Here is a 72,089-nt window from a genome sequence, read left to right as displayed (position 1 = left end):
ATGTATTAATGCATTGTCTAGAAATAGAAACATATAAACAAGTGCTGGTATTGTTATTTTGACTGGGACAACTGACTCAGCTAATGTTATAGGCTATACAAAGCTTGGGCCAGGCGATTTAATAAAATGACTAGGTATACATTGTAAAATTAGTTTTAGCTAAGAACACAAGGCAGGCACAGACACCCAAATAGTCAGTGAGGAGTCAGTCAATCAAACATTTATTACATATTATTACACAAGTATTAATTCTAAATATGAAATAGTTTGTACAAAGATATCTTGACATATTTACAGATTTAATGAATTAGAAACATGAAAACATGACATCTTAATTATGAGTAACCTTTTTAAGTTTCCTGCATTGTTGTTGTACATTTTTGTGGCTTAACTCCCTATTTTTGAATTTCAGTGCATACTGCACACGGACACTGACAAATGTACAGACAAGTTTTGATTGGTAAACTTTTGTACGTTGCTTGACTGTAAATGGCCTGGTTGATTTTAGAGCATTTTTCTCTCGTCATTTTTTTGTCATTGAATACTTCCCGAAATACACATTCAAAATTGCAGGAATAGATCTGTGAGCCGAAATCTGCTTGTGTAGTGTTGTATGCTTTGTGGTGGATAAATAAATGTGCTGGGTCATTAATGTGTTTTTCAGTGGACACGAGTACACTTCTGCATGTGTCACACTCATGTGCAGTTACACAGCGACGACACAGATAACCAGCAATGTAGGCTAGAGTGTTCTGCTCAGGGATGTCAAGGTAGACACTGGTGTATGGCGTGCTTTTTGTTTGTTGCAAGTTAGAATGTGCAGATCTTAATTTACACTGTGATGTCTTGCCTATGTCTTTCAGTGTTGAGACATATTTGTCAGTGTCTGGGACACAGTTGGCCCCAACAACTGGTCTGATTAGTTCTGCCACCATGACCATCCTCAGTGCACACCTGAACTCCTTTGCCGAAGGGTTATCACGACAACCACCTTTCCTCCTCACTGTAGCAAACAGATTTTCGACGATGTCCTGATTTAATCTGGAGGTGAACATATATTGCAGCTTGTGAGTGGACTGTAGGTGGTCCCACAGCTGACAGAAGCTATAGCAAGTAACCATCCTTTGATGAAAAGGACACTTTTTGATCCCACTACCTCTAAGTTTTTAAGGACTGGAATGCATGCCTCAAAGAATTTCAAATGGCCAGATTTGTGTGAGAGTGGGCGCTTAAGTGGTTTTGTGTCCCTGAAAAACCTGCCATTAAAGGAGTCGAACAAGCTATCTATGAGTTAAATAAACTCGGCTGTATGAACAGCTTCTCCAGGGATTTTGCCTAAGGCCATGTAGGTATAAAGACCTGCTGCAACAGGGTGGCTCAGTACCTGGGCTGCTTTGTTTACCCTCATCTTTGAGAAGCTGTTTAGTTGAAAATGGCCTTTTGTTAATTTTGGTGCCTTTCGAATTGGCAATTGGGAATCGAATTCAAAAAACTTCCGGAGGTACGACCACCTTATAGTTTTGGGTGTTTGCTGTTTAATCCGAAATGTATACTTTTCAAGATTTGACCTTGTGTTTTTCAGCAGGTGTGGCGGATCATGCAATGCAAAGATTGTTTTCTTAAGCATGTACAAAGAAAGGCTGCTCAGGGGTGATGCCTAGCAGCTTAAAAAGCGAGACATTACCTGACCCCTGGTCACAGACCACAACTTAGGCCTATTGCCCTAATTTTATCCAAACACTCTTTTAGAAGAGCCTGTAAAATGTGTGCTGGGGCCGCATCTTTAGAAAGGAAATACCCCACAGGCTGCTTCCACTTCCCAGTCAAACCTCTAACCATAAACACCAAAGCATGGTTTGCCATACGCGCCGTCTTTCCCTGGGAGCCAAAATCTTCGAATCCCTCCACACTGTCACTACTGATGTTGTATGACAAGCCTGATCTTAAGCTCATCTCATCGAACGTTACCACGCACAGTCAGTCCTGTTCATGTTCGGTCATGTCATTGTCACGACTGGCTAAGCTAATTTTACCTTGTTAAGACACTGCTGTAATTCCTGCACTTTTTTTTTCAATCTAAATGTCCTTAGCCGTTCTTTCTTTAAAGCCCCCCTGTGTAACATTTTCAGTTGTTTGTTAACAAAATCAACATTTACCATTCATAAATGTGGCCTCATTCATGTTTAATTACCACCACCACCAATTCGAAGCATGCCTATTGGCCTAGAAATACACATTTAAATCTACATAGCACAGGGTCGACTAGCCGTGTACGTGCGCCATGTTAAAATACCGGTGGCCAGCAAGGGACATAATATGCGAATACATATTCTATATATACAGTCTATGGTACACACCGTTTACTAAAAAGAAAGGTTTTGGACAACTCACTCCTTGACTGGCATGATGGCAGCGAGCAGAAAACCCAAGTGAGTTTCATTGAGTTCATGTGTAGACACACTGATGATACTTCGATGGAAGTTTCATGTTGTGTCGAGCCTCTTAGTGTTTTAAAAATAGCGATTTTGACGCGATCATGTATCAAAAAATAGTTCCCATTCAAAACTCCATTTGACCCAAAAACACGGACAAGCTTGAAAGTGGCGCTTCAGACATAACTAGAAAATGTAATTCCAGGGAATTACGAGTGCATGAAAATGCAAAAATGGCTGCTGAATGAAATATTGTTGAATATTGTCTAAAATATAATCTAAGTAAAAAGATGGAGGGGAGCCATAATTGATGACAGCTTACAGTTGGAATGGCCGAACCATAGACTGTATATATATAGTTCTATATATACAGTCTATGGGCCGAACAGTTTTAGTTTAAATAGTTAAATTATTTTATAGCAAATTATTGTATTGAGGACTTATTTTGAAGTTGAAGTTGTGGGCAGAGGAAACAGTTGGCGGTAGTCATAGTTGATGACAACTGACCGTTTGAAAGGCTGAACAGTTAAATAGTTGGAGTTAAAATGGTTAAATTATTTAAAATGGAATTATTGTAGTGAGGAGTTTTACTTTGAAACAGTTGTGGGCAGAGGAAACAGTTGACGGGAGTCAAAGTTGATGACAACTGACTGTTGCTAGAGTAGTTATGGTGGTTGCTATGCTGGTTGCTAAGTTAATGTTGGTTGCTAGGTTTTAACTGTGAATGTGGTTGCTAGGCTGTTGCTAGGGTACTTGAAGTTGATAGTATATTTTTACTACCATATTTCTCTTAAGACTCAATCAGGACGATGCAAGATCAGGATCCAGGCTTTATTCTTTTCAATGAGGGGCCAGTGGCCCTCAAGGGAGAGAAGTACATGTTTGTTTCACCCCATCATGGATTTCACCAGATTCTCAGTATTCTCTGACTTCTCTGAAACAGTCTACTAACTTTATGTTACAAACAAAAGGAGTGACCTCTAGGTCCAACCCAGTTTGAATATGCAATAGAAAGGGAGGATGAGGATTAGGCCTTCATCAGGTCTGGTCAGCTTCTATTGTCTTTTAATTAAAACTACCCCCTTTCCTGGGAAGTCCTTCAAAGGCCTGGACACATGGTGTTCTACAAACATTAACATTTCACACCTATCTGAAGAACATGAGGAGAGATATCTTATATATATCAGAAATATCACTTATAGAATGTTCCAAACATTCTCACAATCAAATCATTACAATCCTTGTACTGAGACTATTACAATGATGCCAAACATGAATACATTTACAGTTAATAACACAAACATATAATTCAGCTAAAGTTAACTATAAGGTCTTTGTTTAACCCAAAGACAGAACAGAGGAGATTGACAGATGGTAGGAGCCAGTGGGGAGCATTTCACACCTACATCTGCATTGAGAAAGAGAATACCCTCTAAATGTAAATGTGGCTAAGCCTCCACCAAGTCTGGGGCAAGAAACGGTCATATAAAATTATTTCCTTCAAAGTCGTTTCTAGGTTGTTGCTAGGGTGTCCATGGTAGCTACTATCAGAAATAAAGGAGTTACTACAGTGGTTTGCTAGAATAATCATGTTGGTTGCTATGGAAACTGACATAGATGCTTAATTTCAATGGTTGCTAAATTGGTTGCTAGGTAGGTGGTGGTTTAATATAGTAGGCTAGAGGCCTAGTTGATGATAACTGACAGTTGGAATAGTTGAAAAGTTAAATAGTTGGATAGTTTAAATGGTCAAATTATTTAATAGGGACTTATTGTAGTGGAGACTTATTTTGAAACAGTTGTGGGCAGAGGAAGCAGTTAAACAGGATCTGTAGTCTTAATAGAGCCAGATTATATGCTTAAAGGTGCGATTTGTAGGATTGTTACCGAACGCTCTGCAGGCCAAAATCAAAACACTGGTGAACGTTCTCAAGACTACCAGACGCGAGCCTCTTCTGGGTTGCCAGATGTAATGAAGACTTAGCTAACGTTAGTTGACCTGCAGCTGCTTTAACGTTTCTCCAACCATGACCCAGCTACACATTACGGAAACAGTGAAAACAAAAAATACCTCTCTAACCAACGTAACATATTTAGCTGAAGTTAGCGATGCAGATGAAGTTTAGCCTAGGCTACCTGTTGTGGAGAAATATGGCCAGCTCTGCGTCAGACTTGATATTCTTCGTTTGACTAAGACGTCACCATCTCAGGAAGCTCCTCCGATGTCCACTTAATTTGTTTCTTGTTTAAATTTTGGAAATTTGCCTGCCTCTCGTAGGCGTTCATGACTACAACTGACAGCTGTTGACAGTTGGCCTTTGCTAATTTGGCAACCCAAATAGGAGGACGCGCTAGCCCATTATTAATACGCTATTCTAGAATGAATCGTTCAAAACATAAACGAAAATTCCAAGACATTCCGCCCCGTAACTCATTTTTTTTCATGGGTTTTACGGGGTTTTACGGGTTAGAGTAATGTTGTCAAATAAGCCATTACTTCAATTCATCGTGTTTCCTTACTCTCTGACAACATATGGTGATCATTTTTGGAATGGTTACAGTTTATTTTCCATTATTTCCTACATACTGGACCTTTAATACGCTATTCTAGAATGAATCGTTCAAAACATAAACGAAAATTCCAAGACATTCTGCCCCGTAACTAATTTTTTTTCATGGGTTTTACGGGGGTTTACGGGTTAGAGTAATGTTGTCAAATAAGCCATTACTTCAATTCATCGTGTTTCCTTACTCTCTGACAACATATGGTGATCATTTTTGGAATGGTTACAGTTTATTTTCCATTATTTCCTACATACTGGACCTTTAAAGCCTGAGACAGACAGTTGCAGGAGGTGGCCGGAACACTTGGCATAGGATTCTAAGTGCCCTACTGTGATGTCATAATCGCCAATGTTAAGTCTATGGGGAAATGTTTAGTAGTTTTTAATTAATAGTTCAAAAAGTATAAATGTTACAAAGTTGAAAAATACATAGCTGAAGTCACCTAAGTAAGACCTACGCAACACAGTTTGAACGGTTGAAGCTGAATTAAACGCACAAATACGTACAAGAAAAATGAGAAGAAGAAATCGGATAACAGTAGAGTGCATTTTCATGCCCTCTAATTATGCTTTTTATAGTTTGACTCGTGTACATTCACAAAACACCCTAGGGTGCATTTTGGCGAGAATTACGCTTTCAGAGAGAAGTTTATGCTTCGACGTGCTAGGAGTCCAGAACTAGTGTCACTTTTGATGTGTGACGGCTCCCGTAGTTCTAAACGAGGCAGCGCTTCCTCCAAGTAGTTGGTTGCTATATAACTCCTTACCACTAGATGGGAGAATTTCTTACGGTGTGTTTCCACACAGCGAAACACCTCGCGATTTTCGGCCAGCGAAATTTCGCCTCGGGGGCGTGACGGCGAAACCGCTAACCTTTTGACTGCAGTGTCTAGCCAGTGGTGGCAAGCGAGCTAATTAGGCTAATCAGCTAATACAAACGTTTAAGTACTTAATGAAGATATCCAGGGGTCTTTATGACTCGACTAAGACTATGTTGCCTATAAACAACAATTCATGTTCATAGAAACAACAAGGTCAATAAGACATAATATATTTCATACCTGTGTTGCAGCATGTAGCCTAGCTGTCTAGCTAGGTTTACAATGCAATCCAATGTCCTAAAATACTAGCATTTCGCCTGTCAGCTAGCTAAAAAGATCGAGTGCTTAAACTAACATATACAGTGGTCTATTTAGTGGTGTATGTGCTCTGACTAAGTTCGTGTGGCATATAAACCACAATTCGTGTTGATACAAGTGCCAATGTTCGTGTAGAAACATTTTAATCACATACAAATGTTTGTGTTACAGCTCAGGTAGTCTCCGCCATCTTGGTCAGACTTTTTTGTAACTCCCGCCTCCAAACACAAAGACGCGGACCTGATTGGTTCTCGAATGGTCCTCATTTAAATAAAGTTAAACTTTGGCCAACTTTGTTTCGCCTGCCTCGGCGATTCGCTTTCATTTCGCCCAACTAGGGCGAATTTCGTCTCCATTCAACCTCAATGAGAGCGACGCGAAATTTCGTTGTGTGGAAACACACCGTTACACAGGGGGGCTTTAAAATCCATCCAATGGGCAACAATAGCCATGCAATTAAATAAAACAGTTCGACATTTATTTATTTGGCAGTTTATTTTTTGAACAGATAGCTAGAAAAAGCTTGTGATATTTCCATGAAGGCAGGCAGATTCCACCGTCCGTTTTAGGGATCACCCCTGTGAATCAAAGAAAAAAGAAGAGTGCATTAATCACTGTTATTTACAGAACTTTATATCAAGATTTTCATGAACCATTATCATTGAATGATGTTGACAAACATTAAAAATCCACCAGGAGACAAAATATTAGCGCAACACACTCGGAAACCATGACCACTTATGGAGTTGTTATAATAAGGTGACCAGATTTCTGAGACAAAATCCGGGGACATTTTCAGTTGAGAAGCGAAAAAATGTAATGTTTTAATTTTTGGAAACTTAAAACAGGGACACTGTGGGTGTGACTAGACCTGCACTAGTCCACAAGCCCCCATAGGGCCCCCGTAAGAAAATTTGGTATATTTTAACGTTAAAATGCATCAATTTGGTCCACTTTTTAAAAACATTCAGAGGTTAGACTTCATTATTCTTATCTATGGATGGAAATATTTGTGCTGTAGCCTAAACTTGCACTTCAGAATTTTAACCATGCACACACAGGTGGAATGGTTTTAATATTGCAATAAGTTATGATATTGCCCAACCACAAATCATATTTTCTTCAAGTTCAGAAATGGTCCAAAATAGTATTGGCACATTTCAGCACTCCATAGATAGATAGATAGATACTTAATTGATCCTCAAGGGGAAATTCAAGGGTCTCAGTAGCATACAGACATAACACACAACATGCACTTACAGCAGAAATGGTAAACATATAACTAAACTCCACTGTACAATAGGACGGTAGAAGATAAGACAGATAAGAAAACTAACAAAACGAAATACTAAATACACTATATAAGTTAAATTAAGAAAGTCCAATGTGCTTGAGGGTGATCAAGCATAAGACGCTTGTAGTGACAGGGCCAGGACTGGTGAGGTGCTAAAAGGAGTGAGTGTCATGGTGAAGGTGCAAACAGTAGTCCAACCATAGTCCTTAGTTATGTGTGCCTGGCAAGGTGCTCAAGAGAGTGAGTGTCATGGTGAAGGTGCAAAAAGTAGTCCAACATTAGTCCAACAGTGCAAGAGTAAGGACTAGAGACCAAATAATACAGACAAATAGGAGAGTAAAGTGTAATGTAGACAAGGTAAAATAAAAAACAATTTCAGTGCAAGAACAGGTTGAGGAAATAGGGTTATAGCCATTCATTCATTCAGTATTGTATCAGAAGCCTGACCGCAGCCATTGATCATGTGTGCTAATATAGCATGAAAAACAGTGTAGCAGTAAAACAGTAGTGAAAACATTAGGCTGTGTACAATAGTAAAGCAGTAGTGGGCAGTCAGTACTCAAAAAACATGGACATGGAGAGGGTGGAGAGGCAGACAGACTAAGCAGAGAAGTCTATCTCTCCTCTTCCCTTTAGTGAGGCATTGAACAGTTCAATGGCCCTAGTAACAAATGACTTCCTCAGCCTTTCAGTTGTGCATGGCAGTGAGCGAAGTCTCCAGCTGATCAAGCTCTTTTGGTTTTTGATAGTGCTGTAGAGCGGATGAAATTCATTGTCCAAGATGTTGATCAGTTTGTTCATGGTCCTTTTGTCAGATATTGAAGTGATGCACTCCAGTTCAGCTCCCACTACAGAGCCAGCCTTCTTTACCAGCCTGTCAAGTCGCCCAGCATTCTTCTTCTTTGTGCTTCCTCCCCAGCATACCACTGCATAGAAGAGGGCGCTGGCCACAACAGACTGATAGAACATCCTGAGGAGCTTGCTGCACACATTGAAGGACCACAGCCTCCTCAGGAAGTACAGCCTGCTCTGTCCTTTCTTGTAGAGTGCATCAGTGCTGGCTGACCAGTCCAGTTTATTGTCCAGGTGGAGACCCAGATACTTGTAGGTGCTTACCACCTCCACATTGACCCCATCAATGGAGACTGGTAGCAGAGCGGGCTTAGACCTTCAGAAATCCACCACCATCTCCTTGGTCTTTGAAGTGTTAAGTTGAAGGTGATTGAGTTTGCACCACTGCACAAAGTCCTCCACCAGGCTCCTGTACTCCTCGTCTTGCTCGTCCCTGATACACCCCACAATTGCAGTATCATCAGAAAACTTCTGCATGTGGCATGACTCGGTGTTGTAGCAGAAGTCAGATGTGTACAGGGTGAACAGGACTGGAGAGAGCACAGTTCCCTGTGGCGCTCCGGTGCTGCTGATCACAGTGTCAAAGAGGCAGTTCTTCAGTCTGACGAACTGTGGTCGCTCGGTCAGGTAATCTGTAATCCAGGTTATTAGGTGAGCGTCCACACCCATCTGCAAGAGCTTGTCTCCCAGTCTTAGGGGTTGGATGGTGTTAAAAGCACTTGAGAAATCAAATCAAAGATGATCAAAATCATCTGAGCATACCTAAGACCAGCCGCTCCATTGTTTTCATCACATGTGATGTTAGAGCGACAGGCCTGAAGTCATTAAGCTCGCTGGGGTGTGGTTTCTTGGGAACGGGGGTGAGACATGATTTCTTCCACAGTGTTGGAACTTGTCCGAGACGTAGACTCCAGTTGAAGATATGCTTCAGTGGCTCCCCCAGTTCAGCAGCACAGGCCTTGAGCAGCCTTGGACACAGTCTGTCAGGCCCGGCTGCCTTACGAGGATGGAGTTTTCTTAAAAGATAACTAACTTGGTCCGCTGAAATGATGGGGGGAATGAGGGGAGTGGAGGGTGAGGAGGAGGAGGGGTGCTTCTGTGAGGGTTGTCGTGTGGCTAGAGACTGATGGCCATTGGCTGAAGCCATTGTTGTCGCACTGCTCATGGTCACCATGTGGGGGGAGATGTGCGATAGCCTGATCAGCAGTGATGATGGAGGGGGGGAAGGGAGGGGAGGGGGCAGCATCTGAGGTCTGTGTGTCTGATGGCTGTTGACTGAGGTCGTTGTCACCTCTTTGTTCGTGGTAGCCATGTGGGGGAGGGGTGCAATATCCAGTGATGGTGGGGGTGAGTGTTGCACTGGTACTGAGGTGGGGTGGGGGCTGGGGGATGGGCAATCGAACCTGTTGTAAAAGTGGTTCAGCTGGTTCGCCCTGTCCAGGTCTCCCTCCACAGAGCTGCTGCTCTTCTTAAGGCCAGTGATGGACTTCATACAGTCCCACACCTTCATGTTGTTATCTTGCAGCTTCTGTTCCATTTTCCTTCTGTAGTCCTCCTTAGCCTCTTTCAGCTTAATCTTGAGTTCCCCCTGTACTCGTCTCAGCTCTGCCATGTCCCCCTCCTTAAACGCCATCTTTTTCCTATTGAGAAGGGTCTTGACATTACTGGTTATCCAAGGCTTGTTATTTGGATAGCAGTGTACAGTCCTTGTGGGAACAACAATGTCCATACAGAAGTTCAGATAGTCAGTAGTGCAATGTGTGACCTCCTCTAAGTCCTCTCCATTCAGTAGCACACTCCAGTCAGTGGACTCAAAGCAGTCTCTCAAAGCCTCATCCGCTTCCGGGGTCCACTTCCTGAAGGTGCGCGTGGCAACTGTTAGCCTCAAATGAATGAGGTTATGGTCCGACTTCCCCAGTGGGGGAAGGGGGGTGCCACTGTAAGCATCCCTCACGTTTGCATACATGAGATCTATGGTCCTGTTTTTCCTAGTTGGGCAGTCAACAAACTGGTAAAAGTTTGTGAGGGTGGAATCCAGTGTAATGTGAAGTCACCAGAGATCGCAAAGAAGGCATCACTGTGCTGAGTTTGGAGCCTAGCGACTGTAGAGTGAATGACGTCACACGCTGTGTCCGGGAGGGCTTGAGGCGGCACGTAGACACAAACAACAATGGCGTGCGAGAACTCCCTCGGCATGTAGTATGGTCGTAGACTGACCGCTAGTAACTCCACATCCTTACAGCATACAGTCTCCTTCACTGTAACATGTCCGGGATTGCACCATCTATTGTTTATGTATAGCATCAGTCCGCCTCCCTTCTTTTTGCCAGAAAGTTTACTGTCTCTGTCCAAACGAGCTACACTGAAGCCGGGCAGCTCTACTGTGTTCATTTTAGGACATCCTCAGACTCAGGTGTCAGACTCAGAAAAACATCGGTCATCTTCAGACAAAACAGCCTCAGCGTCAGAAAAACCTCTGTCATCTTCAGACAAAACTGCATCAGCGTCAGAAAAACTTCTGTCATCTTCAGACAAAACTGCCTCAGCGTCAGAAAAACCAGACTCAGGTGTCAGACTCAGAAAAACATCTGTCATTTTCAGACAAAACTCCCTCAGCTTCAGAAAAACTTCTGTCATCTTCAGACAAAACTGCCTCAGCGTAAGAAAAACCTCTGTCATCCTCAGATAAAACTGCTTCAAACCAAACTGCCTCAGAAAAAGTGGAGTCAGGTCTCAGAAAAAACGCTGTCAGAAAAAGTGGAGTCAGGTCTCAGAAAATCAGGTCTCAGAAAAAACGCCGTCAGAAAAAGTGGAGTCAGGTCTCTGAAAATCAGGTCTCAGAAAAAACGCTGTCAGAAAAAACAGAGTCAGACGAAAAAGTCTCAAATGAAAAGTTATTGTGGGGACAGAAGAAGACGACGGATACAGAACGGTGAGTTTAATATTATGCTTAATACGTTATTCTGTCACTGGCAGGGTAGGAATTTCACGGCGGCCACGACGGCCGTGGTAGCCCCTTGCGTTGGCCGTGATGCCCCTTTGAAAATCATAGGTTTACAGGCCACGGTGGCCTTGGTGCCCCCTTCTTTCAATATTCTGCTTTGTGTCCTACTAATAGCGATTTTTATTTAGCCTGCGGCCTGTCAAAATAATCTTAGCATTCACAGCGCAAATTAATTTAGTCTTTTACACAGTGGAGAAAGTGACATCGCAAGAAAGTGCGTCCAAATTCACCCATTCTTCTCAGTTGAACTACTCGCGAAGTAGCCTATTCATCACACAGACATCACAAGTGATGTAACATGAAAGAGCTTTTTCTCAGCTTTTAAACGATGTTAGCCGATAATTGCTGTGTTGAACGGTTCGCGAGAAAAGTAAATAATATAATTCAATTTAATCATACATTCTACTGAAGGTTTTGCGTCCATGATCTCCCTACCCATTCATCTCGGTGGAATACTTTACGAACCCTTCTTTTAACACATGACAAACCACATATCAGAATAAACAGCAGACCTTACCGAACATAAAGGTGTAAAGCAGTCCCCTGTACAGTTAGCCGTTCCAGAGTAATCCAGTTTTGAATTTGCAGTAAATTTCGACATGCATTGATGTCTCCAAATTTGGGCTTTAAGTTTTACAATGTGTTTAAATTGTTCCACATGATTTCATAACGGGCCAAATACAAAATAAATGTTACAAATATCGCCTAGATATTGGTAAATCAGAGGACAGCTGACTAAGAGTTTATGAAAGTAGCCTGATCACAAAATGCTAAGCATGCATCTAGGCTATTTGAGTTTCTTAAAGATGAGCTGTGCTTAAATTTAAATTGTTCAATACATGATTTCATAGCAGGCCAAATATAAAATAAATGTTATATATAGCCTAGATATCTGTTTTTATTAGATGATCAGATGATTTACAGTTATATGTAATATGTCATGTTTCATGTTTTTGTTATGTTTCATACAATGATGCAGGTCTACTGCAGTGAATAGGCTAAATACAACTTTGATCATTTTTATAGCCTACTACTGTATAGTTAACTTTGGCCTTGGTGCCCATGTGGCCTTTGTGCCCCCCACCAAATATGCCCAACTGAAGGCCAAGTGGCCTTGCCCCCAGAATGGTGAAATTCCAAGCCTGGTCACTGGCATGTTATATTTGGTGCTTGGTTAGATGTAGAAATTATAAGTAAAGGTAGAAAGTGATCCAATGGTATACACATTGTAGGAAATCCATGGATGTAACTTAGCTAACCTCACTTCGCTAGTAACATTAGCAGCTGCTGTAAGGCACATTCCGGAGTAAGCTACGTACTACATACAGCAAAATAATTTGTTTTTCGTAGGATTACAGTACATTCAATGAGCTAGGGAAAAGTGGGTTAAACATTTTTCCACCACGAAAGTCCAGAACGACACCTGGACCATTATTTCTTACTTTTGCTAACCGTTTCCCAGTTGTACACTACCTACCAGTAAGAAACCTGCATCATTATCATCACATCATTATTCCCAAACCCCCATAAAGACAAATGTGCTATGTCATGATGTAATACCATATAATACCATTAGGATAATACATGAAATAGCAGGTACCAACAACAAGGCACATTTCTCTAAATAAGTTAAGATAACATCTCATATCAAATGAATTCAACAACGCTGCAGTTATTGTCCCCTGGGGATTACATTTCAAGTACCTGTCTATCTTTATGTCTGTCTATTATTGTTGTGCAATGACAATGACAACTGCTAACGTTTTATAATGGTATTATATGGTATTACATCATGGCATAGCACATTTGTCTTTATTTAATACTTAATACTTTTCTGAGACCTGATTTTCTGAGACCTGACTCCACTTTTTCTGACAGCGTTTTTTCTGAGACCTGACTCCTTAGAGATGTTTTTCTGAGGCAGTTTGGTTTGAAGCAGTTTTATCTGAGGATGACAGAGGTTTTTCTTACGCTGAGGCAGTTTTGTCTGAAGATGACAGATGTTTTTCTGAGTCTGACACCTGAGTCTGGTTTTTCTGACGCTGAGGCAATTTTGTCTGAAGATGACAGAGGTTTTTCTGACGCTGATGCAGTTTTGTCTGAAGATGACAGAGGTTTTTCTGACGCTGAGGCAGTTTTGTCTGAAGATGACCGATGTTTTTCTGAGTCTGACACCTGAGTCTGAGGATGTCCTAAAATGAACACCGTACAGCTCAACGTTAGCTGGGGGGATATGGCTTGTTAGCCACGTCTCCGTAAAGCATATCAAGCTACAATCCCTGTACAGTTTCTGATTTCTTACCAGGGCAGCCAGTTCGTCAGTCTTGTTGGCCAGTGAGTTCATGTTTCCCATAACCATCGAAGGAACTCAGGGCTTGTGTCTCCACTTCTTCTCCCGACGCCTAATCCTCGCTTTAACTCCCGCTCTGCACCCCCGAAAGCACCACAGCTCCTCCGGGATGTTTACGTGAACCCTACCAGCATTCCGTGGGATTGCAAGCAGCTGATTCCTTGTGTACACAAGTTTGTTGCCGCTGGAGAATTGTAATAGATCCATATCCATACGATAGAATGAAAACACTCCTCAAAGTGCGTAATCCAAAAAAGTTGCGAAGTAAAAAAAGTAAAAAATAAACAAAAGACGTTAAGAAAAAACAGACACGGAGCTACCTCGACAGGGCAGGCTGCCTCTCTTGACGGCGCCGGAACCGGAAGAGGAAATTGTATCCTAGTGGCCGTGTTGTTCAAATAGGCTAGTTAATCTAGCTATCTTGGTCATTGTAATCATAGACATAATATACATAGACACCGCATCGACCGCTGCTCCCTACTAGCGCTGACGAGATTTGGAGCCGCCATCTTGGACCGGTCATCCACTCCACTCAGTGTAATCTGTTTGGCCGGTGCAATGAGCTGTCAGCACACTTAATTAATCATATCTCACTGAATACCGAACAGATTTTCACGCGGTTTTTTTTGCTGCAAAGGTCATACATGTAGCTATGATACAGGCCACATTGTTCGAAAATACAAAATACAACCAATAGTACGGTAATGTTAAATCTTACTTGTGAAAAGTAAATCCCCCGAGTATGGTCCGCCGATTTGAGCAGGAACATGCTGCACAGTGCTGTCATCTTGTGTTTTCTGCTGCAACGCAATGAGGAGTATGACCGGTCCAAGATGGCGGCCGCATTTCTTGTTTCCAGCAGCCAATGCGGCGTCTATGTATATTATGTCTATGATTGTAATGCCTATCTTTTTTTTTTTTTACAGGACAGTCTGTGCTATACCCATATCTGAGAATGTATGATGTGATAATATGTCTTATGTAGCCTAATAGGGCCTATGTGTTGTCAGTCTTATATCAACAAAAAATAACTTGCGTCTCATGAATTTTTTTCTTTATATTTTTGTGTTAATGTCACTAGGAAGCATGCCAGTAGAAATATAGGCTATATTCATATTTGTAGGTGATTGTCTGGAATCTGGCAATATGAGAACCATGGTGGGATAGGCCTACTCTGGCTAAACAATTTACGAAAACGTTTGTACTGACATAAATAGTTTACATGAGAATAGGCCTACATTATAGTTTTGGCCCAAAGTTGGAGACCATGTAGAAATTTGTTGCAATTTCAGAACCGGACTACTCAGGAACCACTTGTTGTAGACCTACCGATGCTAGAGTTGTTTATTGTCATAAGTTGATTGTTAATTTTCTCACGAACCATTTATCACAGCAACTTGGCGCTATATCATTGGAAAGCTTAGATTCTGGCCGTTCACGTATTATATGTATGCTATCTGTGTGACGAGCCTACTCTGCAATTTTAGTTTCACCTGGACTTGAGCAGCTGGCACGTTCGTGATGAATTAGTTTAATAAGTCCCCTGCACAAGTGGTTTCATTTCAAAGATTCTACCGTGCTGCTACTCCACCAGTCAAACCAGGAATATGGGCATTCTAGAACATCTCTGAGGTCTGAGCGCTTGCTTTGACTGGCTTGAGCCTGTGCGTGAAGGGTGCGCAACTGTACGTTTGGTCAGTGTTTTCTTTCTTTCTTTTTTTCCAATTTCGGGTCTGTCAGTCACAGTGAAAACCGGGGACTTTTCCGGGGACACGTCACCGAAATCGGGGACTGTCCCCGGAAACCGGGGACGTCTGGTCACCCTGTCTGGTCTGTCTTTGTGTATATTTAACACAAACAGTAATTGTAAGTTAATGTTAGCTAACGTTAGTTAGCATGAATGACACAATTGTTAACCTGTTTGAGGCTGAACGAAATTGGCAGGCAGAATATCCATTCATATCATGAAGGGTAGCTTCTACATCTCTGGGTGGACTTTTAAAATCCGTCTGGATAAAACATTTAAAAAAAGTTAAAGATACATATCTTACTAAATCGCCTGATTTCCACTGCATGCTGACAGCTGGTGGACTGGGCGGTTGGAAGAATAACAATGTTTTTTCGAACTCTCAAATAACTATGCAACTGTGTTAGTCACCCAGGTGCTGGGTAGTGTACTCCACGTCAGGTGGGAGAGAGGAGGGGCGCTGTCCTAAACTATCAACCCAACAAGCTGGGTTACAGAAAATAACCCAACATGAGTAAAAACAACCCCACAAAATGCCCTACAAGCCTCAACCCAGCATTTGGGTTAAGAAAATAACCCAGTATTTTTTAGAGTGTAGATGAGGTTTAATATAGGTGGATAGTTTAAATGGTAAAATTATTTGCTAGGTAGATGAGGTTTAATATAGTTGGAATGACTGAACAGTTGAAACAGTTGAACAGGATGTGTAGTCTTATATTAAGAGAATGAGACTGTATGCTTAAAGCCTGAGAAACTGACAGTTGATGCAGGTGGCCTGGCCACCTGGCACAAGATTCTAATTGCTGTGATGTCATAAAGGCCTAATAGTTTTTAATTAATTTGATCAATCAATCAGTTGAACTGGCTCTTTGATGGGGCCTAGATGAGCAGCTGGAAGTTGATACAGGTGTAAATCAAGTTAATTAGCCCATTGGATGTCATCAGCCCAATGTTAAGTCTATGGGGAAATTGAGTAGTTTTTAATAAATAGTTTAAAAAGTATAAAAGTTACAAAGATGAAAAATACAAAGCCCAGATGTCCTAAGTAAGACCTACGTAACATAGTTTGAATGAAGTTTCTACGTTAAACGGTTGAAGCTGCATTAATTGCGTTATAAGAAGAACTAGAAAACACAATTCCAGGGAATTACCAGTGCATGAAAATGCAAAACATATTGTGTGAAATATATTGTTAAAACAGATGATGTGCTAATTGGCAACCAACATAATGAGGTTTAATATAGTTGGAATGACTGAACTAGGTAGATGAGGTTTAATATAGTTGGAATGACTGAACAGTTAAATAGGTGGATAGTTTAAAATTTGCTAGGTAGATGAGGTTTAATATAGTTGGAATGACTGGACAGTTAAATAGGTGGATAATTTAAATGGTTAAATTATTTGCTAGGTAGATGAGGTTTAATATAGTTGGAATGACTGAACAATTAAATAGGGTGATAGATTAAAAGGTTACATTATTATCTAGGTAGATGAGGTTTAATATTAGCCTGGCGGGCCATCCTATCATGGAAATGTATAGTCTGGAATTGAACCATTCACCTCGCTTAACCCAAGGAGCGGGCAGAGAATTGTCTTTCAAACTGCCTAGGCATGCAATAGGCCAGCGCTACGACCATATCCGTATCCGGTCGGCAAAACGGCAAATACATCCTTCTTCGAAAGGAATGACTTAAGTGCATTGTGTTGCTCAACTTTAAAAATAATAATAAAAAAAAGTCCAACTCCTCCAAAGTTGACGCCAACGCCGATTCAAACAACCGCTCTTCGTTCGCCATAGCCACCTTCCTTGTTGTTCACCGTCGCAGGACTGTAGTTATCCTGTTAAGCCCGCCTTAAGACTCTATAACAAAATAGAGCGCTGTGACTGGATGACGTCCACGGCGTCAGCCAAAAGAAATCCCTATGGTTTGATACTAGACGTACAGGCTGAGCAAATTAATTTGGTGGATAGGTGGATAGTTTAAATGATTAAATTATTTGCTAGGTAGATGAGGTTTAATATAGTTGGAATGACTGAACAGTTAAATAGGTGGATAGTTTAAATGGTTAAATTATTTAATAGGGAATTATTGTAGTGAGGACTTATTTCGAAACAGTTGTGGACAGAGGAAACAGTTGAACAGCATGTGTAGTTTTAAGATAATGAAACTGTATGCTTAAAGCCCACTGATCTATAAAGAACACTGGATAGACTATCCCATTGTTGCTGCCCCATCAACAATGAAGCCAATGGAATCGGAACACCGCCGCCATATTGGGACCACTGGCCTACAGTTTCAGACCGTCCAAGGGAACTGCATAGTTCACTTCACACCACAAAATGGCGCTTCCCTGTCAATAATTGCGATTGTAATGATTCTGAAATGGATGAACGACTCTTCGTTGTCATTGTATATAGCCCAACAATAAAATATATATTTACTATTTCTTGTGTTTTATTATTTTGGCTGATCGACCTAGGCTACCTGTTTTCTTACTGTGTAGGCCTAGGCTATAGCACTTGATAACCCAGGCTAAAGTATAGATGATTATTTGAGTCTATAAAACATTATACATTTAATATTATAGGTTGAGATCATTGATAGCTTTCATTCGTCTCTTTGTCTGATGTTCAACTAGCTTATTGCTTTCTGCCAACACTAGGACCTGGTAAACTTTCACGTGCTACATTTCTTACATTTCAAAATAAGAATGTTCCATTTTTTACCGTTACATTGTATTAAAATTGTAGTGAAGTGACTGATTAAAATGGTGAATGGGACGCAGTGTTGTGCCTTTGGCTGTAATAAGCGTAAAAAACGCAAATCACTTGAAGGGCATAGGAGCGATAGTGAAGGCAGTGAGGATAAAAAGTCGGGAATGAAAAGTACATTTCCCCGTACTTTTCACTCGTACCTGTGGCCGGTTGCACAAAGCACCTTAACAACGTTAGCATACAGTAGTCTACCACTTATTTTGTATTATGTGAAGACCTGCTTTCCCTCTATCAAACGTGTAAAGATAACAGCAACTTGTGAACAAGCTCCACTAATGAAGTACTTACTGTGTAGGCTACTGGCATTATATTGGCATTCAGTAATTTCACACCTACCTTGTAATCTCCACACACCACTGTATGTTTGCACATCTGGGTGTCCATGTCATGTCCAAATCAATGTTAGGTCTACTGTAGACCATGGCATGCTGATGTAGCCTACTAAACATGTTGGCAACATGGGCCACCTAAAATGCTTTCAACCTTTGTTGAATACTGTTGTTTAAATGGCTGTTTTTGTATATTGACCACAGACAATAAAAAGGTCTTAAGTACTTGTCATACCATCAGTTGCCTATGAATGACATTTGATCAACCGGTTCCCTGCAAAAATCACATTTAGATTCCAAACTCTTCTTGAAAACAAAGCAAAGTGGCTGGCAAAGCTTCACAGACAAAACTGGACTCCAAGTGTCCATTCCAGGATCTGCTCTGATCATTTCAAAGAGATGGACATGGACATGGACAGGACCGGGCAGAAAGTTACATTGAGCCGAAAGTTACATTGAACCCGATTTAAGCAGTTCCCCAAACACCTCAAGAAGGTATTACACATGACAACTGTAGATAGATGCATTTATATTATAGAATACATACATGCCATACAAATAAGAGACACTCAAGAATAAATGGGTTGTCAAAGATTTAATGAGGCAAAACAGTCAAATAAAGTGTAGTACTGGCCAGATGGTCAATTACATTAGCCTGGCCTTGGCCTGTCTACGTACTTCCGGTCGATTTCTTTTCCCTACAGTACTCCGTCTGGACTAGGTTGATTCACGCTCGTTTACTTCGGCAGTTGGGCAGCCGACCAACCAGCGAACAGAGGGCGTCCCTGAGAGCGATTACGTAGCCTACCCAGGCATGGTGTTTCAATTACTACGTCCCCGCCCCTGAAGCAGATCGCTTGGAATACATCAACGTAGGGAGCAAAAAGGACTTATACTTATGAAATCTTTGAGCAAATGTAAATAATAGTTTAGCCTATTAACAGGAGTGTCATGAATGAAGTCACAGTGGAGTAGGATGTTATATCGTCAGCTAAACTTTAGTCATAGATTTTGTCACTTGAAATAGGCTACGAACATACCTGAGTCAAACTGTAGTTAAGTAGGCTACGTGGTCGGGTCAAAATCGCTATTTTTCAAACACTAAAGAAAGCTCGACATAACTTGAAACTTTGATCGAAGCATCATCAGTGTCTCTACTTGTTCGCGTACACATGGTTTACTAAAAAGAAATATTTTGGATAACTCACTCCTTGCAAGATGGCAAGATGGCAGCGAGCAGAAAAAACAAGTGAGTTGTTCAAAACCTCTCTTTTAGTAAACTCTGTGTACACCAACAATGTTCTCAATGCTCGAGTTCATGTGTAGAGACACTGATGACACTTCGATCAAAGTTTCATGTTGTGTCAAGCCTTCATAGTATTTGAAAAATAGCGATTTTGACACGATTGTATCAAAAAAGTAGTAGCCCTATAGGAATCCCATTCAAAAGGTCATTTCACCCGAAAACGACAATGCATACAAGCTTAAAAGTGGCGCTTTGGACGTACTTATGCATTTATATGAAAGTTTGACTTGGGTACATTCACAAAACACTATATGATGCATTTTGGCGAGAGTTACGCAGATGAAACGTGTGATTGTTAGCTGATAAGATGCACCCATGCTTGTTATGGGTGTGCTGCAGAGAAACTTCTCTGTATGACGAAACGCCGGTTGTTAAGTCAGAGAGTCTGGTTTCCAGGCTACAATTACATGGGTGCAATGACAATTTTGCTCACCCAAATTTGTCCCTACCACACCAAAAGTCACATTACCATGGCACAGAAGAATATCTGCAGGGTCTGGATTCACCGAGCCAGCCAGCCTTTAAGACAGTTGTTGCTTGGAAAATGGAGGGAGAAAACAGCCGTCAGCTCCTGATGATGTCCATCCCATGAGCGGTCCTGTAGCGAGTACCAGCAGCTACACCAATGTCCTTATTGACCACCAGTACCACATCTCCCAGTCTGTAAAAGAGCTGAAGGCAGAACTAGACCAGACAAAACAGAGTGTAAAAAAACTGAAGAAACAAATCAGAAACTACCAACAAAGAAATCGACAATTAAATACTAAAGTAAAATCACTACATACAGTGGTGAAGCACCTTCGTGAGAGAGAGCTTATTTCAACAAAGTGTGACGAGATAATAACAAATTCATTCACTGACGCGTCACTGGAGCTGGTGAAGCGCGTCTCAACAAAAACTCAAAAAGGAAAAAAATACCCCCCAAATTTAAAATCATTTGCTCTAACACTACAGTTTTACTCATCAAAAGCATACGAATTTGTAAGGAAAACCTTTAATCTGACCCTTCCACATCAATCCCAAATTAGGCGCTGGTACAGCAAAATTCCAGCAGAACCGGGTTTTACAGAGCCAGCCTTCATAGCCCTTGCTGCCAAAGTGAAGGAAGAAGAACATTTGGGAAGGTTAAGTTATTTGCTCGCTTATGTTAGATGAGATGGCTATCAAGGCATATGCGTCCTGGGATGGGACTCGCTACCGTGGCTTTGTAGACATTGGGAATGGAGCAGATGACTATGACTCTTCCCCAGTAGCAAAAGATGCTTTGGTGTTGATGGTGGTGTCTGTGAATGGCTCCTGGAAGGTACCATGTGCCTACTTCTTCATTGATGGCCTAAGTGGTGCCGAACGAGCAAATCTTGTAAACATCTGCATTAAAAAACTAACAGATGTTGGTGTAGAGGTCATCTCTCTTACCTGTGACATCCCTTCCTGCCACCTATCCATGATGGAGACTCTTGGTGCCCGTCTCCAACCACCCAAAATGACAACATCCTTTCCACACCCACTTAATCCAACCAAGAGGGTGTATGTTCTACTTGATATTTGTCACATGTTGAAATTGGTAAGAAACACCCTTGCTGAGGGAGGCATCCTGGTGGACCAAGATGGAAGTAAGATCTATTGGCACTACATCGAGGAGCTACACAAGCTACAGGACAAGGAAGGGCTGAGGCTGGGCACTAAAGTGAAAGGGGCACACATACACAGTGGAAGCAGCAAAAAATGAAGGTGAATCTTGCTGCCCAGACATTAAGTTCAAGTGTGGCAGATGCTATAGAGTTCTGTACTAATGTCCTTAAACTCAAGCAGTTCACAGGATCTGCACCAACAGTGCGATTCATCAGAATGTTTGACCATCTATTTGACATTCTAAACTCAAGGAATCCCTTTGCCAAGGGTTACAAGTCTGCTCTTCGTGTCTCTAATAAAGAGGGCTGGGCTCCATTTCTGACTGAGGCCTTCAAGTACATCTCTGGCCTCAAAACCCCAGGTGGAGAGTTGATGTACCGAAGCCAACGAAAGACAGGATTTCTGGGATTTTGGGCCGGGATCGAAAGCACCAAGGGCATCTTCCAGGAGTGGGTGGAGAAAGACCAGGCTCCACTGAAATACCTGTTAACATACAAGCTGAGCCAGGACCACCTGGAGTTGTTCTTTGGTGCTGTACGTTCAGCTGGAGGTTTCAACAACAACCCAAATGCTCAACAGTTCACAGCTGCCTACAAACGGCTGTTGTTGAGGCGCAGCATCGGTGGCGGGGTTGGAAATTGCCAGCGTCAAGATCCAACAGACCTTCTTTCAGTTTTTGACGACACTTGCAGAGTCGCTGATGAGGATGTGAGCATTTCCAAGGTCGCCATCATCAGAAAATATGATCTGTGTGCGAGAAAACCCCAAGATAGGGACCACGATTACAGTGACTCACCAAACATGGCTGATCTATCCGAATACAAAGCGGCTGCAATATCATACATTGCTGGGTATGTGGGAAGGATGGTAGCTGGCCAGATCATGTGCGATAGATGCCGTCAGGCTTTAGGCTCAACATCGCTTGCTGCAACATCGCCATTTCTGAAACTAAAGGACAGAGGAGGGTTGTTCAAACCAACAAGTAGTGTCGTTAGAATCTGTGAGGAGACAGAGAGGAGATTTCTGAGAAAGCTTGCCTCAACTAATGGTCAGCTCCCTCAAGGTATGCAATTATCCTGACTCATTTCCCTATAAAATTACATTGCAGTGTGGCATACAATTTACATTTTCAATTAAGTTTGTGTTGTATTACTTATTCTTTTATCTAAGTAACTCAATACTGCGTGCACGCACTGTTCAACTGTATAACTCTTGAATTGCTATATTTGCATGTCGTATTAACAATTGCATTCCCTTAACAGATTTCAGCCTGGCCAAATTGGAAAACTGTTCCAATGAAAAATGCACTTCTGCACTGTTCAGAGGAAATGAAAATTTACTAACCACATTATACCATTTAGGGCGTGCCACCAAGAAATGAGTCCAGTGTCATACATTTCGAGATACAGCGCAGAGACGGTCAAAAAATGACTAAAATATGTATTTTCTAATTTCACCACAAACACATTCTTTAAACATCTTATCAATCATTCATTTACATATTTTACTGTACATTGACCTAGATATATGAAGGCCAAATGTATAGGCTGCATTAAAGTTCGGATAAAAAGTTCACGTGTTCCTCTTCGTTCAGACACTTGCTGTATGTGAGAACAGTAAAGTTTCCGTTTTCTTTGGTCTGATAATTTCGTGTTTTTGGCTTTTGGCCTCTGCAAGAAGTCATTAATATCTCTGGGTTACCTAATGGAATTGAACAAGTGACCCATTGTTTTAAACCATAAGGTCTGTGGATTATAAATATCCAATAAACCCATTTTTTATTTTGTCAAACTGGACTCATTTCGTCGTGGCACGCCCCGAATTAACGTTAGTGCTACAAAAAAAAAAAAAAAACGGCTGGGTTAACGATAGCAGCTAGCTTGTTAACGTTACAGCTGGAGACCTAGTGCTGACCAGAAAGTCAATCTATAAGTTTCAACGCTGAAAATTCACCCAACAACTAAAACAAATTCCTGTATCACACAACGTCGATCATATTCCTTTGGTCATTAAGCAGGGAGGCCATGTCATATTTTTGACTGACTGACTGACTTCCAGTTAGCGAAGATTAAAAAAGCTAGCTACCGCCAGGTTGTGGATAAGCCACGATACATATTTAATTATGTTTACGCGCAGCGAAGCGGCGGTCATATAGGTTTAGTCAGATTTTTTTTTTTTTTCTTTTTCGCATGCCCAAATTTCCGTCAATGATTCCCGGGACACTGAAAGACCGGGGTACACGAAACTTGGTGGGCATGTAACCCCACATGGATAGCATGGAACCATCGTTTTTCGTTTTGATCTGTAGCCCCCCCGCTGGACTGGACCCCCCGAAAGGAGGGTAGGGCAGACACAGTTTTCTGTGAATATCTCGAGAACCGTAGGGTTTAGGAGGACCATTTTTTTTTTTGTATGTTGATCTCAAGGGGCCATGTCAACCCATTCCATAACCACTCATTTCATGTATAGCGCCACCTAGTTAAACACAAAAAAGTAAAAATGAGGTGTTGTAATTGAAGGTATCTGTGACCTAACATTACATTACATTACATTACATTACATTACATTTGGCTGACGCTTTTTTAACCAAAGCGACTAACAACATGGTAAACAGTAAGTTTTAGAACAATTCTCACAATTTTAGGACAGTTTAAAAAAACACATTAGAGTACAGTAAGAATAAGTGCGTCGGTGAGTGCTGTATTTTAACAGTTACTTGTCAGTTTAAAACGGCTGGTGAGTGCTAGGATCAGTAAGACTTGTTGTAAGTGTTGCTATGAGAGTAGATGTTCTCTAAAGAGCTGGGTCTTCAGGAGTTTTTTGAACGTGGAAAAGGATGTCCCTGCCCTTGTAGGAACTGGCAGTGTGTTCCACCAACGAGGAACAACAGATGAGAAAAGTTTGGATTGGCTTGAGTGTACCGGTGGTAGAGCTAGACGTCGTTCGTCAGAGGAGCGCAGCGGTCTGGAGGTAGTGTAAGTCTGTATGAGGGCATAACATAGTCAAAACTGCAAAATTGGAAGTGTAGGATCATTATGACACCCTCTGTATGCACGCCAAGTTTTGTGGAATTCTGTTAATGGGGGGCCACACAATAAATTAATTTATGTTACTATACACCAACTGGCCTGTAGGTGGCCGGAGACAGTTTTCTGTGAATATCTCGAGAACTGTAGGGCCTAGGAGGTCCACCTTTTTTATGTATGTTGGTCTTAAGGGGACATGTCAACCCATCCCATTACCACTTATTTCATGTATAGCGCCACCTAGTTAAAAAGTAAAAAGCAAAAAATTAGGTGTTTTCATCACAATATCTCTGGCTGACATGGTCAAAACTGCAAGAAATTGAAAGTGTAGGATTATTATGACACCCTCCAAATGCATGCCAAGTTTTGTGAACTTTCGTTCATGGGGGGCCTTACAATAAAATAATTTATGTGTACATTTAGTGACCGTACACCAACAAGGATTCCCAGGACACTGAAAGACCGGGGTACACGAAACTTGGTGGGCATGTAACCCCACATGGATAGCATGGAACCATCATTTTTCGTTTTGATCTGTAGCCCCCCCCCCCCCACTGGACTGGACCCCCCGAAAGGAGGGTAGGGCAGACACAGTTTTCTGTGAATATCTTGAGAATCGTAGGGCCTAGGATGACCAATTTTTTCCGTATGTTTGCCTCCAGGGGTCATCTTAACCCATTCCATGTGCACACATGTGCATAAACAGATACACACGCACACACATACATTCACAGTAATCATACGTATGACACATACTCACACAGTAGACATATGTACGCATGCATGCACATGCACAAACACAGGCACATACGCAGGCACACACACAAGCACGCACACACACACACACACACACACACACACACACATAAACATAAACATGTACACGCACACATGCACACAAGAATTTCTCAGAATTATGAACAGGCAAGATGGGGGTGGGGTTGTATAAAATGAATTTTACATGTGAAATCTATGAACTAATCATGTTTTGGTACTTGTTGTCTAGCAGATACCAGTGAGAATTGAGTGTGGATAATGCAATTTAGTTTAATTAGTTAGACATTTAGAATCATATACAGTAGGCCTTTCAGCGTGATTTATTTTTGTGGAAAAAATGTGCTGGACTGGGCGGCGGTCATATTTTGTACCGCTCTGCGGTACATCTAGTTATTTAAGCACGTTTACCCAGATTTGCAACAACACTACAAGACAACACTGCAAATCACATTACCTCCGACTCGAGTCCTTGTCCTCTGGCTCTGTTCTTCCGCGACTTTAACAGCTGCTTCATCGACCCCTTCACGAAAGCCTCCAGCTGCGTGTCATCTGTCTTGTCGTTGCTGTTGCGAGAGTGGTGGAACTAAAAAAGTGTTTTAATTTCGCGGGGAAAAGGGGGTGGTAAGTTTACGTAGGCTAATTGAGTGTCCCAGTGACGCCACTTCAGTTTGTCTCCATGGGACCCATCTTTCAAAAATTTTGAACGCCAGTCTATGGCGAAAAAGAAATTATTTTCTGGTCCCGGTTGACTTGTGCTTTGAATTACCCATATGATGTTTGTCAATTTTAAAGACATAGCAGGCAGCAACCGTTAACTAGCATAACAGCTAATCTTATCGTTGAATTACGTTGGTGACGGACATCGTTCGAAACGAGAGATGTAGTCCACTGAGCGGATTCGCACAAAACCAACATAACTTTTGAAGTCTATCGAAGAACAGTACTTTCTTGACGTCAAAAATTATCTTTTAAATTCACACACATCATATGTGAAATTCGTGGCACAATTCAGACTGGAACAAAAATAATTGTTATCTCTCCATTAACTCCCGTTCATATTTTTTTGAAAGATAGGTCCCTTGTAGCGGAAGTAAAACGGAAGTCACTGGGACACTCTATATGGTGTGAGAGTCTGCTCGCTGCCTGGCTGCACACATGTAGGAAAGATAGGCCTATATAGCCTTTGCCAATATGAATCTATAAGATATGATATGATAAATAAGGCTATATCACCTGGGGAAAGAACACAGCCAGAAAGCGACGGGACTAAACGTCAGGAAGAAGCTGAACAAATTGGTATTGTTCAAACACCAATGAGGTAGCCTATTAATTTGACCAAACTATTGTTTGTAAGCTATATCCTACTGATATATGAGCCTATACATTGTTTGTCTTCCCTCTCCATGCAGGTCAATCGACACCTTCTTTAGAACCCCTAAAGAAATAAATAGGCTACTCTGGAGACCTTTGTCTGTGTGTTTTATAGGCTACTACGATTATATTATTATTATTATTATTATTATTATTATTATTATGCCACAGGCTACATTGACAACATTAAAAGCCTACAGTGATTTTCTCCGTGTGTGCATCACGCAGCCTAGGCTAGATCATTTTGGTAAGTGAAATGCTATTTGCAGAATGGAGCAGCGTAGGCTAGGCTACAAAGAATCATTGACCTTTCGGCCTCTGAATAAGCTGGAATGTTGATTTTAACTGCTAAACCCACATTGTCAGGTTCAGGGAATGCTAGTTAAAGCTACAAGACTTTACCACATTAACCCATAGATGCAAAAGTGGGTCAAAAATGACCCGGTGTGGTTGTTTTCTTGCAATATCATTGTAATGAAAAGTTGTTTGCATTTAATATTTCATGTTCCTCAAAACCATGTTTTTTTAATCATCCCATTGAAATACATCCACAATATTGGTAAAATACTACACATGGTAACACTGACAATTCTAAGGGCTTAAGTCAGTGGTGCCAAACACATTAGAAGGGCCACAGGTGATTAATGTCAACCAAATTTTGGGCTTGTTTCCACACCACTGATGCCGAAATAAAAGATTTTCCACAGTGCCCTACAAAAAGAACAGAGGAGTTATTTGTCAAGACTGCATGTGCACAATAGCTGACTGCCAACCTTTAACACAAGGCTCTTTCAGACCTATGTATCATGCATAAAATAACCCCCAAATATGCATGCATTAACAGTTGTCGACTAGTCATAATGTAGGCTACAGTGCTGGTGATCACTGATAGTGCTAGATGTTGGCAGTGAATATTTCATTTCTTTAGTTATCGACAGCATACGTGTTATTATTCTTAAGTACAGCTACACACAACTCATTTTTTGGTGAAGTACTTAGGAACCATACATAGGAATGGTATTACCAGACTCTGGATACTCTCAATGGACCTTTCCGGCCTGTCAATCATGTATAGGCTAAAAAACAATCAGATTGTCAGAAGTTTCACCTTTTGTCCCACAAACAAATGGTGGCTCTGGTGGTGTGTGCATAGATATCAGTTGCAGGTGCGCAATAATTATAGCAAGAAAAGGATTAATGGAAACTGAAGTGGCCATTTTCTTAGGTAATGTTATAACCCCAAAATTAGCTACTACAGAAGATGAAGTATTGTGGGCATAGTGGTAGCAGCGGTAAGGTCACCGCCTGACAATCGGTCAGGTGGAAGCCCAAGTCGCTTTGAAAAGCATCTGCAAAAATACCAGTCAACTTAACTTATACTGTATGTGTACTCACCATAGTATATGATATATAATTGTGGTATGTGAAAATATTTTGCATTAAAGCATTATACTTTTTGTAACCCTCCCATTATCCAAAACCAGAAACAGCCTATTCTTGTTCTTAAACTTTATGTCTGGCGACCCCCCAAAAAACATGGGCCAAGTCTCGCGAGCCCCTTCTCTCTAATTGGCGGAATTTGGTTTTTAAATGTTATGAGATAGGCATTGTAAGTAAAGGCAGAAAATGTCTCATAGGTAGGCTGTGTAAACACCAAAGGCATTATGTCAATGACAGCCTTTGACTAAAAACCTTTAGAAAAATATCTTTAATCCAGACTGTAAATCATTTCGCGACCCCTCCAAAACCTTTGGCACCACCCCTGGGGAACAGAAGGATGATACTGCAATGTTGGCAAATGACTCCTCAAGACAGAGGTAACGATTGGAAACACTATTGTACAATGTATACAATGCAAAATGATATTCACTTGTATGTTATTTAAAATCCTGTAAACCTGTTATAGACAGTGCAAGACATGGGAATATTTTGAGTAAAGATAAAACATAGAAAGTATATTGAAGCACACGCACGCTCAATGGTGTTTTAAGTCCCCAACGTCATTTTCCAGGCAGCGCTGCCACCGTCGACTTAAAGGCAATCCTAAACCTAACCCTAACTTTAACTCATGCCTAACCCTAGTGCCTTCCAGGCTGCGCTGCCTTGAAGGAAATGTTAGGGGCTTAACCCTCTAGGCGCCACTGTCGAGTTTACTCGACAAGATGCGGTACTGAATAAAACGGCCGATTTAGTCAAATAGGGTGTCATATTTCGTTCGACATCCATTCCACTAGGTGGCAGACATGTCATACGTCATCCCCGAGTCCGAAAAAGGTCATGGTTTAAACAAAAGTTTTGAGCTACAGCGCATTGAATCAGTGCGTGCAATACCGGAGCTAGTGTGCGTGTGAGCCACTTAGTCAGAGCGATATTGTCAACGTTAGCGAGTATTTGCATTAGATTATCGTCTAATGGCATCAAAAAAGTTTACCTGAAATGAAGTGTTGGGTCTTCTATTCGCGGACCCTGATTCTGAAGGGGAATATCTGCCTTCAGGAAATGACGGTGATTCGTTTAGTGAGGCTTCAGATGCGTCCCTGCCTTCAATGATGCAGCTGGACAAAGTGAGAGTTTACTCCATAGTTTAGCTTACACCAAGCACAAACGTTGAATCGTTTGCCCAATGTCACTGGTGGGAATAATGTTTCACGGGTTCGGAGTGTTCATCGGGAAGTTAGCAGGGTGTTAGTGGTGTGGCGAACAAGGCTGGAGGTAGCCTAATAGCGCTAGCTTCTGTCTTTTGCCTCTCCACAATCGCGGCGACAGTAACGTGGTGGAGCCTTTGTCTAATACGACTGGGTATGTTAGACGAGGTCGAAGTGCTCATAGGAGAGTTAGGGGGAAACGTAGTGGCAGTGTGGGGAGTCGCAATGAGAATGACAGTAGGCCTAGTCCGAGCTGCGCAAATTCTCTCCACTCGACGCGCGCGAGGCAGATCTGGCCATGCTGCTCGCATGGTGGAGGTGGTGACACGCTCTCTCCCTCTCCCTCTCCCCCCCACACACACACACACACACACACACACACACATTAGGTCATGCATAGTCTATCACAAGATGATGGGAATGCCGGCCCTGTATGGATAGGGATAGGGAGTCATTATCTCTACAACAAAAGGCCTGCTACATTAAAAAAAAAAAAAAATGTCAGCCATTTATTAGTAATGATTTACACTGTTGATTTGCTATCTATTTCCCTGATCATTTAGGACATACACTATGTGTTCCTTTTTGTGTGTTCATGTCCTTGTGATGTGTGTGTCTTTGTCAGCTAAGAAAAAAAAACATCAACAAAAACAACAAAAAGAAAAAAAATACTAACATTGTCTCTTGTCTTGTCTCGTCATCTCACTCCTGATCTGTGCCTTGCCGTGGCAAATGAGCTTTTGAACTAAACAGGTCTTGTCTACTTGTGTTTGTGTGTCATCTGAATAATCTATATGTGCCCCATACATGGAATCAGAGTGCCTACTGTATGTAGTAAATGGAAAATCTCTACAGCAAAAGGCCAGTCTACTGCTACATGCATTTGGTTTGTTTCGGCCATTTATTAGTAATGATTTACACAGTTTGTTCACTACTTACTATTTACCTGAGCATTCAGTATTGTGCAATATAGCATACAGAAGGTGAGGGACATTTTGGGGGGAAAGAAGTGGTGCATTTTATCATTCAAACATGCAACTTTTCATGAAAATTCTATAATCCAAGATGGCCGCCACCATATGACGTCATAACATGCAAATTAGATATAAACATTTAATCTCTACATAAACTTTGGGTCATCCTTAATATTTCTCTAATTTACAGAAAGTCTCTATCTCTTATCACTTTTAAGATATAGCCTTTTGAAATGAAGATGTCAAAATTGATCGTTTCGGAAAAAAACCGCTGGCGCCTAAAGGGTTAAAACATCAAGAAACCATACACACATACAGACACACTCTAAAATATATATATATATATATATATATATATATATATATATATATATATATATATATATATATATACACACACACACTGGAATATGAAATGATCACTTTTCATTACATAGATATTGCAAGAAAACAACCACACAGGGTAATTTATTACCTACTCATGCATCTAAGGATTAATATGGTAAAGTGTAACTAGCACCATTGGATTTCTTGACCCTTGCAGTGTGAGTTTAGCAGTTAAAAACAACATTCCAGTTTATTCAGAAGTCGAGATATCAGGGTACAATTTTAAACTTCAATATGGCCGCCATATAGACATCTGAGCAAATGCAAACATTGATTTTCTGACTCCTTATACAGTAACCTTTACAAAAATGTATAGTTTAGCAAATCCCCCCAAAATTCCCACAAAGGTTAAAAACTGAATATAATGAACCTGACTATTGGGATGAGTTGGAATGAGGCTGCCTAATGTTCTACAATAGTACATCTCAGTGTTTAAAGAATACTTGTGTAACTTGAATATTGACATTCCCTTTGGTAATATCAACAGTAAAAGCCAGGGTAACCTAACCTGGGGCAGATCTGGATAGAGTGCAAGTTACATGCTCTTACACGCCTCTACTGCAAAAGCTCCGTTGGTCATCACACCAGTCTGGTTAATGATAAACTGAACCACTGATATGTGGCAGCAAAATGTCATTATAAAAGGTCTGTCCATCCTTGTTGTCTCTTACATCCCCAAATGATGAGGGTCCTTGTGCTTGCCCTGGGTATAGCCTTTGTGGGTAAGTTTGTCTGTAACTGTGTCTGTTGACCTGTCTGTAATACTAGAACAGAAATGAGATGATACAGAATTCAAATTACTGTATGGCAAATGGTTTATGTCATTGTTTTTTTTTTTGTTTGTTTCTTTCATCACAGCTGGTCAGCATGTGAACCTTGGTAAGTTGCAGCCTCAACCTGAAAGTAAAGTCCAAAATGTTTGTTGTACTGTGAGTGACCGGGTGGCCACCTCACTTGCCAGGACAGCATTGCGGTTGGAAATCAGAGAGAAGGGGTAAAAAATGTCAGGAATGCTGAGAAAGTTGTATTTCAAAATTGCCAGTGTATTTATTTTTACAGTGCCAGTTAGTCCTCCACCATCAAAACAGAAAAAAAAAAGAAAAAGTTCAAAAATAGCAAAATATGGTAAAAATAATCCAAAATGGCAAAATATAGCAAAGTCCAAAAATATATCAAAAGTCCAAAGGATCAAAAATGGCAAAATACAAAAAGAGAAGGCACCAAATCAAAATACTACAATTTCAGACTAAGGCAACAAGTTCAAATGGCCACTTACTTTGGCAGAGCTCTCTCCGGTCGTCCGGTCGTCACTTCTTCTTCTTCTTCTTCTTCTTCTTCTTTGGCGGTTGGCATACACACGGTTGCATTTCTCAACCCACAACACAAACTGAGCAGGGTTTTTATACACAGTCCTACTATGCTCAGACACACTATGATTGGCTAACAAGATAATTGACTAAACACATGATTGGACTGTACCATTATCACCATCATATTTGTACACAACCACAGTGTTTAAGTCATCAAACACAAACCAAACAATAACATGTACCTCAAACACATCCCACACATCTTTGCTACGCTACACGTAAAGCCCATAAACATATAACATTCAACAGGGGGGTATTCCAGAAAGCAGGTTTACTGGCTTAACTGGGTATGTTAACCCAGAGTTAGCGGTAAACCTTGGATTTCAGTTCCAGAAAGCTCAAAAATGATCAGGCTATGTAAGTAACTATGGTAATATAGGCTCTGAACTGAACTGGGTATGTAAACCAAGAGTAAACGATAAACCTGGGATTTCAGTTCCAGAAAGCTCAAAAATGATCAGGCTATGTAAGTAACTATGGTAACATAGACTCTGAACTTAACCTGGTAGGGGGTAGGTTTTGTTCAGGTCATGTTCAATTATGTTCGGTTATTTCAGTGCATGTTCAATCAGGCCGCTATTTTTACACTTGTCACACAATGGCGTTTCATTTTGACGAAGGTCCGATTGATAAAGAAGCACAAAATCATGTAATTTTCATCCGTGCCATTCACCGTGAGAGGGCATATGACCACGACATCACATGATAGCCTATCCATTCTTTTCCAAACGAGTTTTTCAAGAGCGCTAGAGTTTTTCAGATGAATCCTAAATATAGGCTACTTGAAAAGCATTCTCCATCCCTACATTACGCATGATGGATTAGAATAGAATAAAATAAATCTTTAATGGAGGCTAGCTAGCCTACACCATAGTAGACATTTGTGTTTGGCTCACCAGACAGATGGACAAACAGCATCTCAGACACATTGAAGATATAATTAAAACAAGTAGGCCTACAGTACAAAAAAGGGGAAACATAGCCTATAGAAAATTAATAAATAAGTTTAAATATAGCTCAGCCGGGTATGCATGTTGTCACTAAGTTTGGTTAAGAATGCTGATGGCATTTGGGATAAAATATTTTTTTAATAGGCTACACACGCTCTCCGACTGGGAGTTTTTGTAGTGTTGGAGACGCAGAGCATATCGGCAAGCTGTCGGTCGTTGCGTAAAGTTTGCCTTGCCCTAAAGCAGTTCCTGCGCAACTTCATTCGTTTTCCTGGACACAAACCCACGAGGATCATTAAAGTGTAGTTTCACCAACTGGCAGGTCAGCATCACTTGTCGAAATGTGTCCAATAGGTTACCCATGCCTTCCGACATTCACCCTTCCGATGATGGAGCGCAAAAGTTTAACTTGGCCCACAGCTGCAGGACCCGCGTTAAAATAGAAAATTACATTTGGGATTCTCAAAGAATTCTATGGCCCACTCAATCTATTACAACTAGGCTAGTTTAAGAAAGCATCATTCAAAGCAGTCAATACAATACGTGATGTCCAGTGAATTATTTAATTGTTCTTTTGACATTAAATAGGCTATCTTAAATATACGCATTTACACGGTCAGTTAAGCTATTCTCTGCCAAGCAAGGTCTCGGACGCAGGCGCTTAAGTATTGCTCATTTTTTGTTATTACAGTTCTCTCCTCCTCGTAAGCCTCGACTACTCTGCTACTTGGAAAAATACGGTGCTCTTCGTTTCGCCGGTTTCACTCATGGTTTCGACTCTCAATAGATGATGCCTTTATAAATTCGCCGTGAACGCGCACAACTCCAGGTTATCTAACACAGGGTTGATTGAACTAACTGGTAACCGGTGTTTTGGAACCGACAGCTCGGGTTTAGTCGCCACAGGTTCAGACAACCCAGAGGTTAAGTTTTATCTCAGTGTTTGTTAAACCTCCTTTCTGGAATACCCCACAGATGCATAGCAACACAAAGCACACTTCCAAACAGACCTCTCAAGTCTCACGCATTGACACATGGCATTTCTCACTCCGATAAATTATTAACTTGCCCGCACAGAAATTTCTAAGGGCTATATTTTACAAACGTGTCACACAACGTTGCTGTCTGTGCGCTCATTCAGCTCAGAGAGCTGCTGTTCAGTTACTAACCTATCGGCCAGTCAGAAAATAGGATTTCTCAACCAATCAGGAAATTGTTTTGTTTTGATGTGGGTCCGCAACGTGGACTGCTGGTCAGCGGAGTCGTGGAGTGAAATTAGGCCCGGTGCTTCGTTTGATAATTTGCTGCGCAGTTGATCAAGATACCGCGGACCGACAAAAAAAGAAAACAAACGTTTTTGCTATCGATGTAATTAAACATGGAGCCATACAATAAAGTGGTGGTAGCCTATGAGTGTTCATTCAATGCAGGCGTCTGCGCGAGAGAAACTGAAACTAATCGATAACGTTGGCATCAAAGCTCCACTTCAACCTGTTGAATGCTATTTAATTGTTTAACGACACTTAAAACACGTTTTTTTCTCCATTTCCTACCAATGTATGATGCTTGCATGAGGGAAACATCCCAAAACAATAGCACCCATATAATTGTTGCCGTTTTGATAAGTGTTTCTTTTTTTATGCAAGCATCATGCAACCATGCAAAAGCAATGAAACTAATTATATCTTACATTAGTAAAGCAGTCCTCTGATGTGCATGTCACAAAACATTTAAGTGAAAGTGCATGTATAACAATATAGGCATAATAATGATTGTGATAATGATAATGACAATTTGATTTGGAGGGAGTGGGGTAGATGAGCCCTATGACCCCAAAGTCTGCCATGACTGGGCCTCAGGTCAAAGAAGTTTGAGAAAGGCTGGTCTACATAACCTGCATCAGATTGAGGTTTGCAGTGATGCGCCTGAAGGCACGGGTTGAGGACCCAGTCAGTTACGTCACAATATGCACATTTGATTAAATTCATACCTACGTAATCACCATGACCAAAATTGTACTTTTTTTTACTTTGAATCTTGAAAAAAAATATATTGACCTACCTACCGACCCATTTTTTTTTTTTTAAATTTGGCTGTTACTGCAAACAAGAATATTTTTAAGGATGGCCTCATGACTGTGAAAATAGCTGACATTGAACCACAGTTCTTTAAATGGGAGCCCCCAGTATCAGTCATCAAGGCATCAAAATCTGCCACAAACACTTACAACACACACACACACACACACACACACACACACACACACACAGACAGAACCACCACTGTTGAAGAGACAATTTTGGGGCTAAATATGCTTTTTCTCATTTGGTTGTTTTCTGTTTGTTTAGAGCAGAATGAGCCACTGCTGTTCAAAGGGCCCATTTGGGTGAAATTATTATTATAATTTATGTTATTATTATTTACTATAGGGTTCTAGAATAAATAAAACAGTGTGTTTGAAATAATGGAATTTGTGCTCTCTCATGGGTCTGTTGATCGGGGGGGAGGGGGCGTTCAAGCAGACGTAGGACTTTCATGTACTTCGATCAGGGGGGAGGGGGCGTGGCACCGCGCCAATGCCACGCCCCCTCCCCCTGAGAAACAAAGTCTCACTCCTTGCAAACTTCAAAACTTGAGAGCCCTGCTTCCAAACACCCTTCGCGACATCATTCCCCCATACCCAAAGTCAAGATGGCATTACAAATACCTACTACTCAAATGGCGCATGCTTCCGTTTGGCAGTGGTGACTGAAGGTGGAGGAACACAACGGGTAAGTATGGCGTTTTGTCTATAATGAATTAGTGATGGGCGAACGAAGCCTTGTGAAGCTTTTGAAGCTTCTTCCTGATTGTATCGCAAAATGATCCGAAGCATCGAAGACAACACAGTGACATCTGGTGGTCAGCAGAAATGACAGCGGCTATGAATTCGACACACCCGAACGAAGCTTACAACATGAACATGAGGGACTAAATGGACGCATGGCATGAGATGACTGAAAATTAAATAAATTAATTAGAACTAGGGTATAATGTTTGAATATAGCCTAGTGTGTTCAGCGTTTGATGTACGTGTGTTCCGTTCGTTTTAACAAACTGCAGCAAGAAATGCAGCCGTCTGCTATGTGGCAATATCAATTTAGGCCTACTTTAAATAAATAATGTGTAGGCCTTATCCAATAATCTGTCATAGCCTACTCATAACCAAGAGGCATTATTTAGGTAGTATGTTGTAGAACTAAACAGGGCGTTGTTAGAAATAAATAGTTCATGAACATCCATTCTTGCCGTATGCCTACGATAGAGTAGAGGTAGTGATAAGGACGATAAATCTGTCGACGTAGGTTCAATCCCCGTTAGTAGCTATACAAGGAATTTTTATTAGCCTAGGCTTATGCAATAACAAAAAAATATTTGAAATTTGACTTCAAAACTTTAAAAGGTTCTTTAGAAACAATGATTGCTGAGTAACTAAGACACGTAACATAGGTTTTGTTAAATTACAGCAGTGTTGCTCCTGTTGGGTATCAGCGCAGCAGCAAACTTTCGAATCCAGCAAAACCCTTCGGTGACGTTCGAAGCTTCGGACGTCACCAGTCACGTGCTTATTCCAATTTGATACAAGCTCCAACACACTGTGTCGAAACAATTTGCTTCACGGGAGTGATACAAGCTTCGGTGCCTCAGTGTCGAATGTCCCATCACTATAATGAATAGACCAGGGAGATAATTTGGTGTGTGCAGTGTTACATGCGAGTGGGTACCTCACCCGTATGCAGGAGATGTTTCAGGGCTGTTTGAATATGGAGACTTATGTAGCGGCTGGTTTGGTACTGTTAGCGCAACAAGCGCTTACTTCCGTGTTGTGGTTTCACTCACGGAAACCCGAAGATGACAGGCAAACAATTGTCTGTGTTCGTAAGCAGGCAGTGTGCTTGGTGTTACACACTCAGGGCAAACTTTGTGCTAGGGATGTGACGCTCGAAGCTGACGTTTCGAAACAGTGTCGAGCTTCCGAAACGCAAGTGTTTCGAACAGTGTTTCGAAGTGTGGTTCAAAACGCCCATGTCACGTGACCATGGCTTAGTGAGGCTTCGTGGTGTTTCAATTTGGTTTGGACAGGTGGCACACTTGCCGCGCGAGCCAATTACCCGAGTAAACACCTGTTTGATCTAAATTACAAAGTCCCAGAATGCTTAAAAGTCATTCAAACACATTCTATCTTTGTGGTTTTTTTGTGAGGAGAGAGATTTTAAGAGATATAGCGACATAGAGACATATAGAGATATAGCGATTTATAGTGCATTCTTGTGATTGATAGGTTAGTGATATAGATTAATTGACAGGCTAGAGACAGACAGTAAGCGATAGTTTAGATAGATATAGTCTAGTGACGTTAATATTTAGATAGTAGCAGAAGTAAAAAAAATATATGACTGATGCCTTTATTTCAAGAACAGCTGACCCTTTGAAATACTGGCAGGAGAGGAGAGTGGTTTATCCAAACCTAACTGTGATGGCAAAAAAATATTTGTGCATGCCAGCAACAAGTGTGCCTTGTGAAAGAATTTTTTCCAAGGCTGGGGAGGTTTATTCAAAAACAAGAAACAGATTAAATGCCAAGACGGCAGAACAACTGTTATTCCTAAATAAAAATGTATGTTGACATACAAAAAATGTGTTGTTTATTTTTCCCATGTTGTACCTGATTAGTCTAACCTGCTTCACATGTATCCTTTATTTCCCTACAACATGTTCCCAAAAAAAACCCTGGGCCATAAGCATAGCCTACATTTTAAAACCATTGTAGCATTTTCCTCTCCAGCATATTCCAAAGGATAATGTACTATGAAACTGAAATAACAAAACATCTAACTGGCAGATATAAAAATGTTTTAGGTACTGAACGCATATACTAGTCTGAAATTTCTAAGCACCAGCAGGGAGTCGAACACCGGCCGCTCCGGCCGAATGCAAGTGTGTTAACCACTGAACCACGTGGCTGTGGACGAAATTTTGCATTCCATGTTGGCTATTTATATTCTTCGTCTGAAGCAGTTGTGCTTCACGGTCAAAATGTGATGTTAGCAAAACTGGCCACTAGATGTCACCATGGAGTTACGTGTGTCGGATTGTTTCGAAACCTCGACACATTCCGGCGCAATTGCTTCGAACGTTTCGTTGTTTCACAAAGCCTCGTTCTGCCCATCCCTACTTTGTGCTGCGCCGGCTGTGTGAGCTTGTGTGTGTGCGTGCATAGGCTCAATGTCTCTCATTGGCACTCCTGCTCTCGCGGGGCTTCCGCGATGCAGAGTGCGTTCAAGCAAGAGTTCGGAATTGTCCATAGCATTCAAGGAAGTTCGTTAGGCAAAGCAAATATTCATAAAATGACCATAATTCAAACACAAGCAATACGATCTTTAAAAACAGTGAGGAGGGGAGAGAGCGCCTACTCACATGTACATTCTGAATTCTGCCATAAATAAATATACATTTCTTCATAGCTCCTGAGTTTTCTCCCTCTAAGACCTACGTGTACAGATATGAGGCTCTGCTTCTTGGTGGACTTCCTGTAGAAGGTCTGGCCAAAGCAGGACTAAAAGTCAGCAGCAAGGTTCTCATCAGCGCTGAGGCTCAGAACACCTACTTGCTGAAGGTAACCTTCAATTACCTGTGTTGTAACTGTTTAGGGATACCTATTATGATAGTGTTTTATCAGTGCAACAGTACTGATGGTATCTCTTTTTCATTCTCTTTTTTAAAGGAACCGTATGTAAGAAATGTATTTCAATTAATCATAAAATGGCCTTGATAAGTCACTAGACATTAACAAATCATGTTCATTTCAAATACTTATATCACTGACAACAGTAGTCCGGCCAGGATATTGACATTTAAAAAGTGAAGTTGCAGCCCTCAACTGATGTTGATGTTGTGTTTTGTCATGTCATGTTGTGTTTTGGCCTAATGCGACACCCTCCACCTATCTAGTAATCACAAAGTCAGTAGTGTTTCGGCATCCGGGTTGACAATCTCGAGTCAGGGGGGAGGGGGAGGGAATACACCACTCTACAATTTGAAAGTGATTGCAGTACCAGTTTTGGCCACAATCTTACATATTGTTCCTTTAACTACCTGTGTACATGTTTGGTGTTTATATAAGGCATACTATACATATTTGGTGTGTAGGTTTAGCCTCAAATTGTGGGGCTAGCAGACAAAAATGACATTGTTTCAAACTTTACCAAAAACATATTGATTGTTCATGCAAGCACCATTCTCCCTTTAAACTGAACTGAAGCTCCATTTGTTCTGTGTGCAGTGGCAGAAATAATTTTCGATGAATTTATCCTTGTAAAATTGTGATTCCAATTTTATTCCAAGCTTGCAGATCCTGAGATCTTAGAATACAGTGGTGTCTGGCCAAAGGACCCCTTCGTCCCAGCCACCAAGCTCACCTCAGCATTGGCTTCTCAGCTTCTGATTCCCATCAAGTTTGAGTATGCTAATGGTGTGGTTGGCAAGGTGTTTGCCCCCACTGAAGTCTCCGCCACAGTTCTGAACATCCACAGAGGTATCCTCAACATTCTTCAGCTCAACCTCAAGAAAAGCCAGAATGTTTATGAACTGCAAGAGGTAAGGCCAAAACCCCAAAAGATCATATTGTGTTCAGTCAGTGTAATGGCAGGTAACTAGCATGTCCATTTTTAACCAAAAGGCTGGAGCCCAGGGAGTGTGCAAAACCCACTACGTCATCAGTGAGGCTGTCAAGACAGAGCACATTCTTGTCACCAAGTCCAAGGATCTCACCAACTGCCAAGACAGGGTCATTAAGGATTTGGGCCTGGCTTACTTGGAAACCTGTGCTAAATGCCAGCTGGTAAGGGACACAGCCCATCTAGCTCAGATGTAACATGATATTAATGATGATGTGTGTTGTACTTGTACAGTCCATGCTGGCTGTTCAGTCCACTTTTAACCCCATAGAAATCAAAGATCCTGACTGGAGTCGCAACCTACAGCTACATCATGAAACCAACCCCCACTGGTGCTTTGCTCACTGAAGCCACAGTGAGGGAACTCCATCAGGTCACACCTGTTGCTGAGATGGGTGAAGCTGCCCAGATGGAAGCCAAGTATGAGCTTTTACCAGAATTTTAAAATGGATTTCATATATTGTGATATTGTTTTTCTTCTTACATATCGTATACATTACTTTAGTCAGACCTGTGTATCCCTGGGCCCCTTTCTATGTTTTAACTGTTTTGCCCAACCTCTCTTTTGTCATGTAAAGCACTTTGGGTCAACTCCTGTTGTTTTTTAAATGTACTATATAAATAAAAGTGACTTGACTTGATAACTATAACTACAAAGCCTTGTAATTGTAAACTAAATGTGTTTTTTTTTCAGACAAAGCCTGACCTTCCTGGAGGTTGAGAGGGCTCCAATTATACAGGCTAGTGCTGAATATGCGGCACGTGGTTCACTGCAGTATGAGTTTGCAACTGAAATCCTTCAGACTCCTATTCAGCTTATCAAAATTACTAACCCAGTGACTCAGGTAGGGCTACAGGTTGACAGCATTGTCCCTCCGAGCATAACTTTTGAAAATATTCTTCTCTATAAAGTTTTTTATTTATTTATTTCCCCTAGGGATCAATAAAGTCCTATCTATCTATCTATCTATCTATTTACATTTGTCCTCAGGCAGTGGATATTCTGCATCATCTGGTTGCAACTAATGTGGCTAAGGTCCATGATGATGCACCTCTGAAGTTTATCCAGCTGATCCAGGTCTTACGTGTTGCCACCTTGGAGAACCTTGAGGCCATCTGGGCTCAGTTTAAGGCCAGACCAGAATACAGGTGTGTTATTATTACATCTGTCAAGGAGCTGTGTTTGTCTGTATGACTGTATGATCACACGGCCTGTATATCTATATAAATCAGTATTATTGCTGCAGGCGCTTTATCTTGGATGCCATTCCTGTTGTTGGAACACCAGCTGCTGTGAAGTTCATCAAAGAGAAGTTCTTGGCTGAAGACATCAGCGTTTCTGAAACTGTCCAGATTCTTTTGGCTGCTGTACATATGGTTCCTTCTGATCGGGAGATCATCAGACTCATCTCTGTATGTTGACATGAGTATTGTAAATTTTCGTTAAACATTCTCTAAAAGGACACTTCATAACTCTTCTCTTCTAATCATACAGTCCCTGGCCCTCAATCACAAAGTTCAGGCAAACCCTGTTCTGCGTGAGATAGCTATGCTGGGATATGGTACCATGATTGCCAAGTACTGTGCTGCCGTTCCTTCTTGCCCCGCTGAACTCCTGAAGGTGAATGTTTTACGTGTATTTTCAGTATTCGTTTTTCTTCTGAATGACTTTGTTTTCCTTTGGACTAATATGATTATTTTGTAATCCTCAGCCCATCCACGAGCGTACAGCTGAGGCTATTGCTAAAGCTGATGTTAATGAAATCACCCTGCTGGTCAAAGTTCTGGGTAATGCTGGTCATCCTTCCAGTCTTAAACCAATCATGAAGATCCTCCCTGGATTTGGCTCCACAGCTGCTGCCCTCCCGGTCAGAGTTCAGACTGATGTTATCTTGGCCCTGAGGAACATCGCTAATAGGGAGCCTATGTTGGTAAGTGTAACAGGACAGCCACTCCATGCAGTTTACTTCACAATTTATTTTATTTGATAGGGACAGTGCTTATTAATCAACACATTACATCTACATTTATTCACTTAACTTAAGACATTTTTTTTTATTTATCCAAAGCTACTAACTTATGTCAATTAAATTACCCGGAGCAACTTGGAGTTAAGTGCTCAAGGGCACAACGGTGGAAGCTGGGAATTGAACCCACAACTAACTCAGAGTTAGCCACATGGGCTAACTTTCATCTGTTGTCCCTATCCAGTTCCCCAAGATGATTGATTGGTGTCTTTCTTTGTGAGGTGACCTGTCTGATTTCTGGCCCAGGTGCAACCAGTGGCCCTTCAGCTGTTCATGGACAAGGCCCTTCACTCCGAGCTGAGGATGGTGGCCTGCATCGTGTTGTTTGAGACTAAACCCGCTGTGGCTTTGGTGTCCACTCTCGCCAATGTGCTGAAGAAGGAGACCAACATGCAGCTAGTCAGCTTCGTCTACTCCCACATTAAGTCTCTGTCCAGGAGTACTGCCCCAGACCTGGTCACTGTGTAAATATTATATATAGAAATTATATATTATTTACAGTACATAAGTATGCCTAAACAAAAGTGCTATTAATGACCAGCAAGCTGTTCGAATTTGACTATAGCTCCTTACAACATACAGTTAGGAACAAGATTCATACCCCTGGCAAATCTTGATTTAATGTTGATTTCTCTTAACCAATATGTTTGTTCTGACACTGCCACATGCCAAAAGGCTGTAAGACAATGTGGTAGAAATATGGAATCAGAAAAAAGAATCGTTTTCATTTTTTATACAAAATTATTCATATCTTTTTTAAATAATCAATGGAAACATCTTTATTTGCCATCACAGCTTTCAAAATGGTTCTTATAACTACCACACCTCTCCATGTCTCCACAAGACATTTTTAGCAGCAATCCGAATTTTAAGGCAGGAACGATTCGTTGACATCACTGGCCTTGTGTTCACTTATGGATTGAGGTCAGAGGGGTATTCCAGAAAGCAGGTTTACTGGCTTAACTGGGTATGTTAACCCAGAGTTAGCGGTAAACCTGGGATTTCAGTTCCAGAAAGCTCAAAAATGATCAGGCTATGTAAGTAACTATGGTAACACAGGCTCTGAACTGAACTGGGTATGTAAACCCAGAGTAAACGGTAAACCTGGGATTTCAGTTCCAGAAAGCTCAAAAATGATCAGGCTATGTAAGTAACTATGGTAACATAGGCTCTGAACTTAACCTGGTAGGGGCTAGGTTTTGTTCAGGTTGTGTTCGGTTATTTTAGTGCATGTTCAATCAGGCCGCTATTTTTACACTTGTCACACAATGGCGTTTCATTTTGACGAAGGTCTGATTGACAAAGAAGCACAAAATCATGTAATATTCATCTGTGCAATTCACCGTGAGAGGGCGATAAGACCACGACATCACATGATAGCCTATCCATTCTTTTCTAAACGAGTTTTTCAAGAGCGCTAGAGTTTTTCAGCTGAATCCTAAATATAGGCTGTAGGCTTGAAAAGCATTCTCCATCCCTACATTACACATGGTGAATTATAATAGAATAAAATAAATCTTTAATGTAGGCTAGCTAGCCTACACCATAGTGGACGTGTCTTTGGCCCATCAGACAGATGGACAAACAACATCTCAGACACATTGAAGATATAATTAAAACAAGTACAGTAGCCTACAAAAAAGGGAAAACATATAGAAAATTAATAAATACGTTTAAATAAAGACTGCATAACCGCTGTCACGCAGGTAGGGCTATGCGTGTTGTCACTAAGTTTGGTTAACCCTTAAAGGAGTACCGTCACACTGGTGTGACGGGAATGTTAAGAAATGAACGTTCTAAAGAATATCTGGGTTCATTGAATTCAACATAGAATTTTAGAACCTTCAATTGTTGCGGAACTTAGAACGTTCAAAAACCTACACCTTTAAGGGAATGCTGATGGCATTTTGGATAAAATAGTTTTTAATAGGCTACACACGCGCTCTCCGACTGGGAGTTTTTGTAGTGTCGGTCGGTGCGTAAAGTTTGCCTTACGCTAAAGCAGTTCATTCGTTTTCATGGACACAAACCCACGAGGATCATTAGTACCCAACTGGCAGGTCAGCATCACTTAATGTGCACCGACGATAGCTGTCTTAGCTGGTGAGCTTCAATTAACGGGCTTTGGCTTTTTCAGAATGTCCTTATGGTCGAATGGATAGGTCATAGGCCACTTCTCTTTTTATATGTGATTATGCTTCACATCTTATCACAAACGTGGAGGCGAAATGGCAGGGCCCAGTAGACCTACACGATGCCAGGAATGATGTAGCCTATCCGGGAGTCTAATTTGAGCGACACATTTCAACAGGGTGCGTTAGGGCAGGCCTACACCTTACTAGAATATCATCAGATCCACTACAGACTTATTAATGTGTAGGCTGTAACTTCATGTTATGTGTGCAATTACAGGACAACTTGATAGGTATGCTACTGGGGGATAGAGGATAGGCTACCCATGCCTTCCGACATTCATCACCCTTCCGATGCTGGAGCGCAAAGGTTTAACTTGGCCCACAGCTGCAGAACCCGCGTTAAAATAGAAAATTACATTTGTTACTATTTACTTTGAGTAGGTCACCAGGGGCCTATTGCACAAAACTAGGATAAGGGATTAAGCCGGGATATCTTGGTTATCCTGGCTCAATTTATCCGTGATCCAGTTGCACAAAAGCGGGATAGGGGGCAGCAGGATATGTTATAGTATAAGTTATCATGGCGATTTATTTGTGGAGCTAGCCTGCTCCAGACCAGGCTAAATTCCAGGATCTATTTAACCTCATCCCTTATCTCAGTCAGCAGTCACCACAAACAGAAACCCAATAGTTATTCCACTGCCCACTACACATTGTTATCACATATACCTAGATCCACTGTCATTATTTAAACGTTTGTGATCATTAATTAACTCTTACATACTCACCATTCCCGACCTGTCATGCGACAATGTGACGTCACGGGAGTGCCTAACCATTTCGCGCGTGGTGGTCGCGGCACTAGCTGCAATATTCTCCTAAACAGAGGTGTTGCTGTTTGTTGCTGTTGTGAAAAGGCTATCGCTACCTACTTCACACCGTAGAAGAAGCAATGAAGCCGCTAGTTGCCATGGTGAATCAGTGAATCTGTGATCGGTGGCGGGGTCTATTTGAGGGAGCCGTGAGCGCGCACTTATCCTGGATAGGTTTCACCTGGCTTGATGAATCCGTGTCTGCTCATCCTGGCTTGGTCTTTGTGCAACCAATTAAGCCATACGCTCTTGTTTTGGATTGATTGAGCGCAGCTCAGTAACTTATCCTGGGGGGTATTCCATCAACCTCGCTAATAAAGGCGGCGCTTAACAGAAATAGCCTGGCTTGAACTAGCGTAGACTTTGGGGCTGAAGCTGTTCCATTAACTCAAGTTAGCAGCATCTTGGCCTCGTTTATTCAAGCGAGGTTTAGTTCAGCTTCATCTCTGCTCGTGCACGAGGTAGAAAAGTAGACCAAAACAGTAGATTGACGAAAAGACGATATATGTCGTAAAATTAAGACAATACTAGATGATTTCTGTTCGATAGGCAAGCGCCATCTACAGGATTTTCATCGAAAGTCATCAAATTTAACATTGAGAGAAAAAAATAGATTGCCTACAGAAATTGGAGAATAATGAAAGCATACATTTAAAACAACAATGCTAATGGTTTGAAATCAATTGCGAGTTTGATTGGCTTCACTCTTGAACACATAGACTATAGCCTACAGTCTATGCTTGAACAAAACGAGTGAATGAATAAATAGTATAAACTCAAAAACAACTTTGCCATAAATAATTATTCGCTGCCTAGGCTACAGAATAATTATCCTTTGGCTTGCATCAGATATAATATGTCACTGAACAGCCTACCAAATGTGCATGACCCTTTATCATTACATTACATTACATTTGGCTGACACTTTTTAACCAAAGCGACTAACAACATGGTAAACAGTAAGTTTTAGAACAATTCTCACAATTTTAGGACAGTTTAAAAAAACATTAGAGTACAGTAAGAATAAGTGCGTCGGTGAGTGCTGTTTTTAACAGTTACCCGTCAGTTTAAAACGACTGGTGAGTGCTAGGATCAGTAAGACTTGTTGTAAGTGTTGCTATGAGAGTAGATGTTCTCTAAAGAGCTGGGTCTTCAGGAGCTTTTTGAAAGTGGAAAGGGATGTCCCTGCCCTTGTAGGAACTGGCAGTGTGTTCCACCAACGAGGAACAACAGATGAGAAAAGTTTGGATTGGCTTGAGTGTACCGGTGGTAGAGCTAGACGTCGTTCGTCAGAGGAGCGCAGCGGTCTGGAGGTAGTGTAAGTCTGTATGAGGGCATTCAAGTAGGTGGGAGCAGAGCCGGAGACTACTTTGTAGGCAAGCGTTAGAGACTTGAATTTGATGCGGGCCGCCATAGGTAGCCAGTGTAGCTGGATGAGCAGCGGGGTAACATGTGCCCTTTTGGGTTGGTTGTAGACCAGGCGCGCCGCCACGTTCTGGATCATCTGAAGTGGTTTCACTGCGCAGGCTGGGAGACCTGTCAGGAGGGCATTGCAGTAGTCGAGTCGTGAGATGACTATTGCCTGAACCAGAAGTTGGGTAGCATCTTGAGTCAAGTAAGTCCTGATTTTCCGTATGTTGTAGAGTGCAAAACGGCATGACCGGGCGACTGAGGCAACATGATCCGAGAAGTTTAGTTGGTTGTCAAGAACAACTCCTAGATTTCTTGCAGTCCTGGTCGGTGAAACAGACAGGGAGTCAAATTTGATGTTGATGTCGTGGTGTATGGTAGGTTTAGCTGGGATGACCAGCAGTTCAGTCTTTGAGAGGTTCAGCTGGAGGTGGTGTGCCTTCATCCATGTAGCTATGTCTGAAAGGCAATCCGAGATCCGTGCTGAAACCAGGGGGTCGTCAGGTGGAAAGGACAGATAGAGCTGTGTGTCGTCTGCATAGCAGTGGTATGAGAAGCCGTGCGAATGGATAATCTGTCCCAAGGAGGTGGTGTAGATAGCAAAGAGGAGGGGGCCCAGCACTGAGCCCTGGGGGACCCCTGTGGTGAGATGGTGAGGTGCGGATAGCTGACCAAGCCATGATACATTAAACGAGCGTCCTGTGAGGTAGGATTCAAACCAGGAGAGAGCAGAACCGGAGATTCCCATGTCAGCGAGTATAGAGAGAAGGATACGGTGATTAACCGTGTCAAAGGCAGCCGATAAGTCAAGCAGAATGAGTACTGATGACCGAGCGGTCGCCCTGGCTTCTTTTAAGGCTTCTGTTACAGACAGCAGAGCCGTTTCGGTAGAGTGGCCGCTTTTGAACCCAGACTGATTTGGATCCAGAAGGTTGTTCTGTGAAAGGAAGTCAGAGACCTGTTTGGAGACTGCTCGTTCAATGCCTTTGGATAGGAAAGGCAGTAGTGAGACAGGGCGGTAGTTATCGACTTGAGCAGGGTTGAGAGAAGCTTTCTTAAGTAACGGTGTTACCCGGGCCATTTTGAATGCTGTTGGAAATGTGCCGGAGGTTAGCGAGGCATTGATCACATGTGTGATAGCTGGAGCGATGGTCGGGCTGATGGACTGAAGTAGGCTCGTAGGTATAGGGTCCAGCGAGCATGTGGTAGGACGGCTGCATGTCAGGAGTCTGGACACTTCACTCTCGGAGAGAGGCGTGAATGCTGAAAAAGATGTTCCAGCAGTCCCTAGAGGTTGTAGGAGTGCAGTATCTGAGTCAGATGCGTTGAGTGGGCATGTAGAGAATTGACTGCTGATTGCCGCCACTTTGTTTGTAAAAAATGTGGCGAGGGTATCTGCAGTAAGGCTGGATGGAGGAGGAGGCAGCTGAGGGTTGAGTAGCGATTTGAAGGTTGAGAAAAGTTTTCGAGTGTCTGTAGCGCTGTTGATTTTGTCATGGTAGAAAGCAGTCTTAGCAGCAGTGATGCTGGCTGAGAAGGAGGTCAGGAGTGTCTGGTAGGTTTTGAGGTCGTCAGCTAGTTTGGATTTGTGCCATTTCCTCTCCGCGGCTCTGAGTTTGGTGCGCTGCGATCGGAGGGTATCATTTAGGCATGGATGAGAATGTTTGGATCGAGCTGGCCTTGTGGTAAGAGGGCACAGCTCGTCTAGACACGAGGTCAGTGTGGAGCAGAGCGAGTCAGTGGCTTCGTTAACCTCCAGAGAGGAGAAGGTGTTGAGTGGAGGTAGACCGGAGGCAACCACAGAGGAGAAGTGCGTTGGAGACAGGTTCCGGATGTTGCGGCGGAACGTGACCATCGGCTGAGGAGCCGGAGGCTGTTCTGACAGGCTGACGTTGAACTGGATGAAGAAGTGGTCAGAAAGATGGAGAGGCGTCACCATGAGGGTGTCTGTGTTGCAGTTCCGAGTGAAGATCAAGTCAAGCTCTTTGCCAGCTTTGTGAGTCGGTGGGCTTTGAACCAGTTCGAGGTCAAAGGAGTGGACCAGGGCCAAAAAGTCCGCTGAGCCTGGGGCATCTAAGTGGATGTTCATATCACCGAGAACAAGAAGCGGACAGTCATGCTCAGGGATGGAGGATAGCAGAGTGTCAAGTTCGTCAATAAAGTCGCCTAGTTGGCCTGAAGGGCGGTAGATGACCAGCACGTAGAGTTTTGCTGGGGCGATCACTGTGATGGCATGGAATTCGAATGAGACATATTTGTTTGAAGGCAGTAGCGGGGTGAATTTCCATTTGTTGGAGATCAGCAGGCCCGTCCCGCCTCCTCATCCAGATAGGCGAGGGGTGTGGGATAGTGTAAGGTTAGTGGAGAGTGCAGCCGGGGTGGCAGTGTTCTCTGGTTTGATCCAAGTCTCAGTGAGAGCAAGGAGTTCCAATGAAAGGTGGTTGGCATAGCCAGCTATGAAGTCGGTTTTGTTGACTGCGGATTGACAGTTCCACAAGCCCATGGAGAAGGTGTCTGTCGGTGAGGACCGTTTAAGTTCCTGGAGGTGAAGGGGATTTCTGCCCCTTTTGGCATGATGCCGTTTTCTGCAATGGCCGGTGATAACAGATATGGTGGAACGGCACATTTTGCCTTTGTCGGTGCCTGTGCTCGGTGAACTTGCACAGGTAAACTTGCTTGTCTTGACCGTGTCCGTCTTAAACGCGGCTGGCTGATACGAGGGCTGCCGCTTATGCTGCCGCTTCAGCAGCAGCCACTATTTTCATTCTGCTAGGAATTGCATGCAGCTGTCCTCCTGCCTCACTAATGATGAATCAGCGTAGACTGCCCTCTGACATTCGCACAGCTTAGATTGTTCAAAAGGGTGTTAATTACTGTCAACTGAAAGTCCGCTCGCTCACACCGACCGAAACTCACAGTTTCAAGTAGCCTCCTCCCTCAGCTGTTCCCAAACGCCCAGAGTCCAATTCTAACAATTGGAGAGGATTTGGCCAGTAGTAGCCTATGTGTTCTTGCTTTCTCTCTCCCAACTCACTGCAGTTGTTGTCTAGGGACCAGGGGCCCCTAGTAGATACCTACTTTATCAGCAGTAGACATATGTCTTTCATCAAAGATTACAACTAAAAATGTACAAAAATGTACTAACAATGTAGCCTTAATACTTCGTATGGGAAGCGAACCTGTGAACAACCTGCGAACACGCAAGAATGTAATTCCTTTCCTATACCGTCTCGCTGCACGTTACACCACCACCGAACGTAAGTGACGCGGAGTAGCACGATTCCGAGAACCACACGCATGTGAAGTTAAAACATGTTTAATCGTATAATCTTCATACATTCTTTGGAGGTAGTGAATGTGTAAATCCATGCTTGTTGCACTGTCGGAAAAAACATTTCTATAGGCCTACTTCTATTTTTGAAGTTGTAGGCTACAGGTGACGAGAGCACAGGTTGATGGAACCATCTTTTTGGACTCGTTTTCCGACTGATTGGGTTTTTTTGCAACACAGCTTAATTTAGCTTGAAAGTTAACCTGCTACGGAGCAGGTTAGTTCTGTGGCATAAATTCCCATGGTTACCAAGCTGGGATTCACGTTAACCTCATTAATGGAACAGACTTCTCACTAAAATTAGCGAGACTAATTTTGACAGGTTTGGACTTTAGCGAGGTTGATGGAATACCCCCCTGGATGTCTTAATTCTGCTTTTGTGCAATAGGCCCCTGGTCCCACTAGTTGAAAAACATCCCAAAAGAATCATTTTCTCACCCCCAACACTTGATATGGTCATGGCATCATTGGGATTTAATGCTTATTTTCTATGCCAATCACAAGGCCAGAGTGATGGCAAAGAATCTTTCATGCCGCAAAACCTGAATTGCTGCTAAAAAGGTCAACAATCATTGTGGAGACATGGAGAGGTGTGGTAGGTATTACAAGAACTATTTTGAAAGCTGTGATGGCAAACAAAGATGTTTCCATTGATTATTTAAAAAGGGTATAAATAAGTTTGGACATGGAATTTTTCATAAAAATGTCTTTTTCTTATTCCATGTTTCTACCATATTGCCTTACAACCTTTTGGCACGTGGCAGTGTCATTTTCAGTCAAAATAAACATATTGGTCAAGAGAAAACCAGCATTAAATCAATATTTGCCAGGGTACATAGGCCTTGGTGTGCTATGTCTTCATTCATTGCTGTGTTCCGTAGTGACATCAGGTCAGATAATCTCGGGGTTGCAAATATCTACTTTTTACTTAATGCTAATGAAAGTGTAGTGGAGTAGAAGTGTACATTTCATTTTAAAAACTCAAGTAAAGAACAGATACTCCAAATTTATACTTAAGTACTCTTAAGTATTTGTACTTCATTACTTTACATCTCTGGTAAGTAGGCTATAGAAGTTACTCCAATGACTTTCAGCATTTGTACCTATAGCCTAATTACCGCCGTGGCGATATCCTTTACCAACACCACTCCCACTCATGTCATATTGCCTGTAGTGGAACAGAGGCCCTGGCCTCACCACTGCCATCTTTCTAGCAGTGATTGCAAATGCTGCCAAGTTGCAGTTATCGCTTGAGTTGTCAGTAAGTCTGTATGTCCGTATGTATCATAAATTAGTGCGGCTGCTAACCGATGTTTGTACATATTGGTTCTTAGTGGTGCTGCCAGTAATGTTGCCATGAAGATCCTGAGCTCCAAGCTGGACAGACTGAACTACCGCTACAGCAAAGCCATCCACATTGGTATCTACAGAAGCAGAGTTGTATAAAGTATCCAAAACCTACACTTGAGTAGAAGTACAGATATTTGATCAGAAAATTACTTAAGTAAAAGTCTTAAAGTATCTTATTTACGGTATGACAAGTAGTAAATGCTTTCAAGGCCAGTTGGGGTGACAATGCTATGCTTTTAAAGAAAAAGAAAAAGAAAGCAGTCAGAACTTTGGATAGGCTACTAAGTTCATGCAGCACCTTAAAACTTGGTGCCTACACTTCACTATGTCTTCGAAGCCTGTTTTTTCATTTACACATTATTTTAGCCTACCTTTTACTTAATGCTGCTAATGAAAATGTAGTGGAGTAAAAGTAGGAAGAAAAACAAAAACTCAAGTGACATTCAGATACTCCCCATTCATACTTAAGTACAAGTAGCTGTACTTGGTTACTTTACATCTCTGCACAGAAGTATGAGCTACATTCATTGAAACCATGCCGGAGGGTTACCATTTCCGACGCTAAAATGTCACTGTTTAATGCTCATCCACAGATCTTCTGACGTCTGGTGCTACTGGTAGTGCTTACATCATCAACGATGGTGCCACCATTCTGCCCAGAGCTGTTGTGGCTAAAGTCCGTGCCTATCTTGCTGGAACTGCAGCTGATGTTCTTGAGGTTAGGAGAAATCGAAAAGTTCTCTAGCTTGCCATAAAATAATGTTTTTGTATTTCTTTTTTCATTAACATCAGTCATCTGATGAATTTCCCTCAGGTTGGTGTGAGGACCGAAGGGATCCAGGAAGCCATCATGAAGTCCCCAGCTCTGGCTGAGAAAACTGACAGGTTGACCAAGATGAAACAAGTCTTGAGGGCTGTAAGTAGCAATACTCTTTCAGTAGTAATCATCTGTAAGTAGTAATACTCTTTATGCTGGTAATTACACTGAAACTAGTCTTCCCCTTTCATGTATATCTAATACTATATATATTCCCATGTCTGCACACAGATGAAAGAATGGAGAGCTCTTCCCCAGAGCCAGCCTTTGGCCTCTATGTACATCAAGTTCATGGGACAAGAAATTGCATTCGCCAACATTGATAAAGACTTAGTTAACAGGGCAATTGAGGTATGTTCAATATGTAAATCAGTGTCTTTAAGCGTGTACGTTTTCTGACAGTATTGTAGCTTTTAACCTGTTAGATTAGATTTAATTATCTTGATATTATATAACATTTATATACATTATGATATGTCTAATATCTGAATAGAGCTTGTGAGGCCAGATTTCTAGATTATTATATTTTTTTCACTGGGATTACCTATCCAGCTTGCTATTAGTCCTGCTGCCAAGACCATGCTGAAGGACTCCCTGAAAGCACTGCAGACTGGCATTACCGCTCAGGCCGCTAAGCCTCTTCTGGCAGCTGAGATTCGCCGCATCTTCCCCACTGCTGTTGGTGTGCCAATGGAGCTCAGTCTCTACTCTGCTGCTGTTGCCGCTGCTTCCATTAAACGTAAGATTTCTGTATCAGGAGGTTTTTTATAGAAAGGATTGGTCTTTATCAAAAAGGCAACATTTGAATGTTGTTACCATTACCGTCATTGTGTGGATAAAAATAGCGCCAGATGATCAATTTTATGTGTCCTCTTAGTTCAAGCCGTCATGAACCCACCTCTTTCTGAACCTCTCAGTACTGCTGAGCTGTTGAAAGCAAACATTAAGTTAGAAGCCGAGACTACTCCAAGGTACCAGTATAAGAGGACAATATGTCACATTGTTCCCGCGGTGAACATTCAAACAGTGGTGAAATAAGAATGTTTCTTTTCTTTCCGTAGCATCTCCATGCACACCTTTGCTGTGATGGGAGTCAACACTGCCTTCCTTCAGGCTGCCGTCATGGCCAGAGCCAAGGCTGTCACTGTGCTGCCTGCTAAGTTTTCTGCAAGAGCTGATGTTCCAAAACTGAACTTTAAGATTGAGGCTCTCCCTGTTGAGACACCCGAGCACATTGCTAAAATCCGGTAATGATACTTAAAGATCCGTGACTGCAGGAAAATTACAAGATCATCCAGATTATAGTTATAACTATAATAACACAATATTATGTTTAACATTTTTCTGGCAGCTTTGAAACCCTTGCCATCTCCAGAAACATTGAAAACCTCGCAAATGAGAGAATCACACCCATAGTCCCTGTAATTGTTGCAACTGAGCAGCTGTCCAAGGAAAGGTTTACCTCCCGGCTGTCAGCCTCACTTGCTAGTAACATGGTAAGATAAACACAAGTAGTTGTGATTCCTCTCATGCAGTTGTCTCAACACAGTTGTTCTAGGAGTGAGTTGTGTTGCAGGGGAAATTTCACAGAAAATCTATTTGGTTTAGAACCGATTGAAAATTGCACATAGAGCTTAAACTGATGTACAATAATTGTATGAGTGACATTGGTAAATTAGAAATATTAGCAAAGTATTCCATGGCACCCCTGAATTGGCATCAGCACACCCAGAAACCCTGGTGTAACATACCTTATTTTGATCACACCCATGGCTGCTCTTTTCTTCCAGGCCCAATCCTCTGAGGATCTGTCATCTGAAGTTGCTCCTCAGCTGAGAGCAGGTACACCAATCCAGAAGACCACCTGCGTTCCAGCCCCTCTCCTGGGAATAAAGGGATGCTTTGAGCTCACCTCAAGCAATGCAGCTTTTAACAAGAACGCACCCCTGATCAACATGATTGGACAGCATGCAGTCTATGTTGCAGTGAGACCCGGTAAGTCAGAATCCTTTTAGTGTCTAATGTTCCCATTGCATATCCCTTTCAGTTATCTTCATACTTGGCTGTTTTTTCCCCTAGCTGATGGCCCAGCCATTGAGAGACTAGAAGTTGAGGTCCAGGTGGGACCCAAAGCCGCAGACAAGCTCCTGAAAGACCTGCCCACACTGCAAGACGTTCCAGAGGGCAAGAACATCTTGCTGAAGCTGAGGAAAATTCTGAAAACTGGCATGAGAAACAGCTCTTCTAGCTCCAGCAGCTCCTCCAGCAGACTGAGCTCCTCCAGCCGCGCCAGCCTCAAGTCCTCCAGCTCCATGTCCTCCAGCAGCTCCAGCGCCCGCTCCGTCAGGCGCTCATCCCAGGTGAGCTGGCACACAGAATGAGTCTGCAATTTCCAGAGACATGGTATTATGTGACAGTCTAGGGATTGGATCAGCCACTTTCCAGATTATGATCCCAAGGATAACTGAACTTAGATAGATGGCATCATTGAATAAGTTAATGTCAAACTAAACATTTCAAATATGTCCTTTCCAGGAACCAATGCACAAGTTTTTAGACAATTATTTTTGCATCCATTTCCTCTTGTATGTCGTGTATTAAATTATGTTAATGCTTTATGTTTCTGTCCAAAAGCACAGAACCAGCACTTATGTGAGCAAAAGTAGTGCATCCAGCTTTGAGGCCATTTACAAGCTGGTAAAAACTATTATTACCATACATCAAATTTGTAGTATAATCTAAAATGACGAGAATGGAATGCACAACTTAACTACAAATGTACAATCACTAGAATGAGTTCCTTGGAAACGCCATCGCTCCTGTTGGGGCAGTCATCTTCCGCGCTGTGAGAGCTGACCAGAAGCTGCTGGGATACCAGGCTGCTGCCTATCTTGACAAGACCAACTTCAGACTGCAGACCATCATCTCTGCTCTGGCTGAGACTGACAAGTGGAGGATCTGTGCCGACAGCATTGTGCTTAGCAAGCACAAAGTCATGGTGTGACGCTAACATGAGACTTTCTCTAATCTTTTTCTTCATCACCATGACATTAACACTTGACTTTCTTAATGTAACAAATATGTCCTTCAAATGTCTGTCATCAGGCTAAGATTGCTTGGGGAGCAGACTGCCAGGAATATGCCACCATTTTGAAGGCTACAACTGGAGTAGTTGGCTCAAGTCCTGCTGCCTGTCTCGAAATGGAATGGGTGAAACTCCCTGACAATGTGTTTGTCATTGCAAAGAGGTAGTCTGTCTAAAACACACTGCATTCTGTATTTTGTCTCTGAAATATAGGAAAGCTAGATGTGTTTCCCATGGTTCTTAACAGTCTTCTATTCCGTGTCCACCAAGGGTGGCTGAATACATCCCTCAGGCCGCCTTTTTGGGTGGAATCACAGTAGTCAATGAGAAGAACACTGACAAAGACGTTGAACTGACCATTGCTGTCCCCACTGCGAAGACCCTGAATATCATTCTGAAGACACCCAAGGTAGACTGTTTTCTCTGACCTTATAACAATTAAGGGTTTAATCAGTTTCCAACACCTCAGGTGAATGGTTATTGGTTTTTGAGTTTGGGTGAAATAGTAGATTTCATATGGTTTCAATTGCTGTTTCTCTTATGGTTTATTCTACTGTAGATGACCCTGTCCAAGGCTGTGCCTTTGCCCATTGCCCTGCCACTCGCAAAAGAATATGTTGACCGCCTATTTCCAGAGGAAGATATAACTGAACATGTCAAAAACCTTATTGCTGAAGGCACCTCTGGTAGCTGAAAGAAATCAGGATCTTTATTATTTTTTTTATTATTATTATGACACACTGTTCAAGATGTTGCAACAGATTCATTTCTGGTACTGTCAGTATTCTCAAGATTGTAACCCCCCCCCCCCCCCCCCCCCCAGCTCAGTGTACCATGGTCCATGACATATTGACCACATTCAACAACAGGAAGTACAAGAATGAGATGCCAATCTCCTGCTACCAAGTGCTGGCTCAGGACTGCACTTCAGAGCTTAAGTTCATTGTTCTCATGAAGAAAGATCAGATCTCTGAACAGAAGCACCTCAGTGTGAAGGTGTCTGACATGTAAGTCTTGTATCAGTACCACTGTACTACACAAACAGCAATTCTGTTTCTGTCTCTACTTTATGTCTTGATTATATTTAATACTCCCACAGCGATATTGACCTGTACCCCATGGGCAATAATGTGCTTGTAAAGGTTAATGGATTAGAGGTTCCACTCTCCAACCTTCCCTACCAACATCCAACAGGTCCATCTTCAATCTCTTAGTACCATGGAAATACTTCTCAACGGATCCGTATGAATATATTGGGTAATCTATATCTGTATTTTTGTAGAATCCGTCCTGATTAAACAGAGAGGTGAGGGTCTGTCCCTTTATGCTCCAAGCCTGGGTCTGCAGGAGGTTTACCTTGGCAAGGACATATGGAAAGTAAGTACTGTACCAAACCACATGGACATGCTGCTATGGATGCCCCCATTTTAGTAAGAACCAACTTATTTAAATAAACTTTAATAAAACTAAAGACTAAAATCTCCTTTAGGTCAATGTTGCAGACTGGATGAAGGGCCAGACTTGTGGTGTTTGTGGTAAAGCTGACGGAGAGACCAGACAGGAGTACTCCACACCCAGCGGCTACCAGACCAAGAGCTCAGTCAGCTTCGCTCACTCCTGGGTGCTTCCCGCTGAGAGCTGCCGCGACAGCACACGTGAGAAAGAAGTTCTCTTCCTACACAATCTCATCTCATCTTCTCACCTTTTAAGTTCTCCAACTCTCTGACTGGGTTGAAACGTTCTTTCTATCTTCTCTTATCTTTTGTACTTTTGCAGAATGCCACATGAAGCTTGAATCTGTCAAGCTGGAGAAGCAGCCGATTGTGGATGGCCAGGAGTCTAAATGCTACTCTGTGGAGCCAGTGCTGCGTTGTCTGCCTGGTTGCCTCCCCGTGAGAACCATGCCCGTCACCATTGGATTCCACTGTCTGCCCACCCGTGAGTATTTGGTTCTGTCTCGGATTATTGGGACTTTCTGGTTTTCATGTCAACGGAATGTCTGCTACTTAAATATACCCTGTGAAATTAAAGGTTTATCTCTAATGGTGTTCTCCTCTTTAGATTCCAGCTCTATGGATCTGAGCAACATCTCTGAGAAGAGTGTGGACCTGAGGGAGACTGCAGAGGCACATATGGCCTGCCAGTGCAATGCAGAATGTGCATAGAGAAATCACTATTATGATGTCCAACATTTGTTTTAAGGTGTAAGCATTAACTTCATTAAAATTCTCTTTTGTGCTACATTTTTGTCTGTTTTGTTTTTACTATGCACTTATATCTAGAATTCAGAATTCATATTTGTGCTTGTGTGTGTGTACGTGTGGGTAACACTTTATAATAACTACACACATCATTTATTAAGCCTTTGTTATTTATTAGTTAATGGTTTGTTCACCATCAGTAAATTATTGTTCATACATAATTTATCCTCAGTAAAGCATTTGTTCACACAGTTATAAATGGTTTATGATGTTTTCTAAACAAAGTTCGGGAGGAGCCCTTAGGGATGATTGACAGCAATTAACTCGCCTGTCTTCCGCCGCCAGGGTATTTAAGCCAGCCTCCTTATCCATACGTCACACGCCGCAGCGCTCGCAAAATTATCCCTCCTCCTCCCCTTACTCCTCCTTTTCATTGATAGCCCAGTTACGCATCCTCCTTACACTGGGGGGTGCAAGCGGCCATCGCTCTATCGCGATCTCCGCTTCAGGCATTCCATGACCACGGCCAGCTACCATGCCAAACACGCGCTTAGCTTATACACTCAGTATAGCAATCATGCTGACGGGCGAACTAGTGAAGTTCATAGTAAATAAGCCTATATCTCTAACATTATTGTTAATACTTAATAAATGATGCAATAATATGTTTTTGATTAAGTAATATTTCCATTATTTAACAGTTGTTACATACACATGCATTAATGATTAGTTAGGGTGAGGATTAGGGTTGGGTATCGTTTGGGTTTTATCCGATACCGGTGCTAAATCGATACTTTTAAAACGGTGCTGGTGCCGAAACGGTGCCTGAATCGGTACTTTGTTTTTAAAATGTTTTAAATTAAAATGGTCAAAAGCATGAATTGCTTTTTTTTTATTGATTTTATTGAAGACAAATTTGAACATGAAATTGAACTGTTATATTCAATTTACTTGTACTGGCCTCACTAATTTTAGCTCATTAGTTATCCAGCAAGTTAAACATTAGGCTATAGGATACAAAGAACGTCGATGCAGCTCGATCCTTTGTTCAGTTTCTCCCATTCATTTATTAATTTTGTAAAACTGTAACACAGAAATACATTTCTTTCAGCTCATTTATGCCTTTTTAGGAATATACATTTATGAATATAAATCACATAGAATATGACTGACTGCAACCGTAAATAACACACTTCATCGCTACCACGTTTCAACCACGCTAGCCGCCATTACGATATAAGAAACCATATCAATGAACTAAAATGGCTTATATTGCATGTCACACAGTTACCTAACACACATGTAGCAAACGAAATAATACTTACAGGCATTGCCCTCATAGGGAACCAAATTATAATTAAAGCGACTTATTGCTGTAAACTGGTAGCTGAATATTCACGAGACACTAAAACATCCGTGCAACTCGTACTTCTTTTCCGTGCGTTAGAGAACAGGAAGTAGGCGGAACACATTTCTGCATACCGGGAAAATGACCATTTCGCCCAGTAGATGGCACTCTAACACAACAATTGCTGAGAAACATAGAAAACAGTAAGCTTGACGTTTATGTCTGCTAAGATCATGACATTACTATCAATATCTCATTGCTCCTACGAATAATACATTTAAATGTTAAAACAGCTTGCCATGCATGCACACAATGGTAAGCTCTGCTTTCAAGTTTACCCAGTGTAGGCAGTTTGCCATAAGGTATGTTAAAACCGCTTGCCATAGACTGCCAGGTCATGGACAACGGCATTTGCAAATAAGCTATTCTAACAGGGAACAGGGACTAGTTCAGTGAAGTCTTAGGTAGGCTATGTTATTCACCTATTCTAAATCTGAAGGAGAATATCCTTTTGGAGATAATGATCGATTGTCTATTGAATGGAGGTGCGTCTGCGTGTATACGACTGTGTCCACTAAGCATACCATGCTTATTTCGACCCTCTGCCCAACATAGCTTGGAGGTTGCAGTGGTAATCGTGATGATAGTGTCCGTAATGGACGTGGTACAGACAGCAGGGCTAGTAGAAATAGGGCTCTAAACTACAAAGTCACCCGCAATTTGATGCAAACTTCTGGGTAGGCTACTCAGACTACCTGCGAAAGGAACTGATTTGATCCAGGTGGCCCGAACACCTGCCATAGGATTCTAATTGCTTAACGGCCGTATTGTGATGTCATAATCATAATGTTAAGTCAATGGGGAAATTTTGATTAGTTTTTAATTAATAGTTTAAAAAGTATAAAAGTTACAAAGATGAAAAATACAAAGCCCACATGTCCTAAGTAAGGCCTACGCAACACAGTTTGAATGAAGTTTCTACGTTAAACGGTTGAAGCTGCATTAAATGCGTTAGCGGAAGAATAAGAATAAGAACTAGAAAAGCATTTCCTGAAGGAAATACAGTGCATGAAAATGCTAAACTATATTGGTTGCTAGGTAGATGAGGTTTAATATAGTTGGCATGACTGAACAGTTAAATAGGTGTATAGTTTAAATGGTTAAATTATTTAGGTAGATAGTTGACGATAACTGACACTTGGAATGGCTCTAATGTTTGCTAGCAGTTATGCTAACTATGTTAACAAAGATAATAATGTTAACCAAGTTACTATGCTAACTAACATGCTAACAATGTTAAAATGTTAAGTATGTTAACCATGTGACTTAGCTAACTTAGCTAATCATTTTTAGCAGTTATGCTAACTAGCATGCTAACCATGTTACTTAGCTAACTTAGTTAATCATTTTTAGCAGTTATGCTAACTAGCATGCTAACATGCTAAATATGTTAACCATGTTACTTAGCTGACTTAGCTAATCATTTTAAGCAGTTTTGCTAAAAATGCTAACTAGCATGCTAACATGCTAGCATGCTAACTATGCTAACCATATGACTTAGCTAACTTAGCTAATCATTTTAAGCAGTTTTGCTAAAAATGCTAACTAGCATGCTAACATGCTAGCATGCTAACTATGCTAACCATATGACTTAGCTAACTTAGCTAATCATTTTAAACAGTTTTGCTTAAAATGCTAACTAGCATGCTAACATGCTAACTATGCTAACCATGTGACTTAGCTAACTTAGCTAATCATTTTTTGCAGTTTTGCTAAAAATGCTAACTAGCATGCTAACATGCTAACTATGCTAACCATGTTACTTAGCTAACTTAGCTAACTAGCTACAGTGGGTAGGAATCATAGTTGATGACAAGTAACAGTTACAATGGCTGAACAGTTAAAAAGTTCAGTAGTTTAAAGGGTTGAATTGTTTAACAGTGAAATATTGTAGTGAGGACTTTTATTTTGAAACAGTTTTTGGCAGAGGAAGCAGTTGAACAGGATGTGTAGTCTTAATAGGGCCAGTTTGTATGCTTAAAGCCTGAGACTGGCAGTTGGTCCAGGTGGCCCGAACACCTGCCATAGGATTCTAATTGCTTAACGGCCGTATTGTGATGTCATAATCATAATGTTAAGTCAATGGGGAAATTTTGATTAGTTTTTAATTAATAGTTTAAAAAGTATAAAAGTTACAAAGTTGAAAAATACATAGCACCCATGTCCTAAGTAAGACCTACGTAACATAGTTTGAATGAAGTTTCTACGTTAAACGGTTGAAGCTGCATTAAATGCGTTAGAAGAAGAAGAAGAATAAGAAGAAGCCTAGGAAGAACAGTACAGTGCATTTTCATGCACTGTAATAAGAAGCCTAGGAAGAACAGTACAGTGCATTTTCATGCACTGTAACTAGAAAAGCATTTCCTGAAGGAAATACAGTGCATGAAAATGCAAAAATATGATGTAAAATATCATACAGAGTAAAAACAAACTATATTGGTTGCTAGGTAGATGAGGTTTAATATAGTTGGAATGACTGAACAGTTAAATAAGTGGATAGTTTAAATGGTTAAATTATTTAGGTAGATAGTTGACGATAACTGACACTTGGAATGGCTCTAATGTTTGCTAGCAGTTATGCTAACTATATTAACAAAGATAATAATGCTAACCAAGTTACTATGCTAACTAGCATGCTAACAATGTTAAAATGCTTAGTATGCTAACCATGTGACTTAGCTAACTTAGTTAATCATGTTTAGCAGTTATGCTAACTATGCTAACTAACATGCTAACAATGTTAACCATGTTACTTAGCTGACTTAGCTCATCATTTTAAGCAGTTTTGCTAAAAATACTAACTAGCATGTTAACATGCTAGCATGCTAACCATGTGACTTAGCTAACTTAGCTAATCATTTTAAGCAGTTTTGCTAAAAATGCTAACTAGCATGCTAACATGCTAACTATGCTAACCATGTGACTTAGCTAACTTAGCTAATCATTTTAAGCAGTTTTGCTAAAAATGCTAACTAGCACGCTAACATGCTAGCATGCTAACTATGCTAACCATGTGACTTAGCTAACTTAGCTAACTAGCTACAGTGGGTAGGAGTCATAGTTGATGACAAGTAACAGTTACAATGGCTGAACAGTTAAAAAGTTCAGTAGTTTAAAAGGTTAAATTGTTTAACAGTAAAATATTATAGTGAGGACTTTTATTTTGAAACAGTTTTTGGCAGAGGAAGCAGTTGAACAGGATGTGTAGTCTTAATAGGGCCAGTTTGTATGCTTAAAGCCTGAGACTGGCAGTTGGTCCAGGTGGCCCGAACACCTGCCATAGGATTCTAATTGCTTAACGGCTCTATTGTGATGTCATCAGCCCATGTTAAGTCTATGGGGAAATTTTGACTAGTTTTTAATTAATAGTTTAAAAAGTATAAAAGTTACAAAGCTGAAAAATACATAGCACCCATGTCCCAAGTAAGACCTACGTAACATAGTTTGAATGAAGTTTCTACGTTAAACGGTTGAAGCTGCATTAAATGCGTTAGAAGAAGAAGAAGAATAAGAAGCCTAGGAAGAACAGTACAGTGCATTTTCATGCACTGTAATAAGAAGCCTAGGAAGAACAGTACAGTGCATTTTCATGCACTGTAATAATGTTAACAAAGTTACTATGCTAACTAGCATGTTAAAATGCTAAGTATGCTAACCATGTGACTTAGCTAACTTAGCTCATCATTTTAAGTAGTTTTGCTAAAAATGCTAACTAGCATGCTAACATGCTAGCATGCTAACTATGGTAACGATGTGACTTTGTTAACTTAGCTAATCATTTTAAGCAGTTTTGCTTAAAATGCTAACTAGCATGTTAACATGCTAACTATGCTAACCATGTGACTTAGCTAATCATTTTTAGCAGTTTTGCTAAAAATGCTAACTAGCATGCTAACATGCTAACTTTGCTAACCATGTGACTTAGCTAACCCTAGTTAATAATTTTTAGCAGTTATGCTAACTATGCTAACTAACATGCTAACTATGCTAACATGCTAACCATGTGACTTAGCAAACTTAGCTAACCATTTTAAACAGTTTTGCTAAAAATGCTAATTAGCATGCTAACATGTTAGCATGCTAACTATGCTAACCATGTGACTTAGCTAACTTAGCTAATCATTTTAAGCGGTTTTGTTAAAAATGCTAATTAGCATGCTAACATGCTAGCATGCTAACCATGTGACTTAGCTAACTTAGCTAATCATTTTAAGCAGTTTTGCTAAAAATGCTAACTAGCATGCTAACATGCTAGCATGCTAACTATGCTAACCATGTGACTTAGCTAACTTAGCTAATCATTTTTTGTAGTTTTGCTAAAAATGCTAACTAGCATGCTAACATGCTAGCATGCTAACTATGCTAACCATGTTACTTAGCTAACTTAGCTAACTAGCTACAGTGGGTAGGAATCATAGTTGATGACAAGTAACAGTTACAATGGCTGAACAGTTAAAAAGTTCAGTAGTTTAAAGGGTTAAATTGTTTAACAGTGAAATATTGTGGTGAGGACTTTTATTTTGAAACAGTTTTTGGCAGAGGAAGCAGTTGAACAGGATGTGTAGTCTTAATAGGGCCAGTTTGTATGCTTAAAGCCTGAGACTGGCAGTTGGTCCAGGTGGCCCGAACACCTGCCATAGGATTCTAATTGCTTAACGGCCGTATTGTGATGTCATAATCATAATGTTAAGTCAATGGGGAAATTTTGATTAGTTTTTAATTAATAGTTTAAAAAGTATAAAAGTTACAAAGCTGAAAAATACATAGCACCCATGTCCTAAGTAAGACCTACGTAACATAGTTTGAATGAAGTTTCTACGTTAAACGGTTGAAGCTGCATTAAGTGCGTTAGAAGAAGAATAATAACTAGAAAAGCATTTCCTGAAGGAAATACAGTGCATGAAAATGCAAACAATATGATGTCAAATATCATACAGAGTAAAAACAAACTATATTGGTTGCTAGGTAGATGAGGTTTAATATAGTTGGAATGACTGAACAGTTAAATAGGTGGATAGTTTATATAGGTAAATGATTTACTTGGTAGATAAGGTTTAATATAGGTGGAATGATTGAACGGTTAAATAAGTGGATACTTTAAATGGTTAAATTATTTAGGTAGATAGTTGACGATAACTGACACTTGGAATGGCTCTAATGTTTGCTAGCAGTTATGCTAACTATGTTAACAAAGATAATAATGTTAACCAAGTTACTATGCTAACTAGCATGTTAACAATGTTAAAATGCTAAGTATGGTAACCATGTTACTTAGCTGACTTAGCTCATCATTTTAAGCAGTTTTGCTAAAAATGCTAACTAGCATGCTAACCATGTGACTTAGCTAACTTAGCTAATCATTTTAAGCAGTTTTGCTAAAAATGTTAACTAGCATGCTAACATGCTAGCATGCTAACTATGCTAACCATGTGACTTAGCTAACTTAGCTAATCATTTTTAGCAGTTTTGCTAAAAATGCTAACTAACATGCTAGCATGCTAACTATGCTAACCATGTGACTTAGCTAACTTAGCTAATCATTTTTAGTAGTTTTGCTAAAAATGCTAACTAGCATGCTAACATGCTAGCATGCTAACTATGCTAACCATGTGATTTAGCTAACTTAGCTAATCATTTTAAGCAGTTTTGCTAAAAATGCTAATTAGCATGCTAACTATGCTAGCATGCTAACCATGCTACTTAGCTAACTTAGCTAACTAGCTACAGTGGGTAGGAATCATAGTTGATGACAAGTAACAGTTACAATGGCTGAACAGTTAAAAAGTTCAGTAGTTTAAAGGGTTGAATTGTTTAACAGTGAAATATTGTAGTGAGGACTTTTATTTTGAAACAGTTTTTGGCAGAGGAAGCAGTTGAACAGGATGTGTAGTCTTAATAGGGCCAGTTTGTATGCTTAAAGCCTGAGACTGGCAGTTGGTCCAGGTGGCCCGAACACCTGCCATAGGATTCTAATTGCTTAACGGCTCTATTGTGATGTCATCAGCCCATGTTAAGTCTATAGGGAAATTTTGACTAGTTTTTAATTAATAGTTTAAAAAGTATACAAGTTACAAAGTTGAAAAATACAAAGCCCACATGTCCTAAGTAAGACCTACGTAACATAGTTTGAATGAAGTTTCTACGTTAAACGGTTTAAGCTGCATTAACTGCGTTAGAAGAAGAAGAATAAGAAGAAGAAAAAGCCTTGGAATAACAGTACAGTGCATTTTCATGCACTGTAATAAGAAGAAGAAGCCTAGGAAGAACAGTACAGTGCATTTTCATGCACTGTAATAAGAAGCCTAGGAAGAACAGTACAGTGCATTTTCATGCACTATAATAATAAGCCTAGGAAGAACAGTACAGTGCATTTTCATGCACTATAATAATAAGAAGCAGAAGAAGCCTAGGAAGAACAGTACATTCATTATGTAATAATAACTAGAAAAGCATTTCCTAAAGGAAATACAGTGCATGAAAATGCAAAAATATGATGTAAAATATCATACAGAGTATAAACAAACTATATTGGTTGCTAGGTAGATGAGGTTTAATATAGTTGGAATGACTGAACAGTTAAATAGGTGGATAGTTTAAATGGTTAAATTATTTAGGTAGATAGTTGACGATAACTGACAGTTGGAATGGCTCTAATGTTTGCTAGCAGTTATGCTTACTATGTTAACAAAGATAATAATGTTAACCAAGTTACTTAACTTAGTTAATTTAGCTAATGTTTTCTAGCAGTTTTTTTTAAATGTTAATAATGCTAATGCTGTTAACTATGTTAACAATGCTAACTGTGTGACTTAGCTAATAATTTATAGCAGTTATGCTAAAATATTAAGAATGCTAACTATGCTAACCATGTTACTTAGCTAATGTTTTCTAATAGTTTTTTCAAAAATGATAACTATGCTAACATTGCTAACTAGCATGCTAACAATACTAACTATGCTAACCATGTGACTTAGCTAACTTAGCTTATTATTTTTAGTAGTTATGCTAACTAGCATGCTAACAATGCTAAAATGCTAACTATGCTAACCATGTGACTTCCTGACGAAGGCTTCATGCCGAAACGCGTCGAAGTGTTTTAATTATGTTGTGCCCATTAAAATAAAGGCATTTTAACTACAAAGAAGATGAGTGCCTTGGTATTCTACAACTTTTCTAAAATAAACTAAGCCTGTCACCAAAGAGCACCATCTTTACAAAGTTTTTACAAAGTTCCTGGTAGCACTCCAACTGGACTTGATTCTATGGTGCAGTATGTTGACAATATTGTGGCTCAACGATGATTTTATGTTATGGACATTTTAAGACTAATAATAAAATATGTTTGCAATGGATGCAGGCCTATTTATGAACTTTATTTGGTATCAGAACTAATATGGTGGTAATTAGCCTAGGCTATTACGTAATGTCATTAAAGCGTTCAAATTGGCAATCACTTTTGCTGGCAAAGAATTTGCCTCTAAATGGCTAAGTTCTATAAATGGGTAAGCATGGTGGTGTCCAGTAAGCGACCAACTAGGCCTATGGCAGCGATCCAACGTGTCCTTGTATTGAATCAAAAACAGCGCCGGCCGCGGAGCCGTGTAGTCCTTGTCGCTCCATAGCTCTTTTTTGTTGCTGTTGCACAAGTTATTCCGAAAGCTGGAAAACAGTGTCACCTTGTGCAAGCTCACCTCGTCCAGAAAAACTTCAAGTTCCTCTGACGAGAAGCTTGGTGCCTTTTTTTTACGTTGCTTCCCCACCATACTGTATCTAACTCTCTCTCTCTGTTCATTGTAGATGGACCAATAGCAATCATCCAATGGCAATCAATACCGCATTTAACAGAAGTAACTGCAGCTGCTTGCTAATCAATTCTAATTGTAAGGTACCTTACCATTAATATAAAAGTGTATTACATAATTTTTAGAAGTTGTTAAACCCATGTCAAGAAGCGGCACAAGTGGCACAAAGGGATAAGGAGAGTGGATGATTAGCGAGGGATAGGCCTACCCGGTTAGTCTGCCCGTCACAACATATCGTGTGAACATATTACTGATAATTTGATAATTTAGTTAATAGTTTATATTTTACTGATAACTTAAACTATGTTAAAATAAATGTTACGGGAATAATTTGAGGAATGTTTCATTTGCATAGAATGTGTTGTCTTTCTTAACGCTGTCATGCACCTTCACATGAAGTAGAAAATCAATTCCTGAGCAATCGATGCCAACTAATTCAGCACTTTCACTTGGGACAGCGCCTTTGTAACGTCGAACGTAAGAGGGAGCGTGTTAAGAAGCTTCCTAAGGGACACTTCGGGGAGCACACTTAGGAACATAAACAACTTATATATCTTTTGAGTTTTCTTAGCGCACTAAAAGTGAGCGTTATCGGGGAACCGGCCCCTGGTATTTAAAGGTGTCCATAATACCATCGTCTGATCAAAACTGTTAGCTCCCATTGCAAATTTGTCATAGTGACATTTGTTGAGAAAATGTGAATCCTGGAATTGGTGTCTTCTCACATTGCAGTAACTTCTTTCAAACTTATATTAAAATACACTTAAGTACTCTTACACTAAAACATCCTAGTAAAAGGTTGTGTTTGCAGATACACCAGCAGACTATTGGCAGCTTCAGCACATTAATTGCTAACATAATTTTGAATATTAACAAAGAGGACCGTGAGAATGATTAATGGTGATAGTTTCAGTAAAAAGATTTTAGCTTACAGCAATTGTAGAAATTGTTCAACTTCCACACATCCACTTCGCTCATCTCTTTACGTTGACCAATAACCTTTTGAAAATTTGGATCTCGTGTCAAAATGGTGGGTCCATCTCCATTGGAAAAGTCATAGCTGCCGTAATGCATTATTGATCTGTAGTCATATGGAGAACCTAGTGTGTATGCTTCTTGTTTTTGGAAATTGTGTTCCCTTCCTATAATTTAATGGCAGTGGAAGAGAGGGAGATCATTCAATGAAAACGTTTTTTTTTTGTCATTTGAACTGTGTAAAATCTATACCTATGAAGAGATACTGTAAATAATGTACACCAAAGTTTTTCAACACTATACAGTCTACCCATTCTCTTTCCACAATCTTCTGTTCACAGACTAGACACATTGCCTATGGTTATGGTCTTAAGCAGATCGCTTTTATTGATTATTAAATCACCTTATGACTGTAGCATGTCTGGACATTAACATGTGGAACATCATACTTGCTTTGACCCAAATCATACACAAGCATCTGAAATTATGTAAAAGCTCCACACAACACTATATGATTGAATTCTCTACCTGTAATAATGTTATCGAAGACGATCTCAACATGGTCGTCTCGGTCTGGTCTGGACTGCTCATGCCAAAAGCCCAAAGCATGGAGAAACTCATGCTCCACTATGGCAATGTGTGCACAGCCTTGACCGATGGACAGACCTTGTGGAAAAGTCATTTTCCCAACATATGAATAGCATCTGGATTTAGAGACATGAAAAAAGAAAACAAGTTAATAACACTGCTTACGCCCGGCTGCAAAGCAGTCTAAGTATGCTGCAGTTTTTCATCAACATACTTTTATTCAAGGATGTGCACAAAGCTAAAGTTGCCTGAGCAATGGCCCATCATAAAAGTTCCAAATATAATTATCCTATCCCAGTACTTGCTGTGCCGTAGCCTACACAAATAGAGGGAATCCACTTAAAAGCAATATGTTGTATATTTCTATTTTGCCTTGTTATTCAGTTCCTATACCCGATATCCTCTTTCATTATAATGTAGTTTGATTCTGTATCTCTAATTTTGAAGTCCACACAAGTCTTCAGACGGATCCGCTCCAGAGCCTTTATAACCACCCCTCTGGCATTTAAATCTGTGAAAATATGGCAAATCCACTATTAGTTGAACTACAATCAACAACTGTTATATTATGTCTTCACTGGAAACATATTCCCTCACAAACTTAATAAGAGAAGAATCAAACACAATGGGTACTGGAAAGCTCCACTTCCGACTTTCATAAATGACGCCATTTCTTTCAGACTTCTGCATGCAGCATTATGTAATGAATCATCTATTGATGTTTAAGTTCCAATTTATATTCCTTTAAAAGAGTGAATAAAAACTTACAGATTCCAATTTAACGTCACCGTCGAAAAGATCCAGATCTGTAAGAAGGATATGGTGAGCTACAAGACGTTTCATGATGTAAAGACTTAGGCTTTGTTTTGTGTTTCATCTTGGTATTCTTACCCTCATTAATGGTATTGATATTTGTAATATTATCGATTTCTTTTAAAATAGCTGTTGAAAATAATCAATTCACAGAATAAATACATAGGCCTAGACCTAACGACTGTCACTGCCAATTTCAAGACAAAGCCAATTATAGCCTAAGCATACAGATTTGCCCATCTATTTAGTTTCTTGTAAACTGTTCTAAGATGTGATAGCAGGCCCTTCTCACATCCACGCAGCCTACCTCCTGCTGAAGTCATTGGCTGTAAACACAAAGTGCATGGAATTAACTTCTGGGAATACAAGTATTTTAATCAGCAAATGGCGTATGTAGAGGACAGCTATCTTAATCTCTTACCAGTGTCAACAAAAGTTGTAGGTATATCGAGCAAAATATAGCCAACACGGATACATACATAGGCCTAGGCCTACTTTTCCTTGCCTTTCCTGACCCTGTGACGCCATACGGAGAAACGGTTAATAATCCTATAATAATATTCGATCATAAATAGGTTAGTCTATTAGGCTAATAAACACAAGCCTACAAGACAAGCTCTATATGTAGCCTACATGTTATTGCTATTTTTGTTTAGCTTACCAAGGAGACATTTGAACTTGGTGTGATGTCGCATTTTTACTAACTATTTGTAGCAAAGATTCTAGTTCTAGATCGCAGCAAACGTCTGTGATAGTTTAAAACGGGAAAGTAAAATTTGTTTCCATGATGAGATAGCAGAGATGGTTGATAATTAATTTGATTTTGAAATAAATATCCTATTACTGTAAAACATGCCAACCATAACATTGTGTCTATCGTCAAAATTGTGTCCAAGCATTTGTAAAATGTTTTTATTATTATTATTATAAAGTTTATTCTTCAGTTTCAACTAGGCCTAAAAACTCACCTACATCATTTCAGTGTAATTTTTCCTAATATCCTGTAGGTGGCATTACAGGACTGTTCATTGTGCTGTTGGGCTCTTGCTGCAGTTCAGGGGAGAGCATTCCATCTATGGCACTACACTATAGCCTACTATAATACTATAGCAAGCGGGTGAACAGGGGGGTATTCCAAGTATGTGGTTTAGTGACAAACACTTGACCTTAAAATTATCCATTTTAAGGTCAAGTGTTCCGGTTCTTAAACAACCCACAAAAGCAAGAGGATATGCCAGTTTTGAGCAAAGACACACATGTCAGATCAAACTCCTCTGTTTTGTTCCCATCTGCGAGGAGTTTGCTATTACCGAATGCCCACTGGGACCTGCTTACGATATTTTGGGTTTATTTTTGTCTACGAAAGATCACAGGACTGACAGAGCCTTACATGGCAAAGAACCTTTGGTTGATCACTCTAATCTCATATCCATATGTCGCAATTCCAGACGGTGGTGGGTTATTTCTAGAGGTCATAAAACTCGACCCCTCTCTTCTCCCAGCCTTGTTTCTGAAGGCACTAGCCCATCCACTGCTGTTCAGAGGACCGGCGTGTGCCAGCTACTGTACTTTCATCTCAATGTGGTGCCTGTGCGTAGTCAGCCCACATGTGACAGGAAAATGGTATCCCATGAAAATCATTACAGTTTAGTAATGTGTAGTTGTAGTAATGTTTAGTAATGTGTAGTTGTTGTGCAGTCTAGTTGATAACTAATAGCAAATGCCATTTTTATATGGTTTATATGGTCATATATGGTAGATGCAAATATATAACATGTGTTTTGTGGTAGATGCAAATAGGCCTAACATTTGAGTATATCCTGGGATTGTATGCTGAATACTCTAACATGTTTGATACTGAATGTTGGATAGTACACAACAGAATTTTCTTTCCACATTCTTTTTCTTTCATTCTTATTTTTTTTTTTCTTTTCTTATTGTGCTAGCGTAACAGTAGGCTACCTGAAGTGCAAAAAATTGCTGTCGGGAGAGATCTGCTCTAAAGGGCTCTTGTAATTTTAATATTTTTTAAAATAGCATTGCAGCAAAGCCTCCTCTGCATTTTACATATTTATGATGGTCCATGCCCACTAAAGGTTGATTCGCTGTGGTATTTGGTTGAAGAGTACCTCAAAGCATATTATGGGACGGAGACTCCTCAACACAGTTCACTTCTCTTGTGTGCTATTCACTTCTACTTTTTGCACTTCACTCAAGTGTCTTCTCCATAGAGAGAGACAGAAAGGTGGATGCCTAGAACTTCCTAAGCTTTGCATGCAGCGCTCCATAGGGCACTGCTAAGTACTGTGAATGTGATGACACAGATTACTTTTACGTAGTACATTTCAAAGACATGACACAGAGTAATATGGATTTAGCAAAGGTAAAGCTAAACATCCTGATAACTATGCCAGGGGTGAAGATTCTTTCCAGTACAAAAGTCCTGTCTCACAGGCCCATCATCAGTGAGAAATAAAGAGAAATGATCTGTTTCAACTCTATTTCAACACTCTTTCAATGCTGATGAACAATCAAGATGTGAAAATTGGGTTAATGTCCCTGAATTTCCCCATATTAATTGTGGTTTTGTTTTTGAGTTTGTAGATTTTCTTTTTTTCCAACAGATGTGTAGCGAGCAGGGGGTAGGTGTAGGTGTGGATTGGGGCACAATTTGTGGTGCTATGCAACAGGAGAGAATCCATGTGTGTGGAACAATAAATGCATTCAGTGAGATCCGGTTACTTGTCACATCACATAATTTCTTTTTCAACTAAACCCGATGCAGAGTATCAAGGAAGACTGAAACACTCCCGTTCCATCTGCACCACTAAATTCCCAGACAAACACACACACACACAAACATACAAACAAATATGAACAAAAGTGACCTCACCCTTAAATCTGATCTCTTTCAAGAGAAGAAGTCACCCTTTGCATCATCTCTTTCCTGTGTTTGTTGTACATGTTTGGGCAGCCAGGAAACCACACAAACCACTTCCCCTCTTAAAGTGCAGACACAAATACAAAAGGTTGTTGTCTGCCATAAGTCCACAGCAGGCGATTAGGGTCAAGACTCCTGTATTGACTGATGAAATTGGTCAGGGAGCGGAGGGTCAGAGGTCATATCATGGCCGGATCTAGAATAGGGCTGGGAGGGGCAATGCCACTCCAAATATTTCTTCTGTCCCACCTAATTGGTCAATTTTAATTGACCGCTATTGAATCTGCCAATCACACTTTTCTAATTCGTCCCGTCAGAATTTCGAGGGTGCTGATTCTACGGTGATCTAGCCAGTTAGTTTGTTAACATTGGTCATTCCTTAACTGTGTTATAAGCAGGGTGGGAATTTTACTGCGGCCACGTCGTTGCCCCTTGCGTTGGCCGTGATGTCCCTTTGAAAATCGGAGGTTCACAGGCCACTGTGGCCTTGGTGCCCATTTCTTTCTATATTCTGCTTTGCATCCGACTAGCGATTTTTATTTAGCCTATGGCCCGATTAAGCTTAGCATTCACAACGCAAATTAATTTAGCCAATGTCTTTTACGCAGTGGAGAATGTGACCGCGCACGGCAAGAAAGAAAGTGCGTCCAAATTCACCCATTCTTTGCTGAAATAGCCTACTCTTCACAAAGA

The 72,089-nt window shown here is 40.9% G+C and overlaps 2 protein-coding genes across 3 annotated transcripts in view; one reads left to right on the top strand and one right to left on the bottom strand.

Moving 5' to 3' along the window:
- LOC121704885 overlaps positions 1-2,353 on the bottom strand; it is a 16,501-nt gene extending 14,148 nt beyond the window's left edge. The window contains exons 1-3 of the mRNA XM_042085425.1: positions 2,342-2,353; positions 475-483; positions 70-75 (exon numbers count right to left, since the gene is read on the bottom strand). The gene's annotated coding sequence lies outside the window, so the exon portion shown is untranslated. The remainder of the gene's footprint in view (positions 1-69; positions 76-474; positions 484-2,341) is intronic.
- A 28,917-nt stretch (positions 2,354-31,270) lies between these two features.
- LOC121705027 (vitellogenin-like) lies at positions 31,271-56,911 on the top strand. Of its 2 annotated transcripts, XM_042085706.1 has the most exons (33): positions 31,271-31,327; positions 31,464-31,484; positions 38,430-38,581; positions 39,310-39,561; positions 39,644-39,805; positions 39,913-40,061; positions 40,336-40,486; positions 40,633-40,790; positions 40,889-41,054; positions 41,137-41,262; positions 41,354-41,572; positions 41,915-42,132; positions 50,751-50,836; positions 51,360-51,484; positions 51,581-51,682; positions 51,815-51,934; positions 52,136-52,322; positions 52,461-52,554; positions 52,645-52,830; positions 52,935-53,079; positions 53,374-53,578; positions 53,663-53,943; positions 54,218-54,280; positions 54,375-54,581; positions 54,689-54,831; positions 54,939-55,077; positions 55,228-55,354; positions 55,492-55,675; positions 55,768-55,862; positions 55,951-56,045; positions 56,158-56,323; positions 56,445-56,606; positions 56,730-56,911. In XM_042085706.1, the coding sequence occupies exons 1-33, from the start codon at positions 31,285-31,287 to the stop codon at positions 56,831-56,833; spliced, it is 4,833 nt and encodes a 1,610-aa protein (XP_041941640.1). In that variant the 5' UTR covers positions 31,271-31,284; the 3' UTR covers positions 56,834-56,911. The 2 variants fall into 2 exon arrangements, with proteins under 2 accessions (XP_041941640.1, XP_041941641.1); XM_042085707.1 differs by lacking the exons at positions 55,768-55,862; positions 55,951-56,045; positions 56,158-56,323; positions 56,445-56,606; positions 56,730-56,911 and having other exon boundaries at positions 31,276-31,327; positions 55,228-55,377; positions 55,492-55,541.
- The last annotated feature ends 15,178 nt before the right edge of the window (positions 56,912-72,089 follow it).

The sequence above is a fragment of the Alosa sapidissima genome, chromosome 3, assembly GCF_018492685.1.
Source record: "Alosa sapidissima isolate fAloSap1 chromosome 3, fAloSap1.pri, whole genome shotgun sequence".
NCBI classification, from domain to species: Eukaryota; Metazoa; Chordata; class Actinopteri; order Clupeiformes; family Clupeidae; genus Alosa; species Alosa sapidissima.
The sequence above is the reverse complement of the archived record's forward strand: the minus strand, read 5'-3'. Positions and strand labels throughout refer to the sequence as shown.

What these genes read in the sequence shown, in the direction of transcription:
- LOC121705027 (XM_042085706.1), top strand. Translation starts at nt 31,285, where the DNA reads ATGATGAGGGTCCTTGTGCTTGCCCTGGGTATAGCCTTTGTGG. An exon ending in AGAACACCTACTTGCTGAAG is followed by an intron (nt 38,582 to 39,309) that starts GTAACCTTCAAT and finishes TTTTATTCCAAG; the next exon opens with CTTGCAGATCCTGAGATCTT. An exon ending in CAGCAAAGCCATCCACATTG is followed by an intron (nt 50,837 to 51,359) that starts GTATCTACAGAA and finishes GCTCATCCACAG; the next exon opens with ATCTTCTGACGTCTGGTGCT.